The 67,284-nt window shown below is 54.1% G+C and overlaps 5 protein-coding genes across 7 annotated transcripts in view; all 5 read left to right on the forward strand.

The window, feature by feature from the left end:
- Nucleotides 1-4,359: 4,359 nt before the first annotated feature.
- LOC110541708 (keratin, type II cytoskeletal 78-like) lies at nt 4,360-11,495 on the forward strand. The gene is made up of 9 exons (XM_021628423.2): nt 4,360-4,788; nt 5,158-5,372; nt 6,265-6,325; nt 6,729-6,824; nt 7,424-7,588; nt 7,894-8,019; nt 9,428-9,648; nt 9,802-9,836; nt 9,917-11,495. The coding sequence occupies exons 1-9, from the start codon at nt 4,423-4,425 to the stop codon at nt 11,380-11,382; spliced, it is 2,751 nt and encodes a 916-aa protein (XP_021484098.2). The 5' UTR covers nt 4,360-4,422; the 3' UTR covers nt 11,383-11,495.
- A 10,728-nt stretch (nt 11,496-22,223) lies between these two features.
- On the forward strand, nt 22,224-31,618 carry Krt79 (keratin 79). Its single transcript, XM_021628422.2, has 9 exons — nt 22,224-22,798; nt 24,450-24,667; nt 26,157-26,217; nt 26,326-26,421; nt 29,391-29,555; nt 29,716-29,841; nt 30,215-30,435; nt 30,882-30,916; nt 31,042-31,618. The coding sequence occupies exons 1-9, from the start codon at nt 22,334-22,336 to the stop codon at nt 31,251-31,253; spliced, it is 1,599 nt and encodes a 532-aa protein (XP_021484097.2). The 5' UTR covers nt 22,224-22,333; the 3' UTR covers nt 31,254-31,618.
- A 4,463-nt stretch (nt 31,619-36,081) lies between these two features.
- On the forward strand, nt 36,082-41,939 carry Krt4 (keratin 4). The gene is made up of 9 exons (XM_021628426.2): nt 36,082-36,629; nt 37,759-37,973; nt 38,757-38,817; nt 39,202-39,297; nt 39,774-39,938; nt 40,072-40,197; nt 40,746-40,966; nt 41,161-41,195; nt 41,291-41,939. Exons 1-9 carry the CDS (start codon nt 36,141-36,143, stop codon nt 41,467-41,469), a joined length of 1,587 nt encoding a protein of 528 aa, XP_021484101.1. The 5' UTR covers nt 36,082-36,140; the 3' UTR covers nt 41,470-41,939.
- Nucleotides 41,940-47,003: 5,064 nt separating this feature from the next.
- Nucleotides 47,004-57,256, forward strand: LOC110541709 (keratin, type II cytoskeletal 3-like). The gene is made up of 9 exons (XM_021628425.2): nt 47,004-47,519; nt 48,056-48,166; nt 48,448-48,681; nt 49,825-49,933; nt 50,134-50,297; nt 50,472-50,597; nt 50,883-51,103; nt 52,883-52,923; nt 57,198-57,256. The coding sequence occupies exons 1-9, from the start codon at nt 47,004-47,006 to the stop codon at nt 57,254-57,256; spliced, it is 1,581 nt and encodes a 526-aa protein (XP_021484100.2).
- A 7,492-nt stretch (nt 57,257-64,748) lies between these two features.
- LOC110566745 (keratin, type II cytoskeletal 2 oral) overlaps nt 64,749-67,284 on the forward strand; it is an 8,718-nt gene continuing 6,182 nt past the window's right edge. For all 3 annotated transcript variants that reach the window (XM_021664652.2, XM_021664654.2, XM_021664653.2), the window contains exons 1-2: nt 64,749-65,261; nt 66,122-66,342. In XM_021664652.2, coding sequence (XP_021520327.2) covers nt 64,749-65,261; nt 66,122-66,342 — 734 coding nt within the window. The remainder of the gene's footprint in view (nt 65,262-66,121; nt 66,343-67,284) is intronic.

Genomic DNA, 67,284 nt, shown 5'->3' on the forward strand with positions numbered 1-67,284 from the left:
TGCTGGGCGCCTCCTGAGTGTGTGCCCTGCTGGGCGCCTCCTGAGTGTGTGCCCTGCTGGGCGCCTCCTGAGTGTGTGTCCTGCTGGACACCACCGAGCTCCAAGACCCGGTTTGATGGTTCTTGCCGGGATCCGTGCTGCCGCTGGTGCTCTGTGCCTCCTCCTGCTCCTCAGTCCCCTGTGTGTCCTCATTCTCTCTCTGACCCTTTCACACACGTGTGCGGTGGATTTGGATCGTTTCACCCGTTACCGTCTCGTTCCCTTCCGGCACCCACAGAGCTCTCTGCTCTTTCCGGCTTGCCTCCCGTCTGCGCTCATGTCTTCTTAGCGTTTCTACCCACACCCCCAGTGGTCTTTAAACAAAAGCTAGTCGTTATGTGCGCATGTGCATGTGTGTAGGCGTGTGTATGAATGTGTGTGTATGTGTGTGTATATACGTGTATGTGTGTATGTATGTGTTTGTGTGAATGTGTGTATGTGTGTGTATACATGTGTATGTTTATGTGTGTATGTGTGTATATGAGTGTACGTGTGTATACGTGTGTATATGAGTGTACGTGTGCACTTGCGAGTGCCAGAGTGCCCCTGTGGATGCGGCAGGAAGCGTGTGGGAGTCAGTTCTGTCCTACCCAAGTGGGTTTTGAGAGCAGAACTCGGTTTTCAGGCTTGGGCGTGTAGATGTGGCCTGTCTGACACCGCTAGCGTGCGCTCTGCTGGACTCCACTGAGCCTCTCGGAGCCTGGCACGGCCTTTCAAACGGCCTCACGGGGTTTGGGGTGTGTGTGGGGTGTGTTCTGGGGGTGTGGGCCACTGCAGACACTGAGGCAGGGCGATTGCCCGGTCCAAAGCCTGCCTGGGCTACAGCATGTGCTCAAGGCCAGCTTAGGCAAACGAGGGACGCCCTGTCCATGCCGTGCGCACTGATGCCATCATGAGGTTGGTCTTGTTCAGGCCGCTGCTCCATTAGGAGTTCATGGGGCAGCTTCAGCATTGCAGAGAGAGGACAGCAGCTCCCAGACACTGGTCCCCTGGCTCGCCTCTGATTTTTTCTGGGCCTGAGGTACTGAAGGCGTGTCAGTCGGGGTTGGGAGCCCACACTCACTGACCCTCTGCATTTGGCTCCCTAGTGTACCCCGCCCCGGTATTCATCTCTGGCAAACAGACGTTGCTCTGGTGAGAGAGGAGAGCCGCGCCTGTGTTTGAGTGTGAGCGTGTGTTTAGAATACAGTTAGAAGTTATGTTGGCTTGGGTGCTGGCGAGGCGGCCTCCCCAGCCACGGGCAGTTGGCGAGGTTTACAGTACCAGGCACACATTCCTTCCTGTTGAGTGGACCTCAAGTCCAGTTAGACAGCTGTTGGTCACTCCTGGGATAAAGTGTCAACACTGCACCGTCGTGGATCTTCCTGGTGAGGCATTGTTGTGGTGCAGAGCTTTGCAGCGGGGTAGGCCGGGCCTGCTTTTCCCCGTGGTAGCAGCCCAGTGTGAGAGCCGGTCCTCAGGGAGGGGCCTCCAGAAAGCTCTAGCCTGGTCTCCTCCCTAAGCGTGTGCTGTTGCCATCAGTAGGGTCTCACCTGTTCACTGCCTTCTGGGAGGCAGCAAAGGGCCACAGCAATGGCCGACGTTGTTTTGAGAGTCGCGTGAACCGTCCCTGACCGGGAACTCAAAGGCAGGTTTCCTGTTCCTGGCACGATTTCTTCTAGATAGTCTGTGGCTCTTGGAAAATTATTGTCACAAGCAGCACACCCTCGTTGAAACTGTTTATGCATGTGCACACGTGCCCTGCTATCTCATACATGCATGAAACCGTGTTTCCCTAGGCTTTCCCAGTCTCCTTGCTGTCTTCTCTCCCTCTCCCTCCTCGCCGTCTCCCTCCCACAGAAAGTCCCACCACATTTCCCCATTTCCCACTGGTAGAGGGGGCCCTGCCAGCTCTGTCTCGAGGCTCCCGCCCGGCACGGCCCTTCACACTTCACGGGCTTCTGCAGTCTCTCCAGCTTACACACCTAAAGACCAGGAGCTAGAGCCACAGAGAGAAAACGTGGCGCTGTGTGACCGGGCCTGGTTACCTCATCCAGTAGAAAATATTCTGCTTCCGTCTGTTTACTCAGAAAGTATCTGGCTGCAGTTTTCTCTACAGATAATAATAGTCTTTCACTGTGTAAAGCGCCACATCCTCACCAGCATTTCTCGTCACTTGTTTTCTTGATCTTAGCTATTATGATCAGGCTATGATGAAATCGCAAAGCGTTTCTTCACATCCTATCATCTATCTGTCATCTATTTATTTATTTGTGTGTATATGTGTTTGTGGATTTGTGCATCTGTGTGTGTATGTGTGTGTGTGCACCATGCATAGAACAAGATAGAGAGAGAGGACAGCGTGTGAGAGGTGGTTCTGCTCTGTAGCACGTGGGCTCCAGCAGCTGAACTTAGGTCAGAGCACTTGGGAGCAGGGCCTTCACCTGCTGAGCCATCTCACCAGCCCTCAAAGTATATTTATCTTGCATTTCCCTAATTTCTAAGGGTGCTGAACACTTTGAGATATTTATTAAACATCTTACATCTCCTGGTGAGGACACTCTGGTTGGAACCATATCCCATTTTTTATGGGGTCATTTGTTTTTTTTTGGCTCTGGTTTTAGCTCTTTCTTTTGTATGTTCTGGGTATGAACCTCCCTCAGATGTGTGGCTGGCAAGGATTCTCTCCCGCTCTGCCAGCTTCCTGGTCACTCAGCTGATTCCTTCCTCTGCTGCACAGAGGCTTTTCGGTTTTTCGAGAGCACATTTGTCAGTTGTTGGCCTAAATCCTGAGTGAATGGGGTCTTATAAGTCCTTTTCTTACCTGTGGCTTGTAGCATCCTGAGTATGTTTTCTTCTAGCATTTAAAGTTCCACGCGGAGGTCGGCTTGGAGCTGATTTTTATGGCGCGTGGGAGATGTGGGTCTAAGTTCACTCTTACACATGTGGGCAAAGCTTTTATTCACCAAGTGTCTCTCGCAGTGGCGGGGATGTTTTGGATCTGAGTTCTTAGCGGGGCCAAGAGGATTCAGACAGCTCAGCGTGCCTACCCTACTCATGGTGCAAGCACCTTTCCCTGGGGTCTTTTTTTCTCCTCTTCTCTGGTTTCCCTTGCTCTTCAGACCTTGCTCGAACCTTCTCTGTTAGTCCTGCCTCCTCAAAGGCGTCTCCATGTCCCTTGGGGTGATCCCAGTGGCCAGGGATGGAGGAAGGGGCTTGCAGCCTCCTGGAGGGAGTGGAAACACTCCTACACAGTGTCTGGCCTGGGTGGGGTGCCCGTGGCGTTGCACCATGCCAGGAATGACTTCCTCATAGCACCTCTCTATTGTTTGGTATGCTGAGTTTCTGTTTGTCTTTTCCCGGACTTGCTTCCTCAAAGACCCCAAATATCCCACCCTCAGAATTCACCAGGTGCTAGGAGAGGACGCTCAACAGGACCGCTGCTGTCCCACTAAAGAGAGCCCTACAAGTCTGAGGCTCAGGCGTCTCCAGGGAGCAGCTGGATCCACAGGGTGCTTTCCTCCTGGGGACCCTGCCTCAGGCCTGAGGATGGACCCCAACATTAGGCAAACACCGGGAATACCCTCCACCTGCTCCACCAGGGGAGACTCCCGGCCCCCGTTTCTGCTCCCAGCCTCCCAGGAGCAGACTGCAGGTGCACACTTTATTTTGGAGGGGCATGCCTCTCATTTCCCCGCTGGAAGGGCTTCAGTTGGCCCCAGCTGGAGGGGTCTGGGGAGGATGCTGGGAGGAGTAGCTACAGGATTGGCTTCTGCTTTCCAGATCTTGGCTGGAGGTGCCAGCTCGGTGTGGGGCTGGGACAGGTGCTGTCTCTCGGATGATTACTGGGTTGGGCCAAAGGAGGGAGTGAGTGCCCTGCTTTTCTGTGCCATTTCCACACTGTGGAGTGTCTTTGCTGCACCACCTCTGCTGGCCTCCCGCTTGCTCAGGGCCTGTGGTGCCTCAGTGAGGCTGGCTCTCCCCTGGGAGCGGAACTTCCCCTTGTTCTGCGCTGCCCCCCACACTCCCCTCCTCCCGTCTGCACTGGCAGATGGCTCTTTTTTCTCCTTCTCCACGAAGCCTTCCTTGAATTCCCTAGTGATGTCAACTGCTGCCTGGGGCCACGGCTCATGTCTCTGAGGCTTCCTCGTCCCTGGCTTGCAGGGCAGGGCCTGGGTCTCCTACCTCAGGCTCTGCACGTGCCGTGCAGCCATCCCCCAGGTGTGTCAGAGCAGGTCAGCCGCAGCGAGCAGCAGACATAGTCAGACTGAGAACATCTTGCTCTCCAGGGCCCAGCCCAGGGACGGGAGGGATAAAAGTCCCGTGCCAGGGCCCCGGGGCAGAAGCACACACACCGTGACCATCTCCAGTCTGTCTGAAGCTGCGGGCCTGTCTGCCTCTGCCATGTCTCTCTCCCCATGCCGGGCCCAGAGGGGCTTCAGCACCCGCTCAGCATGCTCTGCCCTCTTGGGGGCACGGGGCAGGGCTGTCGTCAGCAGCAGGAGCCTCAGCTCCTCCGAGAGACGCAGAGGAAGCTCTTGTGAGCGAGCCTGGGGGGCACAGGCCAGGCAGGGGATATGGTTCGGGCAGGGGAATGGAAGGCCTGGGCTTTCCCAGTGCCCTCCAGGGGGCATCCAGGCCGTGACCGTCAACCAGAGCCTGCTGACCCCCCTGAAGATCGAGGTTGACCCCCAGATCCAGGTGGTGAAGACACAGGAGACTCAAGAGATCAGAACCCTCAACAACCAGTTTGCCTCCTTCATTGACAAGGTGAGGGCAAGCAGCCTGGGCCTAGCCCCCCACCTCTGGGCCTCCCGCAGACAACTGCTGGGACGAGGTGAACCAGAATGAGGGTATCCAACCTCCTTCTGCCACTCTTCTGATTGCCTCAGTGGCAAGGAAGTCCTGCCCTGGTCTAACTAGAGTCTTTCTGCTCTTCCGTGGTAGGGGCTTGGGGACAGAGGGCACTTGTTTAGTGATGAGGAGCCCTGTCTCCATTGTTCCATCCAACATGGGTGGGCTAAGGGAGGGCTTGGGGCTTCTCTGCCCAGGCAGGGGTGGGAGGCAGGAAGAAGGGCTCACGCAGGCTGTCTGAGGCCTCCCTCTCCAGCGGTCTCAGGGCCCTGTGTCTGGCCGCAGGTGCGCTTCCTGGAGCAGCAGAACAAGGTCCTGGAGACCAAGTGGGCGCTGCTGCAGCAGCTGCAGGGCAAGCACAGTCCTCAGGGCCTGGAGTGCATCTTCGAAGCCTGCCTGGCCCGGCTCAGGCAGCAGCTGGAGGAGGTGCAGAGGGAGCGGCGGGCTCTGGACTCCGAGCTGAAGACCTGTCGGGACCAGGAGGCTGAGTACAAGTCCAAGTAGGCCACAGTGGGGCCCTTGCGGTGGCTCGGGGTGTGCGGAGTGCTCTGCCAGCCCGAGGGTCTCCTGCGGCCATCCTCTGCCCCCGTCCCGATTCACAGGCTTACCTGTGATATGTAGAGGAGACCCCCGTGCCCACCCAGGCCCGGAGAGACCCGGGAGGAATGTTGAGATCTCTCGCCAGAGGGCCGAGGCCTAGCCGCAAGGCTCCGTGCGTCTGGTCCGGACTGGGAAGGGTTTATTTAAACAGCACCTTGAGAGCTTTCTCGAGAAATTCCTGTTTAGCAGGCTGCGGGCTAACGTGAGTCAGATGTCTTCTGGTCTAGGGTGGAGGGCAGTCAGTTTAGTGTGCTGATCCCCAGGTCCGTGGTGTGATTCAGAGCTGGACTCTGCTTCTAGCTCTTTAGCTAGGCAGCCTGGTGGTAGGGACAGCCCTGCTGAGGGGCGGCGAGGGCTGGAGAGCAGGGGCTGCCTCCTTCCTCTCCCAGTCCTGGTGTCTACTGTTGCATTCTGGGAAAACGTCCTCTCCTCCCTTTGTGGTCCCCAGGGCTCCTGGGGATGTGGTGGGTGCGATAGAGGAAGGGGGGCCAGGCTTTCAGACCTGCCACAGAGCCGCCTGCTTCCTGGATGAAGCCCATGTCACCCCCTCAGGGCCTGCGGAGTGCTTGGGAAACCATCAGGACACTCAGCCTACCGTCCTGCGGGATGCAGGCTGAAAGTCCCACGCAGGGGTGTAGGCAGACGAGCAACCCCCTGACGGGAAAGGAGAGACGGGTCAGTGGTGGCTCCTGACTCGAGGCCTCTGAAGACAAGGCACTCAGGGAGGGCACAGGGGTGCAGAGCACAGGGCTGGGCCCTGACCTGGTGCCTGACTCTCCTCTCCCTTCGCAGGTATGACCAGGAAGCTCACAAGCATGCCTCGGTGCAGAATGACTTTGTGGTCCTTAAGAAGGTGGGAGGGGCTCAGAGGCTCTATTTAGAGAGCCCCTGCTGTGCCCCTAACCTGGCCCCAGGCTGGGAGGCTGGGGTGTGCATGCATGTGTGTGTGTGTGTGTGTGTGTGTGTGTGTGTGTGCGCGCGTGTGCGTGTGCGTGTGCGTGTGCGTGTAGACAGTAACTGAGGCAGGCTGTCATCTTCACACACTCACCCCCGTTGGGATGGCACGCTCAGACTGAGGTGCCCTTTGACGGGCTCTGGGCTCACTGCAGAGGGTGAGAGGTTGGGAGGCAGGGCAGGAAGTGGAGACAGCACAGCGGGTTGCTGGGCAGGCTGGGGGACAGAGAAGAAGGGGGTCGTCAGACACACTGGCATGGGGTCGTGAGAGGAAGTGGGCGGTGTCTGTCTCCTGTCTCCAGGATGTGGATGAGGTTTTCCTGAGCAAGATGGATCTGGAGGGCAAGCTGGAGTCTCTGAGAGAACACGTCTGCTTCTTGACACGCCTGTACAGAGAAGTGAGGACCCGTGGGGAGTGGGCGCAGGATGGGCCAGCTCCCTGTGGCCAGGAGGGGAGCCGGCAGGAGGGGGAGTGTTAGGATGGCTCTGGTGGGTGGTCATTATCATTGGCTAGTCAGCTACAAGGCATCGGTATGAGGATTTAGTGGTGAAGCACCAGGAAAAAACCTCACGGAGTTCCTGTCAGAAGGCAGACGGAGACAACAAACACAAGTTCCATACTCTGTCAGGACAGAGCTGCAGAGGACAGGGCAAAGGGCTGGAAATGCAAAAGAGCCTGATGTAAAAGGCAAATCAGTAAGCGTAAAGGAGGGAAGGAACACTTCAGGCAGGAAGCTCTTGGGACTCAGAGAGGCTGTATCCTTAGCCACAGGAAATGCGAGGTGACCAGCGTGACTGATCGTGTGGCAGAAAGTATCATCAGGAGTGAGAGGGTAGCAGGAACAGAGGGCTTGGGGCCTCACAGGTGTTTTTCCTTTGCTCTCCACCCTTCAGACGTCACTGGAGCGCCTCAGGGGGTGTCGGGCAAGTGGATGGCCATTTGGGCACCCTTCCCCCTTGTGGCACAGTGGTGGGCACTGAGCTGTCTCTCCCGCAGGAACTGGGGCAGCTACAGGCCCGGGCAGATGACATGTCCGTGGTGCTGTCTGTGGATAATAACTGCTGCCTGGACTTCAGCGACATCATCGCCGAGGTCCGAGCCTGCTATGAGGAGATCACCCGGAACAGCAAGGCCGAGGCTGAGGCCGTGTTCCAGACCAAGGTGCTGGATCCAAAGGGCAAACAGACAACTCGGGGGTATTTGTGCACCGGGAGGGTCACCAGCTCTGGTCCTGTCGGGGCAGCTCTGAGGTTTGGGGTTCAGAGGGCTTGGTCCACTGCGCAGGAGGGGGGCGTGGCAGGAAACCAGGAGACCAGCCGATGGGCACATCCTGAGCTCAAGCAGGCGACCTGCCCTGGGAAAGCGCCAGCGTCAGAGGCATCGCTGGGTGGGAAGGTGGCGCGCCCCAGATTCTGGGGTCAGAGGTGGCTGCGGACTCAGCCAGTGGTGGTTCCCTTGTGCCTCAGTACCAGGAACTCCAGGCCTCAGCCCAGGTTCACGGGGACAGCATGAAGGAAGCGCAGGCGCAGATCGCCCAGCTCCGGCAGGCCATACAGAGGTTGCAGGGTCAGACGGCCAGCCTCAAGAAGCAGGTAGGTGCCCAGCGGCTATCGTCCGACCCCCCACAGCTAGCCATTTCCTTCCCGGTGGCGAACATGAGGATGAGTGTCAGGGATCCGGGCGACTCGTGGGGGGAGGCTGCAGACAGATCCTCGCGGCACCTCTGAACTGCCGGTTCCCTGAATTCCAGTCTGGCTTTTCCGGGCCCTCGCACTGTCCAGTGCCAGGAGTCCTCCGCTCACAGCCCACGTTCAGGTGGACAGCCTGCTTTTGCCTTCTTGGGGAGAGAGTCAGTTGGCCTAACTCTCATCTCATCTCTTCTTTTGGCTCTCCCTCCACAAGTACACGGAAACTCAACACCAAACACTTTTCTGGTTTCCCTTCCGGAGAAGCACGTGTGTGTCTGTGTGTGTGGGGTCCCGGAAGGGGAGACCAGAAAGGCTGAAGTGTGAAGCCTCCTCAGGAGGTCTCACAGAAGGCTGAGGAGGTCTGAGGAGGTTTGAGGAGGCCTGCCCTTCCAGGTGGGAAGGGTGATGGCTTTCTAGCTATCAAGTTTGTGCTCGTGTGTCTCAGAGCAGGAGACTGGATTTGAGACCTGTAGTGATGAGTGATGGGTGACGAGAATAGAGCACGGTCACATAAGTATTTGTGTGTGTGTGTGTGTGCGCGTGTGTGCGCGCGCGCATGTGCAAGACGCTCAGTGGTTGTGTGGGTGGCCCTGAACTTTCATCCTCAGCTCTTTATTCTTATTTTCACGTGATTTGGTGTTCTACTTGAGTGCCTATCTGCACACCTGCTTTTAAAATAGACACACCAGGGCCAGTCCTGACGAGCGTGGTCTCTTACCCGCTGCGTGTCTTTCTCTTGGGGAGTCCGTCCCCTTCTCTGCACAGGCCGGATGGACGGAGCTTCTCATAGTGCCCCGGCATGCTGGGTCCCCACTCAGCTGGCTTAACCCTTCCTAGACGTGGAGGGGGATCTCATTCCTGCTCTGGAGCATTTGTGTGGGGACAGAGCAGTGACAGCCTTCTGTGTCTTTTTTTCCTTTCTGAATCTGAGGTGATGCTGAGTCACCCACATATCTCTGCTTCTCTTGTGTCCAATGACTGGGTTGAGGACTCGCACTGGGCTTACCAGGTGCTATCACAAGTTGTTTAACCCAGTGAGCCAGTCAGGACCCTGCTTCCCAAAAGACCATGCTCTGAGGCTCTGGGTGTATGTGAAGATGTTGGGGACCCCACTGACCCCTCTGCTACAGGAGAAGAAAATGTTAGGCAGCATTTTCCCCTAGAATGGGAGGGGCTGGGCACAGGGTGGTCATAATTCTGAGTTCCTGAGATTAGGGTCTACCTGGGTCTTCAAATGCTATCCATGGTGGGTGTTTTGAGAGGGCCCGTCAAACTTGCGGCCACTTTCTCCTCCATTTCTACTCCCGTCTAGAACGACGGTCTGCAGTCGGCCATCGCTGATGCCGAGCAGCACGGGGAGATGGCTCTGAGGGATGCTCAGGCCAAGCTGGATGAGCTGGAGGCCGCCCTGAGAGCAGCCAAGCAGGACATGGCGCAGATGCTGCGGGAGTACCAGGAGCTGATGGGCACAAAGCTGTCCCTGGACGTGGAGATCGCCACCTACCGCAGGCTGCTGGAGAGCGAGGAGTGCAGGTGGGGCTGGGGAGGGTGGAAGGCCAGTGCAGCCTCTCGGTGCTAGAGGGGCTTCTGAGAGATTTCCCGACTCCACTTGTGCGGGGGGCGGGGTGTTTGAGATGTGGGACTGTAGTCTTTCCAGCCTCTCAGCATTTCTCCTTCCTCCTCCAGGGCATCTAAGGAGCACATCAGCCAGGTCACTATCTGTGAGTATGAGGGGACTTGAGAGTAGGGTTCCCTTGCGGTGCCGAGGACCCTGCTGTGACCCTAGTGCATCTCTTGGCAGCCACAGCAGGAGGCAGTGTTGTTATGCCTGGAGGAGTTGGTGGAGGCCAGTTGATCATACCCGGAAGAATTGGTGGAGGCCAAATGGTCACTTCTGGAGGAATTTGTAGAGGCCAAATAATTGTCCCTGGAAGAGTTGGTGGAGGTCAAATGGTTGTGCCTGGAAGAATTGGTGGAGGCCAAGTGGTCATTCCTGGAAGAATTAGTGAAGGCCAAGTAGTTGTGCCTGGAAGAATTGGTACAGGCCAAGTGGTCAATACTGGAGGAGTTGATGGAGGCCAAGTGGTCATTCCTGGAAGAGTTGATGGAGGTCAAATGGTTGTGCCTGGAAGAATTGGTACAGGCCAAGTGGTCAACACTAGACAAGATTATGGAGGCCAAGTGGTCATTCCTGGAAGAATTGATGGAGGTCAAATGGTTGTGCCTAGAAGAATTAGTGAAGGCCAAATGGTTGTGCCTGGAAGAATTAGTGAAGGCCAAATGGTTGTGCCTGGAAGAATTAGTGAAGGCCAAATGGTTGTGCCTGGAAAAGTTGGTACAGGCCAACTGGTCAATACCAGAGAAGATTATGGAGATCAAGTGGTCAATACCAGAGAAGACTATGGAGGCCAAGTGGTCAATACCAGAGAAGACTATGGAGGCCAAGTGGTCAATACTAGAGAAGACTATGGAGGCCAAGTGGTCAATACTAGAGAAGACTATGGCGGTCAAGTGGTCAATACCAGAGAAGACTATGGAGGTCAAGTGGTCAATACTAGAGAAGACTATGGAGGCCAAGTGGTCAATACTAGAGAAGACTATGGCGGTCAAGTGGTCAATACCAGAGAAGACTATGGAGGCCAAGTGGTCATTCCTGGAAGAGATTGTAGAGGCCAAACGGTCGAGCCTAGAAGGGATTGTGCAGGCCAAATGGTCATGCCTGGAAGAGATTGTGCAGGCCAAATGGTTGAGCCTGGAAGAGATTGTGCAGGCCAAATGGTCATGCCTGGAAGAGATTGTGCAGGCCAAATGGTCATGCCTGGAAGAGATTGTGCAGGCCAAATGGTTGAGCCTGGAAGAGATTGTGCAGGCCAAATGGTCATGCCTGGAAGAGATTGTGCAGGACAAATGGTCATGCCTGGAAGAGATTGTGCAGGCCAAATGGTCATGCCTGGAAGAAATTGTGCAGGCCAAGTGGTTATGCCTGAAGGAGCTGGTGATGGCGAAGGAGGCACTTGTGGACTCAGGGGCTGGGGAGGCAGCTTTGGGTCTGGAGGCTGCTCTAGCATCGTAACTGGTGGCTTTGACATCCCCCAGGGATCTGGGTACAGCCCCAGCATGAGTTTCTGCTCAGTGTCTGGCTGTGGCCTCAATTCTGGCTCTGGCCTCAGTTCTGGCTCTGGCTTCAGTTCTGGCTCTGGCTCCAGCTGCCGTACCATCTTGAAGAAGACAGTGGAGTCAAGTCGGAAGACATCTGTCATTTGTTGAGTGATCAGGCAGTCACATCCCTCGTCAGCCCAGCAGCCCTGCTCCCCTTCTATCCCCCGTCCCCCATGTCCACAGCCCAAAGCTGGGCCCTGGAGAAAGTCAATAAAGCCTGGCCTGCCTGCTATTCCAAGTGCTCAGCTACTCATTTTCATCTCACTGTGTGTGTGTGTGTATGTGTGTGCGTGTCTGTGTGTGTGTCCCGCGTGGTGCTTAGGCTCTGTCCTCTGGCCGGCAGCTGGTTCCACTCCGGTGTCCATGGTCTTCAGGCTGGCCTGGAAGATCTTTTGGTTAGGCTTTGGCAAGACTCTACCCCTCGTTCAAATATCCTTCAGTGCAGAGAGTGTCTACAGGCTGCTACTTGGAAGCTGGAGACTGGAAGCTAGGAGGGCTGCCTGGCCCCTTCCCCTCCCCTCTTCCTGCCTCTGTTTCTTCAGCTGTCCTGTGAAGTGTTACAGCACTCTGTCATCTCCTTCCCCTCTTGACAAACCCTGTTCGGAGCTGAGCCACTTTTGGTGCTGTGAACCAGCACTGGGGGTCCTCCGCGAGCGCTGGGTCCCTCTCCTGCCCTGCCCACTTCTGCCCCCTCCAGCACGTCCCTCCCAAGGAGCCTGAGGCTCCTTCCAGCCGAGGACCTCCTCACTCGCTCAGAGCCCCTGTGTTGGGAGGGCGGCTTTGTGGCAGGATGCTTTTTGTTCTGGTGCCCTTTCCAGTCCGTGGCTCAGTGCTGCCCAGGGCAGCAAGCCTGGCTCCTGTCACTCCTCCCATGACCACTTCAAAGCCTTGACCTGACCTCGCTCCCGGCTAGGGACACCTCAGCAGGTGCCCAGCACAGCCCAGATGCTCAGCAGTAGCCTTGAGGTGGGTTCTGAGGGCAGAGACCAGGGTTCCTCATGGCAAGTGTAGCTTCTCTGCCGCGCTCACCAGCAATTCAACACTGCCCCCAGCTTGCTGCTAGGTCCCTGAGGTGCCCCCTCGAACACACTGCTCCACCTCCCACGTTCCTACTGGCATTCTGGAGGCTCTCACAGCTTCCATCACTTGTCTTCACAGCTTGTCCCCGCCCTCCCCGAGACTGTCTGCTTCAACTTGCTCTGGTCCCAACCTTAGGCGGCTCCCTGCTCCTCCTTTCAAGTCAGCATCATGGTTTTCTCCTAGAATATGGACTGCAGGACCCTTCCTATGCCCTGTACATTCTGGTTGCCCTGTTGTCCCTGGTGATATAATTGGTTCTGGTCGGGGAGACCCTAGGCCAGAACTTCTTGGCTGTTTTTTCTCCTTGGACACAAAAGACAGATCTAATGGGGACCTGAAACCATGTCCCCAGCCCCAGGTGCTCCCTGGACCTGACTACTAGGAATGTTTTTCTTCTCTTTCAGGAAGCTCTGAGGGAAGCTGTGCATGTGAGAGTCAGGGCTGGGCCTGGGGGGTTCTGGGAGGATTGACTTCACCCACTCTGCATGCTTTGTAGTCTCGCTAATGTTTCTTCCTCACTCCCTTTCCTGTCCTGGGGCCTGGAGAGAGGCAGCTTGGCCATGCCGCCAGCTCGGTGGCCTGGGCTGAGAGAGGTCTTGAAGTTCTGCTGCTGTGCCAGGGAGACGGCATCAGGGAGTCCTCTCACTCACCTGGGAAGAAGCCGTTCCCACCCGTGGGCAGGAGACATGGGAGAACACTTCAGCCCAAGTGCTAACATTCCCAGCAATGATTCTGCCTCAGTGGTGTATTGTTGCCATGCTTCAGTGTTCCCATCCCTAAGAAGACTCTAACAACACAGAGTGGTAGCTGGCTCTGTAATCCCAGATGTAGGAGGCCAAGGAAGGTGGCCTGTCCTAAGTTCAAGGTCAGCCTAGGCTACATGCATGAGTTCCAGACAGCCTGAGCTGCAGAGAGACCCCATCTCAGAAGAGATAAACACAGCAGCAGCCGCCACCACCTCTCACTACACAGTACAACCCCACAGAGCGCAGTTCAACTGAGTCCTGTGAATTGCACCCCCTTCTGTAACCAGGCTCTTTGGCTACTTTGTTCGATTTTTATATCTACTACCCTTTCTATCCCAATTCCTTCCAACCTCCTCCACCCTGCTTCCTTCCAACCCCCCAATACTAGGTAGGTGATAAAGAAACTTAGAGGTTTCTTAGAGGGGGTGTAGATCTCTTTAGACTACTTTCTGCTCATTAGGGGCGTCAAGTTCCTTGGGGCAGATTTGATCTTCGCCGACAGGATATACAATTTCTTCTGATTGTCTCTGCGCACAGCAACTTGACAAACTGCAGCAGCAGAGGGAGCAGTGGCTGACTCTTCGGGGAGCAGCCGCCGACTCTTTGCAGAGCCTCTGGCCCATCTCAGGGCTCTGGCATCTACAAGTCTCCAGAATTCCAAACTTAAACCATCCGCATCTGGCAAAATTCACGCCCCTCCTAGAGCACGAGACAATCATAGTCAGCTGCTGTGCATAACCTGAAGCAGCCCCACATTCCACGCCTGAGGATAAAACAAAAGCATGTTCACATAACGTGACAAAAATTCTCACCACGTTTCCTTCTTTCTATTTTAAGCCAATAATTGAAACAGACATTTCAAACTAAACACTTTTCAGATCAGTGGTGGAGGTTTTCAGGAGCTCTTCCCTGCCTAATTCCAATCTTTATAAGTTCTGATGGCATCCACAGCTTTTCATTCCCTGTAGAAACACAAGCAGATCCATGTCTCTAATGAAAAACTATTGCAGGTTTCCATTCTGATGTAAACACATCCTTACGGTATATAGGATGACTTAATCCCACAGTTTTTCCTATAACCCAGTGTTTCTTGGGTGTTGTTCCTTTTTCATTACCATTCAGAGAGTTTAAGGTTAATAAAGCATTATTAGTCTGTTCCTGGTGGCCTTTACTTTCCCTTTTTGCTTTATAAGCATTTCTTTTAGACTGTGGCTAGACTTTTCTACTGTTGTCCTGTAGGGTTGGTGCTATATCCATGATGTGCTTTATATTATAACAGGCAAAGAATTGTTCATCCTTCTGGGGGCATTATCAGTCCTAATTTGTGCAGGTATCCCCATAATTGCCATTATTTTCAATAAATATGTAATTACAGAGCCGACTTTTTCAGAGTCTAAAGCAGTTGCCTATTGAAACCTTGAATATGTATCAATGGTATGGTGTACACACTTTAGTTTTCCAAATTCTGCAAAACAAAACACATCCTCCTGCCAGATTTCATTTCTTCTGTCATCCTGGGGTTACTTCCTGTAGGGAATGGAGTTTGGTTACACAGAGAACAAGCCGGACATTTAAAAAATAATAATTTCCTTGGTTTGGTGTTTTTCTTGAAAATTTGAGGCTTCTAACACACTTTCTCTTAATAATTGGTCAATTTCATCATTTTCTTGTGCCAGTGGACAAACCTGTATGATCCTGAGTAAATGAACAGCCTAAGTCTGATTTCATGGTGTATAAGCAACAGGGTTAATTCTGAGTTATCAGGGGTAAATTCAGCAGCTTCCATACGCAAAACAACTCTTTCTGCACACTGAGAGATTCAGGAAAATCTGATGCTGTCCGACTCATCACCTGCCTTTCCAACTTATTTGCATCAGTATATATATTTGTGGGTGCTTCAGGAGTTGGTGTTACCTTTAGGATACATGGGATAATCCAGTTCTTTTAATGAACTGCAGATGCTTTTAGGGTATTTGTCACAAATTTCTCCACGTAGTTACTACCCATAACGACACAATCTCAGCATTAGAAAGAAGCACAACAGTTTTGGCTGGGTCTGTTCCTCACAATCGACATATTATTCTACCTTTTATTTTTTAACTCTTTTTTTTCTTTATTAATTACACTTTATTCACTTTGTATCCTCCCCCATGGTTCCCTCCCACCTCCTGTCCCAATCCCTGCCTTCCTCCCTCCTCTGCACGCATGCCCCTTCCCCAAGTCCACTGATAGGGGAGGTCTTCTTTTCCTTCCTTCTGATCCTAGCCAATTAGGTCTCATCAGGAGTGGCTGCATTGTCTTTATTCTACCTTTTATGAGTAATTCAGAAACCTTTTTAATGTAAGTCTTTAATTTTTTACTTTATGCACTAAGAAATCCATTCTATAATACTGTCTTCCCTTTGCATAATGAGTCCAGTGGGAGAATGAGTTGAAGGCAAAATAACCAATATTCAGTCACATTTAGGATCAGTTTGAGCCACACATGCATCACTCTACCAGAGTTAACACTCTCTGTTCCAGCTGTTAGCCACCTGGACTGTTTAAGCCTGGATCTACTTGTCATGTGTGAAACAAATTAATTAATTAATTCAATTGCAGACCTTGGCCCATTAATGCCTCCCATTCATTTTTGAAAACCATTAAGAGCTTGCAGCTCATCTTTACTGATCTGTACCTTTTGTAGTCACATTGTTTGTTGACTTACTTTATAACCCAGATAATTAATAGAACCTCCTCTCTGTATTTTTTTGGAGCAATATGCAACCCCCGGCATGGCAGAATTCTTTGTGTTTCCTTAAACAATTTCTATAAAATATCTGTGTCAGAGTCAGCCAACAAAATATTGTCTATGAAATGATAAATAATGGATTGAGGAAATTGCCTATGAATTACTTCTAGTGGTTGTTGCACAAAATATTGAATAAAATTGGACTATTTAACAGTCTCTGTGGAAGTACTTTTTAATGGTATCTCTTTACTGACCACTGTTGTTAAAGTAGGTACCGAGAAAGCAAAGCTTTCCCTGTCATGCTCATGCAAAGGAATTGTGAAAAACTAATCTTTTAAGTCAATTGCTATAATGGGCCGTCACTTAGGTAATAAAGAAGGTAAAGGAATCCCAAGCTGTAATGGACTCATGCTTGAATTACTCTGTTCATCACTCTTAAATCTGTTATCATCCTCCATTTTCTTGATTTTTTAGAAAGTTGGCAAACACGGATTTCACGGGCTGGTGGAATCAGCTGCTCAGGTGCCTGCAAATTTTTTCTTAGTTATGGGCCACTGCTCTGCCCACACAGTAAACCATCTCAGGGGTAGGGCTGTTGGCCTTTCAGCAGTGGCCTCCCCCTAAAGCTGTAAACGCAGATGTCCTGTGCTTGGACAATGGGCACAGCTTGTGACCGTTCTTGACGACACATAGCAATATCTTCCCCAGGAGCATCACCATTTCACCCTACGTTCATCACTGGCTGTCTCTGGGACTGCAGGAATATTAATTTGAGTGCCCCGTTGTTGTAAAAGAGCCCTTCCCCGAAAATTTATGGATGTGTCAGCCACATAAGGTTTCAGCTTCTATGTTTGTACTTCTGGTTCCACATATTTAACCCATTAGATACTTTGTTTTATTTGAGATAACTTATCAATTCCTATAAACTGTGTATAAACCTTCTGAAGTGGCCATTCGGGAGTCCAGCTGAATGTGTTTTTGAAACAAGGTTTCGACGAGGTAGCCCTGGCTGATCTGGAACTCACTCATGTAGACCAGGCTGGCCTTGAATTTACAGAGATCCACCTGCCTCTGCCTTGCCCCGTGCTGGGATTAAAGGTGTTTGCGACCAAGCCGCGCCTAGTGTTGTTTTCTTCTTTAAAATTTGTTTGTTACTTATTGTACCATGTGTGTGGGTGAGCACCAAGGCCAGAGGTCACTGGCTTTCCTGGGGTTAGAGTTACAGGCAACTGTGAGCCACCTGAAAGGGGGCAGGGAAACAAACCCGGGTCCTCTCCAAGACCTAAGCTTTCTTAAAAACTGAGACCTCTCGGGAGGGGCATAGGAGAAGAGAGAGGGAGGGGGAGATTAGGAGGGGAGGAGGGAGGGCTACAGCTGGGTTACAGAGTGAATAGACTGTAATCAATAAAAATATATAAATTAAAAGAATTGAGGCCTCTCTCCATCCACTAGATAAAATGTTTGTTTATTTACTTATTTACCTATTGGTCAGTCGGCCTCAGAAGGGCCACACAGCTGGGGATGGCTTTGAACTCCCATGAACCCTGTTTCCACCTTCTGAGAGCTAGCATTGCACAGGTGGGCACCGTCCCCCTGGCTCCCAGATGGCTTTCACAACAGAAATGTCGTTTTCCTCAGGGCTGGTCAGCACGCGCGGTTGCTTTGGAGGTCTCTCCTTGGCCTGGGGTGCCAAGCCTCTCTCTGCCGCATCCTCTTCTGGTTTTCCTCTGTGCGCGTGCCCTTGTCACCCAGATGCGTGCCTCGGAGGACTGTTTGGAAGCACCAGAGGCTTGGAGGACGGTGGGAGCTTGGACATTTTCTCGCTCACACCGTGCTCAGTGCCTGCGTCTCGCCTCTGAGCAGTGGGTATGAACATGAACATGAACACACAGTCTTGCTGGAGGCTGCTCTAACCAGCTCCACTGGTGCCTTCCTTAACAACTGTGCCCGCTGCTTCTTTCTGGGACTAGAAACTAAGTTTCTCCTTCTGACTAGCTCCATGTTGGCCGCCACTTGTAACAGAGCTTTTGGCTACTTCATTGGGTTCTTATATCTACCTTCCTACACCACCCCAATCCCTTCCAACTCCCCAACACTCGGTAGGCAATGAAGGAACTTAGAGGGAAAATGGGGGGTAGATATTTTTACACTACTTCTTGTCGATTAGGGCTGATGAGTTCCCTGGGCAAATTTGATCTTCTCCAGCAGGATACCCAATTTCTTCTACTCATCTCTTTGTGCATGACAACCTGACAACCTGCAACAAACCATAGTAGCAGGGAGAGCAGCAGCCAGCTCTTCAGAGCAATTCCAGCCTTGGGGCTCTGGCATTTATAAAAGTCTCCAGGGTTTCAAACATAAACCTTCCTCCACTGGCAAATTCATACCCCTCCTAGGGCACAACAGAAATCATGGTCAGCTGCTGTGTGCCATCTGAAGCAGCCCTGCCTCCCACACCCAGGGGTAAAACAAAAATATATTCACATAACATAACTGGGTTTTCAAAGACACCAATATTCTCATTCCACCCCTCCCCAGTCGAAGACAATTTTATTTCTCATGGAAGGACTCAGCTTCTTACAGGTGCTTTGGTGGTGGTCTTGGGGAGGGAACCACAGTCTAAATCAGCTGGGGATATTTTTCTGGGGAGTGGGTTCTTGAATGCCCAATGAAAAGCGTAGACAGCACAGAACCTGGCTTGGGATCTCCTTTGCTCTTGTGCTTCCGTTGTGTTTTCAATGGGAGACTTCACAGATTCTTTAATCAAATAATTAAATCGGAGCCTCCAGGGTCTCTCTCTGAAGGCTGGCTTGGAACTATGCAAATCAGTTTGTTCTCAAACTCATGACCGTCCTACCTTAGCCTTCCAATACTGTCATTACAGACATGAACACTACAGCAACCAAATGAAAATTTTTTCTAAATTTTACTTTATTATTATTATTAATGTGTGTATGTATGAGCTTTGGTGTGTGTGTTAGGTCAGGTGACAACTTTTAGGCGTCGATTTTTCTCCTTCCCAGGTGTGGGAGATGGGGATGCAGGTTTATGCAGTAAAGTGCTTCTATCCACGGAGCCATCTCCCGGGCCCCAGACGAAGAACCTCTTACTGGCCGTGTCCTGGAGCACATGCCCAGCCCAGCCCACACAGTGAACTGTGCTCAGCCATCACCTCCTTCCACAACCCTGATTCTCTCATCTGGAAGTGAGGCTTGCTTTCTGAGGAGCAGCGGGGACCAGGAGCTGGGAACTAGCCACGGCAGAAGCGGGAAGCAGCCGCCGCCCCGGACCCAGTGAGCTAGCTGTTTCAGTTTGTTCAGGATGGAGGAGACTTGGGAGTGTTGGCCTGCGTCAGGCCGAGGAGGAGCAGGCAGCAGCTACCCTGTGCGGAGCAGTGGGGTGGGTCCCTCAGGAGAAGTGTGGTGTCGGATGGCAGGAGCTAGCACCAGCACCCATTTGTCTCTTTTATGATCTCCTCTTTGGCCAACCGTGTTGGAAGAATGGAACCAGAACGCAGTGCCCAGCGTGAGGAGGGCGGGAGCAGACCCGAGGTAGGATGGAAACAAGGGGGCACAACCAGAGAAGGGGAAAGACGGGCCAACCCTGCACGTGGGTGCCCGGGAGGCACTGGGGCACACAGCTAGCCCTCGGACCGGGCTGATGATAATACTGGTTCCCACTAGACTGGGAAGTCCTGCTTCTCTTGGGAGGGTCCTCGCCCCGTGCCTTCCATGTTGCCAGCACGCAAGCTGCTTGGCGGCAGCAAAGCAAGTCGCCGTTGCCAGCTGTTCCAACCCATGCTTTTGCTGGCAGCGGCCCCGATGCTCTCGTCTCTGCTGGCTCGGGAGGCCTCTGGCAGGTGGGAGTCTCTGCCTGGGCAGCTGGCCGGGAGGAAGCAGCAGGCTGCAGCTCTTCCTGGCTTTGTAGCCCCCTCCCTGCACTTCCTCCGTGATATCTGCGGGAGGCCACAGGTCTGGCTCAAGTTTAAGCACTCACTGCCAAGGGACCAAACCCTGTAGTCATTAAGTGGCTCTCCAGAGCTGCCGTGGGATCCTGGAATCAGCAGGGGCCCTCTGGAGGCCTGCGTGCTCATATTATGTAATACGAATGTATTCTAAAGGACTTTTATTCTTTACTTCGGTCTGTTCATGCTATCAATACACCCTCCACTAGTTTCTTCTTAAAAGACTGAAAAGACCAGGTGTGGTGGCACATGCTTGTCATTTCAGAACTTGAGTGTAAGTCTGGCTTGGGCTACATAAAATCAGTGTGTGTGTGTGTGTGTGTGTGTGTGTGCGTGCGTGCGCGCGCGCGCACGCGCGCGCGCGCGCCCTGAAAAAAAGAATCCAAAGAAAGTTGATGTCTGAAAGCAGAAACAGAGCTACAAGCCTAGAGTAGCTCAGAGGCAAATCAAGCATACGGTACTCTGCCTAGGCCCACAGTGATCTGGCTGGCTGGGAAAGGAAGGCCGTGTCTCGCAAGGGTAGATCTGGGCCTCGCAGGCTTGTCACTAGCATAAACGAGCCGCATGCCTGAGTGCTGGCCTTTGGGCTGGCGTATGTTTGTGTTTACAGCTGGAATCCCACTCCCACTGCCCAGCCGAGAGTGACTCACGGGCGATGACTGACATCATCTTCCTGCTAGACGCAGGACCACAACAGCAGCCCGGGGCTCGGCCCCACTCACAGCTATCTCTACTCCCACGCTGCCAGGCGGAGATAAGGGAGCCTGAGAAAGCGCCCTCAGCCTGGGGAAAGGAGACCAAGGTTGGAGACAATGGCTCAGTCTAAGGCCATAGCTTTCCCAAAGAACTTCCGTGGTGGGCCACGCTTAGAGCAGAAGAGACCGGGCTCAGGGAGGTTGAGAGTGGCCCAGAGGCACATGGCTCAGTGAGAATTTGCCTTCTGGCTGGCTCTCTCAGATGCCTGGTGTCCTAACTCCAGGCACAGAAGGCCATCTTTCTCAGGTGTGAAGGGGCTAGCTCTGAGCCTCTTCACGCCTGGTGGGAGCTAGGGTCAATGCTTCAAGTAAGTGGGGCTCACTCGAACCTCCCCACGGCCCCGGGAAAGACCCCACAGCTCCCTTTGTAGCCCAGAGGCCACCACGAACCTCAGCAAGGTCCTGTGCATGTCGGCCTGCCCCATGCTTGCCAGCAGCCCGTCTCGTTCTTTCCTCACCCCCCTCTTGCTGAATGGTGAGGAGGCGAGGCGGACTAGTCTCAAGGCCCTCTTCCGCTGTGAGTGAGCCCGCATCTGAAGTCTCTCCAGCGGCGGTCAGGCTGTGCTCGGTTCTAGAAGCCTGACTGGGAAGGCAGGGCCGACGCAATGTGACGAGGGGTGTCCCTGTTCTCCTGAACTGAGCACGTGGTCTCCCGGTGCAGAGGGAGAGAGGAGGATGATGGGAGTCCAGCATGAGCCGCTGGAGGCTTCTTGGATGTGTGCGCATCTTTAGTTATCTCCAAATGGCTGGGCTTTGCTGAGAAGGCTCACCAAGGAAGGGCTTAGTGGTGGTCCGGGTTTCCCCGCCTCCCTCAGGCTCCAGAGAGATAGCCGGGGTCCTAAGCCCAACACCCTGCCTGCTGGGATTCAGCATGTCTCCTCTTTCTTTCTTTCTTTCTTTCTTTCTTTCTTTCTTTCTTTCTTCTCTCTCTCTTTCTTTCTTTTTTCCTTTTTTTCTTTTTGCTTTGAGACAGGGCCTCATAGAACCCAGGCTGGCCTTGAACTTCTGATCCTCCTGCCTTCTCTGCAGTGCTGGGATTATAGGTGCATACCACCAGGCCTGGTTTGAGCTGAAGCCTTCCAACTCACATGACGTTCCCAGCCAGACCCGTGGCTGGGCAGGGACCCTCCTTTAGTCCTTGGACCCTCTGTGCCCACAGGGGTGTCTACCCAGCAGACACCTGCCAGTGTAGACAGAAGAGCGGCTGCCCCACCCTCACGCCATCACCTGTGCCCCCCACGCTGGACCTGCCAAGAAGCAGGAGGCCGTGGGCTGGGAGGGTGGGACTGGAGCAGGCCTGGGCACTCTCTACACAACCCATTGCCCAATGCACCTTCCCCTCGCCACCTGCACCTGGGCCCTGGGGCCTTGGCTTACCACAGGGCTCTGGGACAAACCCCACGAAACAGAGCCCCATTGACAGCAGGCCGTCAGGGCTGGGTAGGAGGAGACACTGGTGGTGAGGGTGCTGTGGGAGCCCTGTCATCCTGTTCCAAGAGAGGAGGGCTCACGGGTGGGGTAGGGTGGGGGTGGGGAGGGGGGGGGGTGGGGTGCTTCTCTGCTCTCCTGCCTCAGTGATGGCTGGGCGAGGCCCTCCCACATCCTGGGGGAGAGGGGTTCTTCCCAGGGCCACTGGGCCCCTCCCTCTCACCTGTGGTAATCACAGCAGGAGTGTGGAACCCAGGGCCAGCCCAGTTGGGAAAGGATAAAAGGCCGTGGCTGGGGCAGCGGCTCACTGAGCTTGCTCCCTCCTGCTCTCTGCGGCTCCCTCTCTAGCAACAGTCATGCGGTCCTCCTTGTCCAGGCAGACCTTCTCCACCAAAGGAGGCTTCAGCTCCAACTCAGCCAGCGGAGGGGGCGGGAGTCGGATGCGAACCAGCTACAGCTCCGTGACCATGTCCAGGGGCAGCGGCAGTGGAGGGGTCCGCTCTGGCCCCAGTTCCGGGGGCTTCGGCAGCCGGAGCCTCTATAACTTGGGAGGCAAGAGCGTCTCTGTCAGCGTGGCTGGCGGGGCGTCCGCCGGCCGGGCACTAGGAGGCTTTGGCGGTGGGGCCTACGTGGGCCTAGGGGCTGGCAGGCAGACATTTGGGCCCGTCTGCCCCCCCGGGGGCATCCAGGAAGTCACTGTCAACCAGAGCCTGCTGACACCTCTCAACGTGGAGATAGACCCCGAGATCCACCGGGTGCGCACCCAGGAGCGCGAACAGATCAAGACCCTTAACAACAAGTTCGCCTCCTTCATCGACAAGGTGGGCGGGGCTAAGCCGAGGCACTCGGGGTGGGGCGCAGGGGAGTGGGTGGGGGGCGGGAAGGTGGTGAGGGGTGGGAAGGGGTGGGGGCAGGGACCGGAAACTGGACCTCCAATGGGGGTGTGTGGTCTGGGCAAACGCAGTTTCTGCCATGTGCCCTGGTCAGGCGGGGTGGGGTGATCGTGGTCTCTGCCTGCCCCGTGGCTGGGGTTTCTTTGGTGCGTCCTTGGGCGGGAGCGGCCCAGCCCATCTGACTGTGTTGGGGCCTTTCCTGGAGGCAGCCTTACTTCATTTTTCAAACGTGTGTGGTACCGAGTGATCCTGTTAGGGAGGTGGCCTCTAATGACTTGATATTTTATAGCTGTGGGCAACCATTCATGGCTTAGGAATCCTCTAGCTTTTCCGGGGCTGGAGCCTTGGAACCTGTCTGTCCTCTCAAGTTGGGAAGCCTCAGGGTCAGAAGCAGCCAGAATATGGCGGACACCCTCATTGCCTCTCCTCTGGCTCCCTGTCCCAGCCAAGAAGTTCAGTCTGGGAGGGACAGTGAGGAGGCCGGCCACCACTGAATTTGGATATTACATTCTGGGGGTGTTCGGGGTCCTTGTCTCCCCGGGTGACTGGGATGGCTGTGGTGCCACCACCTAGCCTTTCTTGCTGCGTCTGTCAGCGGGTCAGGCTGAGGGGTAACTCCTTGGGTCCCTGATTGGACGTCTTAACACAGGGGCCCACCCCTTTCCTCACAGGCCACGTTGGGGGTTCCAAGAGGAGTCAGGGCTGGACACTTTGCCCACTCTTAGACAGGAAAATGAGGCTTAGAGTGGCCTGTGGCCTTCCCAGGGTCACAGGGTACAGGAAGGCAGAGGTATAACTAGGAAGTAGGGCTCCAACGTGCTCCTGCCATGGACTGGGCCTGCAGGGCAGCGGAGGTGGGGCCTGGAGGACCGCTGACACAGGGCCAGGCAGACTGGGCCCGAGCTTCTCACCTCTCCCCTGGTGACTTGTGGTTCTTACTGAGCTGCCGTGTGGGCGCTGGGAATTGAATCCGGATCCTCTGGAAGAGCAGCCACTGCTCTCAACTCCTAGTCGTCCATCTCCCCAGCCCTGTCTCTCCGACACCATTTATTTACTTACTTACTTTATTTTATTTACATACGTGTGTCTGTCTGTGAGGGCGTTGGACCCTCAGGAGCTAGAGTTACAGACAGTTGTGAGCTGCCATGTGGGTGCTGGGAATTGAACCACATATATGTTTTTAGAAGCAGGGTCTCTCTGTGTAGCCCTGGCTATCTTGAAACTTGCTCTGCTTTGCAGGCCAGGCTGGCCTTGAACTCAGAGATCCACCTGCCTCTGCCTCCTGAGTGCTGGGCCTAAAGGCGTGTGCCACCGCCGACAGGCCTCTCTGCTAGCTGTAACAGCTGGCTTTGATGCGGGATGGCTCTCACAAGCACCCTCCTCTCGCAGCTTTACCCAGGACGCGTGGGAAAGCGAGGCAGGGAACACAGCGAGCAGGTCAGGTGACCAGCACACACAGCACAGTGCTGGGACCGTCCTCTGAGCAGACTCCCTCCCAGTGAGATGTGAGAGATGCTGCATCCCCTGAGCGATGCTGGATGCTGTTCCCCAGGTGATGTCCACCTGTCCTCCCCCGCAGGTGCGCTTCCTGGAGCAGCAGAACAAGGTGCTGGAGACCAAGTGGACGCTGCTGCAGGAGCAGAGCCAGAATACAGGGGTCACCAGGAGCTTGGAGCCTTTCTTTGAGAATTACCTGAGCACCCTGAGGAGGCAGCTGGAAGCCAAGCAGAGCGAGCAGGGGCGGCTGGATATGGAGCTGAAGAGCGTGCAGGATACTCTGGAGGATTTCAAGAACAAGTGAGGGACAGGCTACCATAAGGGACAGAAATGACCGCCCCAGGAGAGCTACTTGGGCTGGGCCCGGGGCGTAGGCACGTTTGCTTGTGATTTTTAAATTAATTTATTTTTGTTTATTATTATTATTAGTCTTTTTGAGACAGGGTCTCACTCTTAGCCCAGGCTGGTCTTGAACTCTCAGTGACCCTCTCGCCTCAGTCTCAGGGATCACATGCGTGAATCCCCTCACTCGCTTTCGTAATTTTAAAGAGTCCTTTCCATAAGGTGGGGAGCTTTGTGCACTGAATCCCACACTCTTGTCATGCACTCAGCTCAGGAAGCCTCATTCTCTCGCTCTCTTCCTACCTCCTCCCTGCTTGTCTCTAAGCAAATCTACTCGTCTTGTCACTGTATCCATACATATTTTTACCAGGTCTATGTGAGGTACGCCCCTCCTGCGGACCTCTAGAACTGACTCGGGAACTAGAGGCCTGGGGCAGCCAGGGGCAGCTCATCATTATTATTGCGGCTCCTTTGATAAGCTGTAAGTTCGATAAGTTGTAAGCATGCTCGAGGCTATACAAACGACAACGCTATTTTTCTTCAGATAAACGTCTGAGGTACAGAAACATGCATCTCAGCTATTCTCAGGCACGCTTGTGTGGTTTCTCGAGTTTGCTGGCCTTCTAAATTCCTTTCTTGAGAAACAGCAACATCGGTTGCTCTTACGTCTGTGCCACAAATTTCTTCTAGCCTCACATAATCTTGATTCAAATGCCAACAAGTATATCTATACAGTTTTTGCCTAGCTAGGCCTGACAAGACTTACACAAAACGCCAAAATGATACATAAAATGTTCACAGCAGTAACTCCTCGTGGACTACATAGTTTGGAATTTTCAACTGCTCCACAGATTTCATAAATGTAGAGAAACGAGTGTTTGAATGGAGATTCAAGTGACCTTCCCACGACATGGTTGATGGTACATATTGACATATTGACGCTACACGATGAATTTGAGGCCAGCCTGGTTTTTGTAGATGTTCTAGGCTGGCTAGGGTGACATAGTGAGACACTTTAAAAAAAACAAACATTAAAGTGTAATTTTGAAATAACTTTTTATAACTTGACACTGGCAATTTCTAAACCCGAGTCTTAGCAGGAGAGGTTGGGGAGAACTGATTGCTTCAGGTGACAGATGCTGTTGAAAGTGGAGGCAGAGGTTAATCACTGTTGGCACCGCTGTTCAGGCTCTGATCCAAAGCGATGGCCTCCTGCCGTGTCATGATAGTGTGTGAGTTTTGTGCTTCTTTCTTCCAAAAGGGGAAGAAAGTGTTAAAACAATGGCACCACCCCAGCTTCTTCACTGGTTGATTGCATTAAAGTACTGCTTCCCAAAGATGTTTCTGAGTGGTGGTGGAAACCCATCAAGGCTTCCTGGGACCAGGAAAGCCCATGCCTAAAAGGCAGAACTGACCCGAGCTGGCCTGAGCCTTCCTTGTCTTACAGGTACGAGGATGAAATCAACAAACGCACGTCCTTGGAGAATGAATTTGTGGTGCTCAAGAAGGTGCGAGGTGGCTAAGCCGGGGGGGGGGGGTCCCCAGCTGCCAGGGGCCTGGGTGGATCTGGAGAGAGCTCCTGGGGTGTGAGTGCTCGGCTTGCTCTGTCTCCTCAGGATGTAGATGCTGCATACATGGGCAGAATGGATCTGCACGGCAGAGTGGACACACTGAGCCAGGAGATCGAGTTCCTCCAGCACCTCTATGAGATGGTGAGGAGACACGATTAGCTTAACGTTTGTGTTTGTTTCACCGGAGAGTCTCCCACGGAGGTGCGAACTTGCCAGCTTACTTAACTGGATGGGCAGGTCGTGGTAGCACAAGCCGTTGATCCTAACATTTGGAGGCAGGGGCAGATGGTGTGCTTTGAGGCCAGCCTGGTCTATGTGGATGTTGTAGGCCAGCCAGGGTGACAGCGAGACACTCTCAGAAGTAATTATTATTGTTTTGAGGGCTTCATGTAGCCACGTCTAGTCTCAAGCTTGCTGTATATCTGAGAATGAACTTTTGATCTTCCTGAGATGACTGAGATTACAGGTGATCACAGGTGTGCACCAGGGCTCCTGGTTCACGTGGTGTGATCACAGGTGTGAACCAGCACTCCCGTTTCACGTGGTGCCTGGGGTAGAGCCCAGGGCCTTGGCTTGCTAGGTAAGCACTCCACGAACTGAGTACATGCACAGTTCGTCCTGTTTGTGTCTTGGACAACACTTCCGTGTGAGTCATTGATGGAGGCGAAGGCAACCAAGGTCAAGAACAGAGCCCTGGGGTCTGCTCTGGTGACTTTCCTGCATGCCGTCATTTCACTGATCAAGTTCCTGTAAAGTAAATTCCTTCAACCAAGGTGGTTATGCCTGTGGTCCCAACACTTGGGAAGCTGAGGCAGGAGGACCGCGAGATCAAGGCCAACTCCCTTCACTCCGATGGGGTTACACAGATGCCTAGCGTTTCCATGGTTGCGTAGGATGCTAACTCATGCTTGCATAACAAACAGGCCTTCCTCTCTCTCGGGATTTCTGGAAAGGTGTGGTCAGCTGGCGTCCACTGTAGGGCTCTCTCCAAGTCTGTCTTGGGCTCCTCTCCTCTCTTTCCGGTTTGAAGACTGTTCTTTGTGATGTATCCAAGGCAGAGGGCGCGGTAGTTGAGTTGTCAGCTTCCGGGTCTTCTGCAGGCATCAGCCTGGTATTGCTTCCTGCGTTCCCTGCTTTTCTGGGCTTCTGCTCCCTTCCGTCTGGTTAGCCTGGTGGAACTCACCCTGAAGGACTCTGGGCGTTCCGAATTCCTCTTTGCTGGGAGTCACTGGTGGCCTCTCAGGAGTTCGGGCTTCCGTATCTGCCCTTAGGCTCCACTGTCCGGTCTAAGTGCTTCAGGTCAGGCTTTGCTCCATCCAAAGCATAGGGCTGGCTCTCCCGGCATCCCTTTCTTCTGCTTTACCTCGCTCACTTAACAAGCATTTACAGGGCTCCTCCCACATAACAATTAAGACAGTGTTCCTGCCCTTGGGGATGGTTCTTAAGTAAGGAAAGCCGTGTTGGGACCGGTGCCTAGGCACACAGGGAGGCTGTGGTGGGGGCCCTTCCGGAGGGCAGGAGCAGAGAGCGTCTGACGAGACAGCACTTGCAATGGACCTTAAGGGAGAGCTGGACTTTGGAAGTGGGCACAGTGAGGGCTCAGTGGGGCAGGGTCTTGGCATCTAACCTCACAGCGTCTGGAGTGGCGGGAAGCTGCCAAGTTGGGCATTGAGAAGGTGAGAGAATTAGGTGAAGGAGAAGAAAGGGAAGGAAGCCGTGGACCATGCTGGGGGATTACTTCCTGTCAAAGGCTTCATCATCCATCAGAGTCCCCTTGAGGGAAAGAGGAGGACCAGACCAGTGGTTCTTTGACCAGTCATGGTGGCCAACGCGGCCCTCAGGATTCACTTCCACACTCTGGTTTTGGCCATCACCTCTGGATGATGACCTTAAATCCTTGTTCCCCAACTTCCACCACTCCCCTTTCTCACGCTTTTGGTGACCCACTTCTCCCCACCCTCTCGCTTAGGACGTAGCCAGCATCCCACAGTCCCAGGTATGGCTCTGTCGCTGGCTCTACCTCTTCCTTGGCTCTTTTTGGTCTGAGTCATTTCAGGTTCTGAGGTCAGGCTCTCAAAGGTTTAAAAAGGGCTCTCCTTACTGCTTTCTGATTTGGGACAGGTGGCTTAATCTCTGTGTGGAACTGGAAAAAAAGTTTTCCTGAATCCTAACTCATCATGCTTGCTGAGTGGCCACGCTGGTGCCTGGACCACAGTAGCTACTCAGGAAGTGAAGGGTGTTGCTGCCGCTCTGTCTGCCATGGCCCCCCACCCTGGGCTGTGGGGGTGAGAGAATTGCTAGGCATAGAGAGAGCATGGAAGGAATTTTTGTATTTCTTTTTCAAGACAGAGACTCATACTGAAGTCCAGACTGCTCTGAAACTTACTAGTTAGCCCAGGCCGGTCTCACATTTCAGCACTCAGACTGCACCGAGTACAGGCAGGAGCTCGGCAGGTGTTGTGTTTGGAGAGTCTCTGAGGAGGTGACTTGGCAGCTGGGGCTGAGGGCAGTCTGGTAGCAGCTCGGGGAGCCAGGGGATGACAGAGGCCGAGCCCTCTGGGAGCCAGGGTCCTTGTGACCCAGCGAGTGGTCACAGACCCTCAATGTCCTGTTTCCTTCACATCAGCTTCTGGTCACCAACACATCTTTTAAGAAGGTGGTGACCCTGAAACACGAGGAGGGCTTGGGGACATTGCAGCCTGGTGCAGTGATTGTCGGAGGCCGCCCGGCTCTGTCACTGTCTGGTTCCAGCATCTCCCCCTTTCCTCTTGTACCTGGCACTCTGGTATGGAGTCTCTGTCCTTCCAAGCCTCTCTCCTCCCTTGTCGTCAGAGTCGCTATGGATGGTAAAGCAAATGGGCTGCTCTGAGCACACCACCTGCCCTGTGGGCACAGAGGTCGCCTCCAGGTCAGGAGGGAGAAGGACAGGGTGACTGCCTGTCTTTTGGAGGATGTGAGGATCACAGAACCCAGTGACTGCTAGCACAGAGCCAGGGCGGCACAGGGCAGGAAGGCCCCCTCCCTCCCCATCCACGTGAAGGTCCTATTCCCCATCCCTTGCTTCTGCCTAAGGCGTAGGGCTCTGGTGGCAGCTGCTCCTGTTTCCCCAGGAGCTGAGCCAAGTGCAGGTCAACGTGTCTGACACCAACGTGGTCCTGTCCATGGACAACAACCGCAGCCTGGACCTGGACAGCATCATCGCCGAGGTGAAGGCGCAGTACGAGCTGATCGCCCAGAGAAGCCGGGCTGAGGCTGAGTCCTGGTACCAGACCAAGGTGCGCAATGACAGGCTGGGGTGTGCGGGCGGGCAGGTGGACCTCCCTCTCTGGAGAGGCCTGGCCCGCTGTGCCCTCAGGGCCCTGGGACGGGGCTTCCAGCAGAGGGTGGGCTCTGAGGCCAACAGCCGTCCAGCACTGACACATTTTCAAACTCCAGTACGAAGAGCTGCAGGTCACAGCCGGGAAGCACGGGGACAGCCTTCGAGACACCAAAAATGAGATTGCAGAGCTCACCCGCACCATCCAGAGGCTGCAGGGCGAGGTGGACGCAGCCAAGAAGCAGGTGGGCCTGGGGTCAGCCTGAAGACCACCCACCCACCTCCGGGGTGTCAGCTGGGGGTGCGGTAGAGGGTTCTAGGACGGGAGTCTAAGCAGGTTCGGCCACACCGCGAGGCTCCTGCAGACAGAGCAAGGCAGGAGCCTGGCCGGAAAGACCTATTCACCTTACTACTCCCAACCCGCGGTGGATCTGCAGGCGGGACTGAGATTATATTTCCGTGTTTCCTCGGTGCTTCTATTAAATCCCCTTTCAGTTACAGCGTCTCCTTCTGTTTTCCCCACTTTGGTTGGGTCGGGTGTGGGGCTCCCAGCGTGAGAGCAAAGGGGTGAAGGGGCCGAGCCTGGAAGGTTCTCCCAGCCCTTTCTCCCGTGGGTAGTGCCAGCAGCTGCATACAGCCATCGCGGAAGCTGAGCAGCGAGGGGAGATGGCGCTCAAGGACGCGAAGAAGAAGCTTGGAGACCTCGACACAGCCCTGCACCAGGCCAAGGAGGACCTGGCGCGGCTGCTGCGCGACTACCAGGCGCTCATGAACGTCAAGCTGGCGCTGGACGTGGAGATCGCCACCTACAGGAAGCTGCTGGAGAGCGAGGAGAGCCGGTGGGCGCCCCTCTGCGCACTGGGAGGCCTGTGGGTGGGACAGAGGGCGGCGGTCGCCTAGGGGCCTCCTCCTCGCTCCTGCCCTTCACCTCCGGGGTGTACTGACCATCCAGAACTCTTGGGGTGTCCCGGCTCAGCTGCAAGGCTTGCTTAGCGGGGTCGGGCAGAGGCTCTGTCCTTAGGCACAGAGTGCGGTCAGTTGTCCCTACAGGAGGCAGGGGGAGAGGGGAGGCTTCAACGCGTCCCGCAGGACGGCCTGGCTTTTAGGCTTTGCTGGGAGGCCTTGCTTGAGTCCCGGGTTGTCCCAAACTCTTACTACCCATGTCTCTGGGTCTTGTCCTCAGGCCCTGGCACCTAGCGGGGGTGTGGGGGTGAAGGCAGAGGGAGGCAACGTTTTCACGTGGGTTTCCAGATTGCTGACCTCTCCGGGCCTTTGTTTCCCCTAGGATGTCTGGAGAGTGTCCCAGCGCAGTGAGCATCTGTAAGTATCCGCCCCGCCCCGTTCCTCCCGTGCCTCCGGTCATCTAGCCCTTCGCCGTTCCCCGGGCTCCTCCGTGGCCCCTTCCTGGCTGGACGCTCTACTAAGCCGGAGCCTTTGCTTTGCAGCGGTGACCGGCAACTCTACCTCGGTGTGCGCAGGCGCAGGCGGCGCGGCTGGCTTCTCCAGCGGCCTCTCTCTGGGCGGGGCTGGCGGGGCCAGCAAGGGAGGGTTCAGTGCCAGCGTGAGCTACGGCGCTGCCAAGGGCGGGCAGGTCGCCGGGGGAACCTCCATCCTGCGGAAGACCACCACGGTCAAGAGCTCTAGCCGGAGATACTAGCAGCCGGTCCCCCGCCGACCACGCCTTCTCAGGGCGCAGAGGCGCGAATCCGTGGAGCACACTTCACACATGTTTTGCATTTGGGAAAGGGCTCAGGGTTCCGCAGCTTTTCTCCTTGGTTCTGCAGTGGAATGGGAGGGAGGTTAGGGTCGCCGGTTGGTTGACCTGGGGGTGAGCTGACTGTTTAGAGGAGGTAGGCTGTCCCTTTCTGCTCTCACCTCAGCAGATCCGCGCTGAGTTCAGGGCAAGGGGGAGGAGGAGACCCCGGGCTGCAGTGAGGCCGCCAGACCTCCAACCTCCTCATCCGGGTCTCCTCACGGCCTAGCCCCCGCCTGTGCCTGTGATGTCTCTCAATAAACAGCAACTACAGCAAACTGCTCGTGGCTCCCGTCTGTCTCCCTGGGGACCGTGGACGTGCAGGCCTGGCGGCACTCAGGTGCTGTCCTCAGACTCCTTCACTCCTGCCTTCCCGACCGGTGGACTTCCTTAGAGCTCCATTTGCCACTATTAGCTATGCGAACCTGGGCATGAGTCCTGGTTTCCAAGCCTAGCTTCTTCCCCACCATTCCCCTCCCCTCTCCCCCTCCTCCTCCCTCCCTTTCCCTCCCTTCTTCCCCCTCCTCTCCCCTCTCCCCTCACCCCTCCTGTCCCCTCTCTTCCTCTCCCCTTTCCCCCTGCCCTCCCCTCTCCTCCCCTCTTTCCTGTCCCCTTCCCTCCTTCCTTTCCCCTCCCCTCTCCTTTCCTTCTCTCTTCTCCTTCTCCTTCTCCTTCTCCTTCTCCTTCTCCTTCTCCTTCTCCTTCTCCTTCTCCTTCTCCTCCTCCTTCTCCCTTCCCTCCTCTGGACCTCAGGTGATTTCTCCGCTATCCCCCACATCTGGCCACCAAACACCAAAACACATTTAATTGGATTGTGTGTTTGTAGATATGATTAATTGGCTTCAGGATTCAACAGGGACAGGGGCTCTCCATATTCCAACTTAGGCAGTTGGGTTGGCTAAGGGGTTGGCTCACACCTTCCCTGGAGAGCCAGATGGGCAGCTGGGGCTTTGATCTCAGCCTGTCCCTTCCGGCTGAAGTTCTCTCCTCCTTTCTTCCTGTCTCTCCTCGCCTGTCACTTTCTTTCCTCCTCAGCTCCCTGCATCTCCTCGGCAGCCTGGACCCCAGTCCTCATTGGCATGCTATTTCTTCCCGGTCTTGCCCTCAGCCTGAGCTCAGTCAGAGTCTCACCCCTGCCTGACTGCGCTCCCCAGAGGACTCAGGAAGGGGGATGCCAAGGCTGGGGACACAGGCAGAAATTCTGGGGACTCAGTGCTCTGACTTGGCACACAGCACTCCCCTACACCCACAGTGCCATTCTGCCTCGTCTCCAGCGGCTCCACACGCACTTGCAGACTTTTAGGAATGGGATCGTGGGCACTGGGATTCTGAGAGGCTAGCCCAGCCCCTTAAACAGCTGTGATATATGCACTGTTAACAAGCCCCTTTCCAGATGAGGACGGCAAAGCACAGGGTGGTTAAGTAACCTTTTGGGGCCACACAGCTGCATGTAGAATGCTTCCCGGGGTCCAGGCCTGTCACTGGCTTGTCACCCACAGAGAAAAAGAAGTCCCTAGGCGGTCAGTCTAAACCCTTATGTAGGAGAGAAAGCAGGCTGCTGGTACTAGGGGGAACGGGAGGGGACACACGTGCCTGGAAGCCACGGCAAGTTAACAGCAGAGTCAAAAACAGCTTCTTCCAAGGTAAACACGGGGCTAGAGGCCGAGAGATCCACTTTTGCCCAGTTTGTCACCAGGCTCCGAAGTGACTCTGTGGACCCAGAGTCTTCCCACATGGCGCCCAAGGCTTCAGGGGGTGGGGACCGAGGCCAGTGCCAGGGCAGGGCTGGTATGCTTTCTCTCTCTGTTGCCTGAGAGCTTCAGCAAGAGCGTGCTGGCAGTGGAAAGCGTGGAAAGCCCCTGCTGGCACATGCCAGGGGCAGGAGACTGAGCGAGCTGATCCGTGGCCCTTCCTGGCTGCTTCCTCCCAGCTCCCTGGGCCTCCTGAAGCATCTCGGAGCCCTCTGTTGGCTCGGGCTCCCTCAGAGTGACTCAGACCATGGGGCAATCAAGGTTAGGTGACCCAGTGGGGCCGCAGCACCCACCCAGCCAGGGAGGGCAGCAGGCTTTCCCACACTGCTCCCCAGGTCAGGGCTGACACTGACAGAGGCCTCAGGATCCGTAAATCCCTGGCTGAATGGAGAGGCTTCGCCTCTTGCACTCAGAGAGCTCTGAGCGAACACACCCTCCCTCTCCTGCTCCATGCCTGACAGCACTCGGCTTACTCCTCAGAGCCAGGCTTGGGCAGGCAGCCAGGGGAAGTGGGGTCACCAAGGGCAGCAGCAAAAGCCAGAGCTGTGTGTGCAGCAGGAGTGTGGGACCAGCTTTCAGTTGTCACCTCCTGGTGGACGGTTGTTTTTGCCTGTGCCCCGTGTAGAAAGGAAACAGCTCTTTCTTGCCTCTCAAACCACAAGGAACTAAACCCAATCTCACTTGGAAAATTCTTCCTTGCGTCTACCCGCAGTTTCTTATCTACAGGTCAAGGATTCTGTGAAGTGTTGGTAATTGTGATTAATAAACTCATTGGCTATGGGTCTAGGCCAGGGCATTCTTCTTGTTTGATTTGGGTTTATCGTAATATTTCCGATTACATTAATTTGGATTTAGTTAATGTGAAGGCACAACACTGGCCACTGAGGACCATGTTGTAAGTTACTGAGAACCTGCTAGGACTAGGTCACACAAACCAAGTCACTGATGACATGAGTAGGGACAGAAGGGGGCTGAGCTGGAGCTGGGCTCACCCTGGACCCTGCTGCTGCTGTGGTGGGCCAGCACCTGTGGGGGCAGACACCCAATGGTCAGGGTCATGAGCTTTGAGGTCAAGCCAATAGCACTGGCTTCCTCTACCCATTATTTTGGAGCTCTTGGATCTCGGGCGAGTAGCACAGCCTTTCCGAGCCTCAAAATCTCTTTCCTAAAATGGCTGAGGAGAATAAAACTGTCCAAGGAAAGCTTGTGCTGTCCTACATAGGACAAACATTCTAAGAGAGCTGTTTCTACCCAGAATGCATTGGGCTTCCCTCTCCCGTTCTTTGTCTGAAGGGATGGGCATATGCTTCCAGTGGCCATGAGGGAAGAAAGACTTCAGGCAGGGCGTGGTGGCCTGGATGGCCTCAGGCATAAAATGAGGCAATGGTGTGTTATGTGCCATTTAGCCCCGAATCCCTTCAGTCCTGGCTTCCTCTTCGTTTAGGACTTGACATGACCTGTGCCATTTTCTCCTCGTGGTAGTTAGAGATGAGAGGTGGGGACGTGTGCAGAGCGAAGGGCAGAGAGAGGGTAGGCCACCCCCATCAGGTGCCCTTGAGACCGAGGGTTGTCACTTTCCTGCTAAGCTGTGTTCTCCCCAACTGGCGTGTGCATGCAGAGGCCAGATTGCCAGTGCCCCACAGTTCCTTTGTCCCTTGAATCACAGAGACAGGCTTAAACCTGGTGGCAGCAGACACTGGGGGCAGAGGGGCAGCACCTCCCTGCTCGCCGTGCTCCCCCAGCCCCAGCCTCGCGGCAGCTCTACGGTGGCCAGCTGGATGGTGGCAGGGCAGAGCTGGAAGACTGCGGCTGAGCTCCTGGCCCGTCTGTCTTCCCTGTAGCCCCACTCCGAGGGCACAACCCCCCACTCTGAGTTCTCTGTGCGCCAGGGAAGCCTCTGGGGGGCACGGTTCATTGGTCTGGGGTGGTTCAGGCCAGCAGGGTTATCTAGATGCTCGTGGCTGCTCTCTCTCCCATCTGGTCACTTCCCCAGTGATGGATGGGGGAGGGAACACAGCACAACGATTTCCAAGTGCCCGGGGAAGGATAAGGGTGGATCCTTGTCGGCCTCCTGTGTGCCAGGCAGCTTGGGTATACAGCCTTATCAACTATGCGTAGGCACATGACCCCCTCAGAGGGGTCAGGTAACCGCCTCCCCCCCAGGCTGCATAGCTGGTTACTGAGATGGGTAGACCCTGATATAGGACAGTTGTGCTCACTAGGAGCAACCCAAGTGCTAGGAGGAAACCATCCTGCAAAGCTGTCCTCAGCATGGAGAAGGTTAGGAACTTCTTTCCAGGGTTCTGGGGCCACATCGGAAAAACCAGACCCGTGTGTTCTGGGGGAGCCCAGTAAGCCTCAGGGTGGCTGCCGGCCCCACGATGAGATCCCAGCAGGGGGATCCTTTGGGTCTGGGTTGGAAAGGCTACCAGGCTGGAAGTGTAAGGGAAGAGCCTTGACTCTTGGGTGAACATGGGGCCAAGGGCACGGGGAGGATAAGATCTCTAGATACAAAGTGTCAGAGCCGCCTCTGACAGAAAGGTAAATATTTGCGCTGTTTCCATTTTACGAGTTGAGCTCAGAGAGCGGTTTGCTCCGGTCAGGATGTGTAGCCTGGCAGTGGCAGGCAGTGCCCTGGAACCTGTGGCATGACAGTAGGGGTGACAGGGCTATGTGTCCTGGCAGGAGCCCCATGAGGCTGGCCGGGAAGGTGGAAGGACAGTGGGGCCTTGCAGGGCTGAGCTAGGTGGGCCGTGGCCCAGGAGGCCCTGGGGCGCCGGCTCAGGAGTGATGAGACCGTAAAGCCGTGCCCTCCCAGTGACTTCTGTAGGTGTGTTCAGTGACATGCTCAGCAGGTGCAGGGAGGATGGGCCTGTGCCAAAGGCCCAGCCCAGAGATGTTTCGGATTTTTCCCTTTATGCCCCTGCAACCAAGCCCTGCTGCTCCAGCCCATAAAAGCTGCGAGGGCCAAGGGCCCTGGCATTCACAACCTGGCCCTTGCTCCGCTTCTTGCTCGCAGCATCTGCCTCTGCTCTCAGCCATGATCGCCAGACAGCAAAGCGTCCGCGGAGCAGCCCGGGGCTTTAGCGGTGGCTCAGCCATTGCCGGAGGAGTCAAGAGGGTGGCCTTCAGCTCGGCCTCCATGTCCGGGGGTGCAGGCCGCTGCTCCTCAGGGGGCTTCGGCAGCAGGAGCCTCTACAACCTCGGGGGCCACAAGAGCATCTCCATGAGCGTGGCGGGGTCCTGCCAAGGTGGTGGCTACGGGGGTGCCGGAGGCTTCGGTGTCGGAGGCTTTGGTGCTGGCTTCGGTGCTGGTGGCTTTGGCGGTGGCTTCGGAGGCTCCTTCAACGGTCGAGGTGGTCCCGGCTTCCCCGTCTGTCCTGCTGGAGGGATTCAGGAGGTCACCATCAACCAGAGCCTGCTGACACCTATCCAGGTGGAGATTGACCCGGAGATCCAGAAAGTCCGCACTGCAGAGCGGGAGCAGATCAAGACCCTCAACAACAAATTTGCTTCCTTCATCGACAAGGCGAGTGAGCCTGACCTGGGCAGAGGCTGAAGTTTCTGAGCTCAGGGTCCCGGGTCCTAGCCGGGAGGGCAGCTTGTGCCTGTTTCTGTCTCTGGGTGAAACCTCTCCTTTCTGAGGCTGCTCGAAGAGCAGAGGAGATGCTCCTTGCTTCTTCCAGGCCAGCTTCCATTTTTTAGGCAAGTTCTGGAGCTCTTGCTGTGTAGGTTCTGCTGAAGCCATGCATCATGGAGTCTGGTAACTCAGCCATCTATGGCTATGGGCCAGGGTGGTGGCCCAGCCCAGGCTGTTCTGGGCTGCTGTGCACCCAGGTTTTGGTTCCTTTAGGTGTCTGAGTGGGTGCACTGGTTGAGGAAGCCTGTAGTAGCTGGTGGAGGCTTTGCTGTGACTACAGAGATCCAGGCTTGAGCACTGGCCTCCGAGACTTTGTTCTCCCTTGCTGAGTCTCATTTCACCCCACCTTTTGGGCTCAGGAGTTGGTAGTCTCGTGGAGCGTGCAACATGGAGACGCTCTGCCAGGCCTCTCCTCCGGCCGGCCTGGCGAGGGGCTTTTGAGAGTGAAGGCTCCAGGAAGCCCTAGTCAGGATGGGCTCCAGCCGCATCTCAGAACATGGTGGGCCATGAGCACTCAGCTTTACCTGTGTGCAGACTCAGGAGACTCCTACACAGCTCACGCTGACTTCAAACTCATTGTCCTCCGCCTCAGCCTCCTGAGTGCGGGCTCACACATGCGCACTGCCACGCTTAGCTGACCATGAATGTGTGCGTTCTTCACTGTGGGTCTGTACCCCTCGAAGGCAGACACCTGCCAACTGTGGGTGTCCCGCCTGGTCCTATTTGATTTGCTTATTTCACAGACGCTCTGCTCCCCAGCCCTGCACTGGGCCCTTGGTGGGCTGTGGTTAGAAAGCTGCTTCTGCTGTACCATCAATCCCACACAGCGTTCTCCAAGCTGTGTGTCCCAAAGGCAGCTGCGGGCCCAGGAGCACATGGCATGGTGGTGCCAGGCTTGCTAGGCTGGCAATTCTTAGGTGGTCTGGCTGCCTGGACCAGCTAGGCTGGTGCTGGCCTCAGGCACTCTCCTGATGAGGCATTTGGTTCTCACTAGTGGCCTGTGTCTTTTTCAACACAGGTTCGGTTTTTAGAGCAACAGAACAAGGTCCTGGAGACCAAATGGAACCTCCTCCAGCAGCAGACAACCACCACATCCCCCAGGAACCTGGACCCTTTCTTTGAGACTTACATCAATGCCCTGAGGAAGAATCTGGACAGTTTGACAAATGACAAAGGACGCTTGCAGTCAGAGCTGAAGCTCATGCAGGACAGCGTGGAGGACTTCAAGGCCAAGTGCGCGGGGGGGGGGGGCTGGCCTGCATGTGGGCTTGTCCCCAGCAGTTTGGGGGCCCTGAGAAACCCAGGGCACAAAGCTCCTTTAAGCTAAGACTTCTGTATTCAAGCGGAGGCCGAGTAACCACTAGTTGCTTATAATCAGCGACAGTTTCAGGTTCCTAGGTTTGCTGTCTACAGAGAGGTTCAGAAACACAATGGGTCAATAGCTGCATTAACCAGGTCAGAGACTGGGATATGGATTGGCACATGGATTGAAAAGAGCCAACTGAATACTGACTAGGGTGGCTTTTTAGATCTCCAGTAGGGGCGAAATTCTGACCTCATGGTTTGTGAGAATGGAGTGAAATAGAGAGGGTGGATAGAGCAGGTAGGACACACAATATGCTGTAGCTCTACTTTTGCTCTCTGTAGGACGGGGCTGAGAACAGGAACACACACAGCAAGAAAAAGGGAATAGAATTGAAAACAGGACATTTACTCTGCCGCATGGCTGGGAGACGGTCTTCCCCATGATCTGATCTGATCGCAGTGCTGATAGAGACTTAATGACACTGCGTTAGAGATTGTCTCCTGAAAACAGTCTTCCTGACGCTTGTGTTTCTGTCTCTGAATAAACTGGGGCCGAGGCTGTTAGCCTCATGGGTGGTATGTTAGATGAATAGCTACAAACCCTTGACTGCAGCTCACGACCCGGGCATTTCCAAAGTCTGAGAGTTTGAGAACAAGCAGTGGAGATGGGAAGTAGCTCACGGTCTCCTGTCTTCCTGTCCTCACCCCCAGGTACGAAGATGAGATCAACAAGCGCACAGCTGCAGAGAATGACTTCGTGGTCCTCAAGAAAGTAAGCCAGGCAGAGCTGCAGCTTCCCTCCCTGGTGGATGTGGCCCTCCCTGGTGGATGTGGCCCTTGGCTTAAGTTGTGTGTTTAGTCTGTCTCTGCCTGTCTTTGTCTTCCTTGGCTCTACCTGGAATTGTGGCATCAAAGGAAGTGGGTAATGGGATGAGATACTAAAGGGAATGAGTCTGTGAGGAAAACCCACCTGAACTCTGAATTTCCATGGATTCTGGTGGCTTTGGTGGCAGAGCACATCAAATGATTCCCTTCTGCATAGTCTTTTAAACTGCTTCAAGGGAATCTGGGTGTGTTGATTGACATCCTTGCCCCCATTGTAAGTCCTGCTCTTGATTTCTTCTCCTTCCCTCTTCCTCCCCCTCTATTTCTGCAGGATGTGGACGCTGCCTACATGATCAAGGTGGAGTTAGAGGCCAAGGTGGACAGCCTTAAGGATGAGCTCAACTTCCTGAGGGTCCTCTATGAAGCGGTGAGGCGCCATCCTCTGTACAGAGGAAGGCAACCCCTGTCTGTGAGGCTGTGGCTGCAAGTCATGCTTCTTCATAGATTCCAACCACTTATTTCAGGGCAGAGGGTTCTTGTAAGGTCAGGGAGAGATGCAGTGAGAGTTTCTCAGGACCAGATGTCCTAGAAGGGAGGGCTAGAGCTGGAGTCTGCCCTGAATGTTTCCATCCCAATGCCTTCCACCCAGCACAGAGCAAACCTGCCTTATCATACACAGAACAGTTGTGTCTTTGGGAGTAGAGATGAGAACCACTGCTTTTTTGTCCAGTAATGTCATCAACCTTTCATCCTTCTCTCTCCCCTCTCCCTCTACACTGGGAACATCAACTCTGCCTCCAGCAGGCCTGTTTCACAGCTGCTTCCATGGAAGTGGGAGGCTGGGGTCAGAGGTCAGCGGAGACTGACTCTCCTGGGGTCTGATGTGAGACATGGGCCTTGTAGGAGCTGTCCCAGATGCAGACACACGTCTCAGACACCTCTGTGGTGCTGTCCATGGACAACAACCGGAACCTGGACCTGGACAGCATCATCGCCGAGGTCCGCGCCCAGTACGAGGAAATTGCTCGGAGGAGCAAGGCAGAGGTCGAGTCCTGGTACCAGATCAAGGTGTGTGTGTGGGCTGAGTGGGCCTCTGGGTGCCACCTGCCCTCGTTTGACCTGGGGTGGCTGCTGTTCCACCTGTGGTCGCCCTTGCTGGGTCTACTGTACAGCCTTAGAGCCCTGCTCCCTTGGGTCTCAGGTCCAGCAGCTCCAGATGTCAGCTGACCAACATGGCGACAGCCTGAAGAGTACCAAGAATGAGATCTCAGAGCTCAACAGGATGATCCAGAGGCTGCGGGCAGAGATTGAGAACATCAAGAAGCAGGTGGGTGTGGCGCCTCTAGGGGGGCAAAGGGATAAAGCACTGGGCTGGAAGGGTCCAGGCTTATCTGCAGAGCTTTTGTACCAGCCATACAGTAGCAGCCATGTGGATCTCCTCCGCATGTCTTTCTTAAAGTGGCCTTCCTGGCTAGTCTTCCCTGGCTTTTGCATATCTTTATCTTGTTGATCTGGTGAGGTTATGGGTGGGCTCTGAAGTCTTGCAGGGACATGAATGTGTTCTGTCTGGAATGAATGAGATCCCTTCTCACACCCATTCCCAGACAGGGTTTCTCTGTGTAGCCTTGGCTGTACTGGAATTTTCTGTAGACCAGGCTGGCCTTGAACTCACAGAGATCCTCCTGCCTCTCCCTCTTGAGTGCTGGGATGGTGTGCGCCACCATCAGGCTAGATGGGACTCTAGAGTCAGGAATGATGAGGAGAAGAACAGAAAGAATTCTAACGTCTTAATCCAGTGGGGAGCTGGTCCAGGAGGAGGAACAGGTGCAAAGTTCTCTACAGCAGGGCCCTGACGTTGCCCATTGATGCCCACAGTGCCAGACCCTGCAGGCATCTGTGGCTGATGCGGAGCAGCGTGGGGAGCTGGCCCTCAAAGATGCCTACAGCAAACGCACAGAGCTGGAGGCCGCCCTGCAGAAGGCCAAGGAGGACCTGGCCCGGCTGCTGCGCGACTACCAGGCGCTCATGAACGTCAAGCTGGCTCTGGATGTGGAGATCGCCACCTACAGGAAGCTGCTGGAGGGCGAGGAGTGCAGGTGAGGGGGCTCGGGTTTGGGCTCGGACCCCTGCTGGACTTCTTGCTTCTGCCCCGTGCTGGTAGGTCTAGCCAGGAGCAGCAGACCGCAGGGTCACTTGGCTGTTACTGTGTGGCCTGAGATAAGCAGCTAATACTGCATGCTGAAGGAAGTGGGGTTCTGCTCTGTGTGGCTCACGGCTGTCTCCCCAACAGGATGTCTGGAGAATGCCAGAGTGCCGTGAGCATCTGTAAGTCCCTTCCCCACCGCGCCATCCTTTCCTCCGGGTCTGGGTTGGGGACTACTGGCGCTGAGAATAACCACGCGTTCTGTCTATCCCTCCAGCGGTAGTGGGCGGCAGCGCCAGCATTGGCGGCAGTGCCGGCATTGGCCTTGGCCTGGGAGGCGGTTTTGGCTCTGGTTCCGGTTCTGGAAGCGGCTTTGGGTTTGGTGGTGGTGTCTATGGCGGTTCCGGTTCCAAGATCACCTCTACCACCACCATAACCAAGAGGTCCCAGCGATAGAAGAGACGGGCGCTGATGGCCCTGAGCCCAGCAGGGTCAGCCATTCCTGGTGCCTTCGTGTTTCCTCCACTTCATCTCCACTTCTTCCTGTTGCTCATCTTGTTAGTTTCCCCACTCTGCCTTGGTCCCTCGGTTCCGGAACAATCTTCTGGCCACGGTGTGGCCTCCGCCCTCTTGGAGCCTGGTAGTGTCTTCTCAGCTTGGGCCAGGTGACCCTTCTGCAATGGGAGGGGCATCTGATTTCACCCCAATGGACAGAGGAGGTGAAGACCAGCAGCTCCTTCTTCAGAACTGTCATGTGCGGCCCGTCCAGTCACACCAGCCTCCAGCAGATCCTGGCCATCCAGCTGCCACAACCGTGCCCACTCTCCACTGACGGGCTCTGCCAGGCTAAGACAAAGACTGCTCGCGGTCCCGTTCAACCCTGCTCCTCTCTCTGCTCATCCCCAATAAAACTCTTTTGTCATTCATTCTGAGAACTTGGCTCTGTTTCCTGGGGAGAAGGTTCTAGAAGCCCACCTATTCAGAGGATTTAGGTAAAGGTTTGAGATCTGTCTGTACAGGTCAAGGTCACCCACCACGTTCTCAGCTTCCTGTTTCCAAGGTGCAGAGAGCACTGCTGCCAGAGATGCAGGGTGGGGACCCAAAAGCTGCCCAGAGGTCAGGGGAACGTTCATGACAACCCAACTGTATAATGGGTGATCGCTATGGACGACCTCAGGCAGGGTGTCTCAGGGCTGACCCTGGCACCAGCCTGGAGGAAGAGGCTGGGTCTGGAGGCACACTGGGCATCAGGCCGCCCAGCGCCTTTACTGTACACAGAACACCAAGCCTGTGCGATAGGTTGGCCTCAGTGTCTTGCCAGAAGTCTTCAGTTCTTATTTGCTTGGATCTGACCCAAGGCCCTGCGTGTGTCAGCTGTGTTCCTACAGCTGCACCTCAGCCAGAGGCCGTTCTAGTTCAGGCAGTTCCATGCTTGGGGCCAGATCCCCATGGACCTGAGAGGCTTTCGGGAACCTGTCTCGAGAACCAACAAGGTCACAGGTGCTAGATGGCAGAGAGGGGTGTTCTTTCAGAGTTGGAAGGCTTCGCTCACTTCTTCACCTCGTTGGGCTCACCGGTCCAGCCTGGGCTGCTGTCCTGAGAGGAGCAGGAAGGGCGGAGGACAGGCAGGCCTTGTGGAACAGGGAAGACAGAAGCTTCTTGGTTTGGGGTATTCCCGGAGACTCTGCTTGGTACGGTGCTGCAGTGGGGAGAGGGCAGTCTGAGGAGAGGGCTTGATGCAGCCTTTGAGGACACCACCTCAGCCCTGGATCTGGGACACTGCGGCCTTCCCCTTCCTAAAAGCAGATGGACTTCACAGCTCCCACCTGCAGCCCGACCCGATCTTCCCACTGTGGGTGCCAACTTCCCCCTTAAACTCTGGCCTGATGGCGCTGGTGGGGGGAGTGGAAAGGTTTTGCCCAAGTTGGGACTTGCCCATGGGGCCCTCAAGCAGACATGAGGTCTCCCCCTGGGGTGGAGCAGAGAGCGTTTCTGGGGCTACAATCTTGGGAGGGGTTCCTGGCCCAGCGAGAGCTGTCTTTCTGGGCCAGCCCTGATCTCTCCATTGTCTGTCCTGGGCTTTTTGCCCTGTGTTTCATGTGTAAGCAGGAAGCATCTGCAGCCTGTAAGCCTGTCAAGAGGTGTCCGTTGCTTCCCCCATTGTACCCCACCCCTGGGAAATGCCTGCTCAGCAGTTTTGAGTTTCTGGGGTGGGGAAGAGGAGTTAAGGGTTGAGAGTGAGGGCAAAGCTCCCGACTCTCTTACCAGAAGACCGCAGGCTGCCCCAGCCCCCTCTCCTGCTTCTGCCCAAGAGGAGTGGCCAGCCTACCAGGTGCCAGGGTTGGCCTGGCCTCTGCAGGAGCAGTTAACGATCTAGTTTACCAAGGCAGCAACAGAGGAGATGTATGCGACTATGTCTTGGAGTTCGCGTGGCCACATGAAGAGGCCACATGTTTCTATAAAACTCCTCCCTGGAGTGGTGGCACACACTAATCACTGTGCTGAGAGAGCTGAGGCAGAAGGATTGCTGTAAGTTCTAGGCCTTTCTGGGCTATATGGAAAGAGCTAGTATCAAAAGCCAACCAGCCAACAAACCAGCACACACAAACAAGCAACAACAACGAAACCAGAAAAAGAAAAAAAGAAAAAAGGAAAGAGGAAGAGAAACATTCATTTGATCTGTTTCTGAGCAGTCTGGTAGCCTAGCCAGGGAAAGGAGGCGCCATGGAGCCCCATTGGCATGTAATCTGAGCCTTTGGCATGCTAAGGTTTGGAGGGAATGCTGTCCATGAAGAGAAGGACAGGAGGATGGGAGTGTGGCCAAGAATCCTTGGTAGGGGCTGGAAGCTCAGGACCCAGGCTCACTGCTCCTTGATTCAAAGGAGAAGTCAGATAAAGGTAGGTACACTAAATAGAAAAAAAAAAAAGATTTTTCAGGACAGGGTCTCTTTGTGTAGCCTTGGCTGTCTTGAAACTTGCTCTGTAGCCCTGGCTAGCCTGTACCTCAGATATCTGCCTGTCTCTACCTCCCCAGTGTTGGGATTAAAGGTGGACACTTGACTGTCTCCCATCAAGTTACCTGTCAATCACCCATCTATCCATCAACTCACCCACCCATCCACTCATCATTTCAACAAAGTCCCAGAACATGAATCCTTCCAGCCCAGAAGCCTGGCTGGATCCATCCTGAAGTCCATGACTGCATGTTGACTTTTAGTGGCTGTTTAACAAACGATGGAGCCAGGTGGTGGCACACACCCTTAATCTCAGCACTCTGGAGGCAGAGACAGGCAGAGCTCTGTGAGTTCAACGCCAGCCTGGTCTACAGAGAGAGTTCCTGCACAGCCAGAGCTGTTACACAGAGAAACCCTGTCTCAAACAACAAACAAACAAACAACAAAACCAAAGCAAAGTAAAATGTTGATGGAATGAACCAGCAAACCACCATTGGCTGAATGCATAGCCTGTGCTAAGCAATAGGGATCCCAACACAAAAGGAATTAGACTAGTTTTTAGGAAGATTTAGGTATAGATGGACATGTCTATATCTCAATAACTTGATGGCCAAATAGATAAATGAAAGCCACTGGGAGCTACAATCCAAAGCAATGGCTGCCCAGGGGAAGGGAGTGACTTCTGGCCTTAGGAGAAGGCTTGGCAATGCAGAAATCACCACACAGGAGATGGTGCTTAAGGACCCAAGTGTCAGACAGGGGTGAGAGCTCCCTCAGCAGAAGAGGGATGGCTCTCGGAGAGGAAGCCTCTCCTTCAGGAAGTCTGTTGGGATGGGCTGCACCGAACAGCAGTGCCTAGCTTCCCTTCGGCTTCCAGGAGGCTTTGAATACACTGCTTTCTCTGAGCAGAGCCCTGACAGGTGGCAGCATTTTTGCCATCTCCCGGAGTCCCTCTGCCTCGTCTGAATGCAGCACTCTTGAGCCCCAGGGAACAGGGCTTCCCTTGGCAAGGTCTGTGAATGTCCATTCTGTGTTGGCTTTATGGGAGGCCACAGGGACAGACATCGGAAGGAGGATGCAGCCAAACCTGAGTTTGGAGCATGACTTCCAGAGTACTGGAGACTGACACATTACCCACAGACTGTCCAGAATTTAGGAGGGCATTGAGAGTGACGGTTGGTGCCACCAAGCCCTGGGAGCACCTGGAGAAGGGATTCAAGGCAGACTCCTGAAGGAGTCTAAATATGGAAGCCAAGGAAGCAGCCAGGTGAAAGGTGTGTGGATCCGGAGCTGGGAAAAGGCCCAGGGATGAGGGTTTCCCACCAGCAAGGTTACCGGAGTGGAGGCTTCCAGGATGTGGCTCAGGGCAGAGTGTGACAAAGCCCAAACCAGCTGAGAGTTACTGGAGATCAAGGGCGATGGAGCCAGGACAGAAGCTATGGAGGACCATTTGGCCTGCTGCCCAATTTATTTGGGGCTTGGGCCTGTGTTCCAAGGCTGGGAATAAGCTCAGAACAAGGTGCCTGAGTGAATGAGCTCAGAACGAGGAAGGGGAGGGCTCCAGCTCCTGCTCTGGAGATGAGCACCTGCTCCCTTTTCTCTGCAGCTGTCACTGGTGGCGGCTCTGCCGCCTTCTCCACTCTTGGCGGCTCTCTGGGATGAAGAGGTTTGTTGTCACTCCCTTGTCTCCTGACGGAAGTGTTCCTTGTCCTTCACAATATTTCTTCAACATTCTCCATCCTGTCTGCATTCGGGCCATGGATGGCTCTTTAGACTACTTCCCTGGAGTCATGGCCACCTCAGCCCTTTCCATCCGCCATGTTAAGTCCAGTTGAATTCTGTCCAGTTCTTCAGTGGAGAGAGGTCCTTGCTTTACAAGCAATTCATGGAAAAATTAAGGTACATCTTCTTCCTCTTATCGTCCTCTTCTCCGGGTTAAATGACTGCTTCAAGATCTTCCCCCTGCTTTCTTCCTTATTTGTTTCAGCAATGTAGCTGGTAAGTCCCTAAGGTCTTTCAGGGACATATTGAGAGGGCAAGGCTGTGGTTTCGGCTGTGAGCGGCTCTCACCTGTGCCCCTGATCCCTGCAGCCAGATTAGGTGCCCGCTCATGTCTTACTCATGCCTCTGATCTAACCTCAGCACTCCCCCTCAGAGAGGAAGCTGGCTCCATGTGGTCCTGAGTGACCTCCCGGCTGCTCTCATTGCTTCAGCCATTGTCCCCCCCCCGACACCCCATGGTCCCACCTCAGGGCACTCATGGACCTGTTTTGGGGCCCCTTTCTTCCAGATGCCTGCATGCTTTCTCCTCACTATGTCTACTGGGCAGGTCCACAATACCACTCCATGAAATAGGCCCCCTACCATGCTTCTCCTCTTTTTTTTTATCCATTTATTTCTGTGTATGCATGTTTTGTCTACATGTGTATATGGGTACCACGTGCCTGCTTGCTGCTCATTAAGATCAGAAGATGCAGGCCGGATCCTATGAGCTGGAGTTACGAATGACTCTGGGCCACCCAGTGGGTGCTGGAAGCTGAACCAGAGTGAACTGTGTCATGGATACCATTCTCCAGGGTTGAGAGAGCTCTGACATTTCTCCCTCTCAGGGAGCCAGAGCATCCCCCACTCTCTCACCTTCCCACAGCTGAGTTCTGCTCTGGTAGGGCCCAGAGCTGCTGGTCAGTAGACAGACCAAAGCTGATTCCCTGGTTGCAGGTCAAGGGCGTCCTGGCTCTTGTCTCTTTAAATTGAACTACTGTGCATGGGGGCAGGACAGCGCCTGGGCCTCCCTCATACCCCCACAGCCAGGAAAGCCTACCACTTGAGTTCAGCTTATCCCCAAGGTGTGTTTGGTGGCTCTGACTTTTGGGGGAGTTCCAGCCCACAAGCTTTTGGGGTTAATTATCATTCCTTCCCTTGATCCCCACAGCCTGGCCAAATGCATATAAAGGGATTCATTCTCCCAAGCCTCAGTCCTCTGCTGACTCTTGGCTATGTGCTTCGCTCATTTTTTCTGTCAACAAGTGCCTCACCATGAGCAGACAGGTCTACAAGACTGCTGGTGGTCTGGGCCGGGGCTCCTCTAGCTGGTCAGCTGCAGAATTAGACATCATCAGGAAGAAGTATCTAGCCCGTTCTGGGGCAGCCAGTGCAAGGGCTTATGGGATCCAGAGTGGAGCACATGTCTTTGGCAGTAGAACCCTCCATAGCCTGGGCGACAGCAGGCGCATCTCCATCAGTGTGGCAGCTGCTAGCTCCAAGACTGGTAGCTTCGGTGCAGGTCCAGGAAGCCATGGCACTGGTTCTGGGGATGGCTTTGGTGGTGGCAAAAAAATGGGAGGTGGCATTGGGAGAACTGGTGGCTTTGGATTGGCTGGTGTCAATAGGTCTAGAGCCTTTGGTCCTGGGGTAATCCAGGAAGTGACCATCAACCACAGCCTCCTTCAGCCCCTCGATGTGGAGACTGACCCCCAGACTGTGAGGATGAAGGTCAAAGAGTATGAAGTGATCAAGGCTCTCAACAACAGTCTTGTCTCCTTCCTTGACAAGGTAATGAAATGCTGACTCCCATTCGTATAGGAGACTGAATTTGACTTTTAGACACTGTTTAAATTGTCCTCACGGGCCAGACCTGAGAGTGAGGACCTGGCAGAGACACAGGGTCTGGGAAGATACGCAGGACTGATGCTTAGGATGTGCGTAGTGTGCAAAGACCCAAATGCCATCATGCACTGCTTGCCTGAACCCCTGCTCAAGTTTCTGCCTGGAGTCTTCTGTAGGTCTGGGCCCTAGAACTGGAGTTCAAGGCAAGGCAGTGACCACTGGCCAGAAGAGTGTGATCTGGCACCAGCGCCCTGGGAGTGTAAGCTACCCTTTGAGGGTTCTCGTGGTGTCCTTTCCCTCTGTCCGCTGTCCCCACAAAGCGGGCTGAAGTCCAAGAGGACTTAGAGAGGCCTAAGTGGACCTCTAGTCTCAGGGGCTGTGGGACATGGCTGCCCTTTCCACCTCGACTCAACATAGTACAGAAAACAAGGGCCCTGGGGCCTGCCGTAGCCTGGCCTTACTTGGCACCGTCTCCCCTCTAGACTCAGGAGGAGCACTGCTGTGTGGGTGGACGTGCCAACAGCTGGCGGCCTGCAGGGCTGCCATGGCTGTGGGCTCTGCGATGGCAGCATGCCATCGAGGGCTTTCACAGCGTGAGCTGTGTTTCGGGGAGTCGGGTTCATGTCAAAATCCCCGGGATGCCAAGGCGACCCCTCACAGATCTGTACTTGTGTGTGGGGACCTTCTACCTCTGTGCCTTCTCACTGTGTTTCGTCAGTGTTCTGGTGGCTGAGCTGGCTGAGCACAGTTTGAGCAGCTGCAGGAAGAGCCCATCTTCACATCTGCCTCTGTGCCGGCGGACCGGATCTACCTGCTACGAAGGCCCCCCATGGCTCTGTACCTTGCCTGATGCTGCTGCCCGTCTGTCCTGTAGGTGTCCTTCCTGGACCAAGAGAACAAGGCGCTGGAGACCATATGGGAGCTGCTCCAGCAGCAGGGTCCCCGCCCCATCACTGACTACCACAGCCTCAACCCTGTTTTCGAGAACTTCATCAACTCCCTTCGTGGTGACTTGGATGACGTCACTTCCGAGAGACCCTGCCTGGACGCAGAGCTGAGGAGAGTGCAGGCCACAGTGGAGAACTACACAAAGAGGCGAGTGATGGAGGTGGGGAAGTCCTGGGCTACCCCTGCCCCAGAGCCCCTGCACTTCCCGAGCTCTTTCTGACCACTGGGCAATGGTGGTACTTGGCCTGTTTTTCTTCCCTACTTCCATGGGGCAGCTGGCTCCTTGGGTCCCCTGTCCCCTTCCTTTGCCAAGCATAGATAGAGTCTAGACCTAGAGCTGGTTACGGAGGGGATGGGTTTACTAGAGTTGACGAGCTTCCTCCAGCCAGGCTGAGGGAGATCCTGGTTCCGGGAAGTGAAAGGTTGTGAGGCAGCTCTGGGGATGGTGACTTGATCTTAGGGTTTGTCTGGGACTGGGGGGGGGGTCTGGAATGTGAGAATTTAGGTGCTGTAATTGGAATAGTGTTTCTGGGCAGACCATGCGAGTGGGTCATTAACACAGAGCGGTAAGGAGGGGGGGTCAGCTGGAAGGTCAGGCTGGGTGGGAGGCAGAGAACAGCCGTGCTTCTGACTGACTCAAGAGTAAGCCCAGGGGCCGGGGGATGGCTCTGTGACTGACGTGCTCTCTGGCCAACACGGAGACTTGAGGCTGGATCCCGGAAGCCACAGAAAAGCCAGCGACATGGGTCTCTAGCAGAGAAGACCAGACCATTTCACACAAGGCGGAAAGCAGGGATAGGTCCTCTACCTCCACGTGTGTGCTGAGGCACACCTGTGCCTTCCCCCTGACAAAACAAAACCTCCCCAAACAAAACAAATACGGCAAGTTCACTCTTCTGTTCACAGACACGAGGATGAGCTCAGGAAATGCACAGCTGCAGAGGGTGACTTGGTGGCTCTGAAGAAGGTAGGGACAGTGGAGAACTTCCTGGCCTGTCACCACAGGGTCCCAGCAGAAGGCAGGATCCGCTTGCTCTACTGTCAAGTGCAAACCGCTGGGGCGGACAGAGCAGCCACGTGCGTCCTCTTTGGGAGTCAGTCCACTGGTCTTGAGCTCCTGAGGACCGCAGTTAACCTCGTTCCTGTGAGACGTGAGCTGCCCCTTCACACGGAGTTTGGTTGAGACCCAAATTCAATGGCATAGCCAGACCCTCTGGTCCGTCCTCTGAACTCTGTTGTTATGACTGCAGTTTGTTTGTTGCTCATTGGGGTCATAAGGCCTTTATGTTCCTGTTTTCCTCAGAATGTGGACTCTGACCACTCAGCCAGGAGGTCGCTGGAGGACTTGATGGCCACTCTGATAAAGGAAATCAACTTCATGAGGAACCTCTTTGAAGTGAGGATTCAGGAGAGCGGGTGTGTTGGGGGAGGGTAATGCCTGGCCCTGGAGCCTGTCTAGACGAAGCTCCTTGTAGCAGCTCAGCAGGGTGGGCTGCAGACACGGGCTCCCTGAGCATCCACGGCAGCTGGACATGTGCATGTCCGGAGCTAAGGCCAGCGAGCGGGGTTACTCAGGAGGCAGTTGTCCCAGTGAGCCTCTTTGCACCGGCAGGAAACGTCCCGGCTGGAGAGCCTGCCAACAACGCATCTCTGGTCCTCTCCACGGACAACAAGAGCAGCCTAGATGTGCAGAGCATCCTTTCTGGGATCCGCGGTCAGTTTGAAGAGATTGCCCAGAGGGACAAGATGGAGGCTGAGTTTCTGAACCAGACCAAGGTGGGTCTCAGGCACTGCCTAAGGGTTCCACTGGGAGTCAGGGACACTGTGCCTGCGAGACAGCTGTGGAGGGGTCTGTTTTCTGGGGCTTCCCACAGTTTGGTGGGTGACATGGGTATAGAAACTGATAGGTGCAGTTGCATTTAACATTTCTTTTCCTTTCTGGCTGCCTAGCTGCTGGAGCTCCAGACCATGGCTGGCAGGCAAGAGGCTGAGCTGAGGAGCGTCAGGAGCCAGGTGGCAGAGTTCAGCAGGTTGATCCAGAAGTGGAAGGCAGAGACAGAGGATGCCAAGGAGCAGGTAGGAAGGCTTGGGTGCTATTGCCTGGACCTACTGTTGCTGATGGGGTGCGCCTCTCAGGACTCATAATGGAAGGGTCTTTTGAAGAGAGATGAGTCTCTGGGAAGCTCTCAAGCTAAGCTCTCCTAGAAGGCTGGCAAGCAGTGAGAAAATGTCTTCGGGGGTAAAGAGAAAGCAACTAGGGAAGGGTGTCACCCCGACTTTAAGATGTGAAAGTCCATTCTAAGTTGCAGAGAGCCTGGCCCATCCCACCGGCTCATTCTACACACTTCCCATCAACCGCAGAGCACAAAGCTGCAGATGTCCATCATGGAAGCTGAGCAGCTTGGTGAGACCGCCATCAGGGACGCCAACACCAAGCTCCAAGATGCCCAGGCTGCCCTGAGGAAGGCTGAAGATGATCTGGCCAGGCTGACCATGACCTACTGGGAACTGTTGGATGTCAAGATGAACTTGGATGGGGAGATTACTGCCTACGGCCAGCTGCTGGAGGGAGCAGAGCACAGGTGAGCTTCACCTCGTCTTCCTGACCCGTGTGTGCCTCAGTCTGAGGACCACACAAGTAATCACGTGAGTAACACGTGACCTGCCATGAAGACTCCCTGCCTAGGCCTATGTCTTTCCCAGTCTACCCCCCTCCATGGCAGCCAAACTATATTCTCAGCCAGCATGCACAGCTTTTTTTTGTTGCAGACTGCTTTGTGACAGCCATCTCTTTTTTACTTTCTCAAACAGGATGTCCGGAGGGTACCAGAGTGCTGCCAGAGTCTATAAGTAGCCTAGGCCATTCCAGTAAAGGCTGATTCTCAATTATCTACTAATAAAGGAGAGCAGCAACTAGTTTAGAAAACTTCCTGTCTTAGTCAGGGCTTCTGCTGCTGTTGAAACATCATGACCAAACCAAAATGGGGAGGAAAGAGTTTGTTTAGCTTACAATTCCACATCACTGTTCATCACTGAGGGAAGTCAGGACAAGAATTCATAGGGCAGGAACCTGGAGCAGGAGCTGAGGCAGAGGCCATGGAGGGGGCCGCTGACTGGCCTGCTCCTCATGGCTTATGCAGCCTGCTTTCTTGTAGCACCCAGGACCACCAGCCCAGGGATGGTATCACCCACCATGGGCTGGGCCTCCCCTCATCAATCACTAATTCAGAAAATGCCCTACAGGTTTACCTCCAGCCCGCTCTCATGGAGGCATTCTCTCAATTGAAATTCCCTCCTTTCCAATAACTCTGACTTGTGTCAAGCTGACGTAAATCTATCCAGCAGTCTATTTAGACTTCCTAGGGAATGGAAGGGCAGTGGGTGGACTTTTCTCTTTGTTCTGCCTTAGATCCTCTCATATATATGTATGATTTTAAAAATATTTATTTACTCTCTCTCTCCTCCCCCTCTATCTCCTCTCTCTCTTTTCTCTCTCCCTCCTCTCTTTTCTCTCTCCCTCCCCCTCTCTCCCTCTCTCTTCTCTCTTCTCTCTTTCCCTCCCTCTCTCTCCCTCCTCCCTCTTCTCTCTTTTTCCTCTTTTTCTCTCTCCCTCCTCCCTCTTCTCTCTTTTTCCTCTTTTTCTCTCTAACTTCCTCCTCTCTCTCTCTCTCTCTCTCTCTCTCTCTCTCTCTCTCTCTCTCTCAGTGTGTGTGTACACATGCCTGAGTGAAGTCAGAGAACAATTTGTGGGAGTCACGTCTCCCCTGCCATGTGGAGTCTCAGCCATGAGACTCGACTCAAGCTTGCTAGGAAGCCTTGCTTCTTCCTGAGCAGCCAGCCCTCAGGCCACAGTAAAATGGCCAGTGGGAAACCCTTCAGATACTGGAAAACCTCCACAGGCAGCCATCAAGCATTGACCATACTGGGCTGGGGACGTGGCTCAGTGGTAGAACTCTTACCCAGCGTGAGTGAGGCCCTGGGTTCAATCCTGAGCAGTACAAGGAAAGAACAGAGTTGATGGCAGGGTGCGGTGATGCACACTTTCAAACACAGCACTCAGAGACAGGCGGACTCTCCAAGTTCAAGGCCAGCCAGGGCTACACAGTAAGAGCCTGTCTCAAGAACAAACAAACAAACAAACAAACAAACAGTTGGCACATAGAAGGAACCATTTGTGATTTGCTGGGTGGAACCATTGACTTTGCTGGGTGGTGTGAGGCGCTGACGGCGCTAGAATGGCTCATGGTGCCTTCAAGTGCACAGCTGTCACGGTCTCTGCTGATGTCCCTGGCCTGGTGGCTCGTTAGTGACAGTGCAGCCACGTGGATGCAGGGGCTGACTGCTGTCCTGTCTTCCCACAGCTGTGCTCGACAGCAGCAGCAGCAGCAGTGCCTTGGCTTTGGCGAGTGCTTACAGAGGCAGCCTTGGTGTTGGACGAGGTGCAGGAAGCGATGTTTGCCTGGCAGGCAGGAGCGGCAGTAGACCTTCCTGGTCCTTCCTGGGTCCCTGGTAGTGGGTGTGCTGGTGGCAGCCTCGTCCAGGGCTCCGAGGGCAGCCGTGGAGCCTGCAGTGGAGGCTTCAGCTCAGGTGACAAGCTCTCCCAGTCCTCCAAATAAAGAGCCTGCCAGCATCCCGCCTCCCAGAGTGCCCCTCTGCATCTGCTCCCCCCAAAATTAGCTTACCGCCAGAAGTCCAGTCTTCCCAAGAGAGAACTTCCTTGGGGGCTGGAAGATGGGCAGGCCTGGCTCTTCCGGCGGATCCCAGCAGAGTACACGTGGGCATCCCAACTGTCCTCTCCCTGGTGACAGTCTATGCCTATGATTGTTGCTCTGCTGTGACCTTGGCTGCCATCTTCTGCTTCCCTCACAGTGTCCCTTCCCTTGGTAGAGGTGATGAATACACACAGTCCTCAACCCATCCGCTCTGTTGTCAATGAAGAGCATCCTTCCTTGCACCAACTCCCCAAGCATTCTGTGCTCACTCCTCCCCAGGGACCCACCGGTCCCCTCCCTGGGCTCTCCAATTTGTCTCTCCCTTTGGGCTCTGTGGTCTCGAGCAACTAACTACAGAACCCCAGCTCTGGACAGGCATGACTGTCCACCCACCGAGTGCTATCATGAGGCAGGAGCTGGCTAGTTTATCCTTGGAGCCCTGTGGGGGAGGGGCTGTGTGGCCTCACTGCTTTCAGGAGGAAGGCTGACACCCATCTGCTCTCTGCTGCTGCTTTCTTTGCGGGAACTAGGAAGGTCTTGGAGAAAGTGTTTCTTCACAGGGCGCAGCTGACACCCTGAAAGTTTGCCCCCCTAAAGGGGCACAGGGATAGACAGTAAACATCTAAACCCTCAGGGCTGTGTCCCCCCCCCCCCCCGACACACTAAAAGCTGCTCTGTGAGCACAATGCATTGGCACACTCTATGATAAAAGGTTCCATGCCTGGGGAAGAGTCTCTCTTGGGAGAACATGCTGGAAGTTCAGAGCAGTCCTGAGGCAAACAAACAAACAAACAAACAAACAAAGAAAAACACAAAACCAAAATAACCTGCTCAAACTCTTCAGCCCAAATGCCTGCCCCACAGTCCCCTTCCTGGGTCCCTGCTCAGGATAGCCCACAGAGAGCAGATGGCTGAGCACAGTGGGAATGCAGTCAGGGCTCCAGGAGAACACAACCATGAAGGTTCCGCCATCCAGGCCTCTGCCGGTACCAAGATGCGCTGGTCGAATGCGGTTGGTCACTGAAGTGCTGTGTGGAGGGGCATGGGCACATTGGAAAGGGCTTGGGGTCAGGGCCTTTAAAGCCTTCACCCTTTTCTTTCACCTGAGGTGTGGGACAATTCACTTCCTCTCTGGGTTTCCTGAGTCCAGGCTCCCACTTTCCCACTCTGTCGCTGAGATTTCACTGGCTCCATCCGGCAATGCCCCTCTGCCTGGCCACTCGGAGCACACAGAGAAGGTGCCGAAACAGTCAAGACAGGCCAGGGACTGATGTTTCCTCCCTAGGCTTAAGTAGAGAGTGTCTCAGAGATGGACACAGGTGTTTAAACAAAGAGACCGTGCGACCGAGGGCAGAGAGTCGCCTTCCAGCGCTGCTCCCCCAGCCTCTGGAAAGGTGGGAGTTCAAGGCTCACAGCTCGTTTTGGGGATTGAGACTTTTCTGCGGGAAGGGCAGGGGGCAGGTGAGAGGTCCCAGTGTCTGACCGAGCCTAGAGGGCTGGCACTGCAGGGACATGCCTGTTTCCACTGCGGGGAAGGCACTCCCGGGACCTGCCGCACTCCAGCCTTCCTTCTTGCCTTCATGGTTGCCATTCTACATTGCCTGTCCGAGGGCTTTTAGGCTGCAGCTGTCAGGGCTCCTAGGCTGCAGCTGTCCAGGGCTCCTAGGCTCCTGCGCGTGGCCAGACTTTTCGCCCCTCAAGCAGGTAGTCCCACGCCGTGTGTGTCAGTACGGGGAGTGTGCAGTGACTGGGAGATGTTGATAACTTGGGGACTGGACTCTCGCCAGCCGCCCGGAGCCACCAGGCAGGGGTCACTGCTTTCCGCTCTCTGCTTCGCGCCTCGCCTCTCTTCCTTGCTGTGGAGTGGTGAGTCCTCAAGTTCTACCCACGATGCCCTCTGTCTGAAAGCTCCTCCTTCACTCCACGCTGGGCGAGGGTGCTCTGAAGAGCTCCTTTCTGTTCTAGGTACTGGTGACTCAAGAGCTGACTCCTTCCTGGGTGCTGAGGTGTTTTTAGGTCCCCTTCTCTCTCCTCCTGGGGTGCAGGCCTTAGGCCAGAGCAAGTGGCAACATGCTGGTGACACAGCCACTCACAGGCAGGAAAACTGGACCCCGAAGGATCAGAAAGCATGGTGCCTTCAGTGTGCTGTCCCGGCCTACTGCGGCTCCTGAGGGTGTGAATGTCAAGTCTGGGGTAATTTGGAGTAGATCCTCACATCCCTGGTTTGCTGAAGACTGGTAGGATTTTTGTCAGCCTGTCACCAGAAATCTCATCTGGAGGGGTTCAGGCCACTCCTCATCTCTGCCTCCTCAACAGGAGCCCAGTGCATTGTCTCTGCTGACAGAAGCCACGCACGGGGACATCTTGTGGTAACACGGAGGTGGCAGGGAAGACTCAGTCCTGAAAACACTCTGACACCTATATGGTTTTCGTCTATGCCTCTTCCAAGCCCTTCCAGCATACACACTGGCTACGAGCAAGCTAGCCGGCTGAGCTGGAGGCTGGAGGTGAGCTGCTTCTCCTGGGAGGCTGTGGTGGAGCATCTGATGTCCCCTCCGTCCCCCGGAAGCCTGTCCCAGCTAAATGCTTACAGCTTCCTCAACAGGACGAGAAAGGATGGCTCTGCACGTCAGCCAGACCCGGTGTGCAAGGGCTGTGGTTCTCCTCCCCGCACAGGGCGATGTCGAGGGAGGTTTGGACCCCATGAGTGATATCCCAGAGGCTGTCAGGAAGCATCCCACAGCTTGCGGGCCCACCCTCGTAGCGATAACACGAGGTGTGGATGGGTCCACTGCTGGGGAACCCTCGAGGGACGAGAGCTCAGCCCCCTCCGCTCCCCAGGGGAGGCGTTCCCTGGAGGGGCCACTTGGCCACCGGCAGAGCAGAGGCTTGCTAGAGCTTTGCTCGTTTGCTTTTGTTTATTTGTGTATGCGTGCATTGACTGAATTTTACTTATGTGACCCTTGCTGGCCTAAGACTTACTATGTAGCCGAGGTTGACCTCAAAATCACGACAGAGCTCAGGGACCCCCAAACTTGCAGGCAACCTTCCTGCCTCTGACTCCTGGTTGCTGGGATTACAGGTGTAAGCTACACATCAGCTCATGAGAACTTTGCTGTAACATGGAAATTCTTACTACAGTGTTTATTAGTTTTAGAATATATACTATTATATATACACACGTTGTTATGCACCCCCAAGCCCCATCCACTTCTCCAAAGTTTAAACAGCCCTTGCTCTCCTCAGCACAAGAGGGCTCTTTCACACGTGAAGCTGCCTGGCGTTATGTGTACCAGAGGCAGCCAGAAGAGGGTCTTGGATCCTTGGAAATGGCTTTACAGGTGTCGTGAGCTACTTGACTTGTGTGTCGGGAACCGAACCGAACCGAACTTGCAAGAGCAGCAAGTGTTCTTGACTGCGGGCCATTTCCCAGGCTTGGAATTGCTTTTAGTTCTGGACAGAGTCACATGAAATAAACCATGCAGCAGCATGGCCTCATGTGAGGTCGTTGCCCCTTTAAAGTTGCGTTTATTTCTATTTGTAGCCCCGCGGACCTCACCAGGCCAGTGAGATGTTGGAAAGGATAGGAGGACTCTTCAAGGCAGCCGTTGTCCTGACATTTGGTGAAAAGAGCAGAGGAGATGACTGACCCTCGTGAGGGGTGTAGGCAGCACCCGGGACTTCCTTTGGCCTGTCACTTCTCCTAATCCTACAGTGCTGTGGGAGGCAGGTGGAATTACTCTGATTTCTACACTGGGGCTTACAGAGACAGGGTGACGTGCCTGCTGAGAACTGGCAGTTCTGGGCCTCAAATCCTGCACTGTAAGCACTGTGCTATGCTGCTGAGCAGGCTGGCTGCATCCTGACGGGGCCACCTGGTGTGTGCTGTAACTCTGGAATGTGGGGATAACGTGTTCGGGGCACTGAGGAGCCTAAACCAAGCCTGAGGTTCATCTGTCCACAGGAGAGGCAGGCACCTCCAACTTCAGAGAGATTAACACAGACATCGAGGGTGGGAAGTAGGCGTGTGTGAGTGTGCGTGTGTGTGTGCGTGTGTGTGTGTGTGTGTGTGTGTGTATGTGTGTGTGTGTGCATGTGTGTGTGTGCGTGAGTGTGAGTGTGTGTGTGTGTGCGTGTGTGTGTGTGCGTGTGTGTGTGCGTGTGTGTGTGCGTGTGTGTGTGCGTGTGTGTGAGCGTGTGTGTGTGTGCATGTGTGTGGGTGTGGGTGTGTGTGCGTGTGTGTGTGTGTGTGTGTGTGGGTGTGTGTGTGTGCGCGTGTGTGTGTGTGTGTGCATGTGTGTGTGTGTGGGTGTGTGTGTGCGTGTGTGTACCTTAATAATGATGGATGGCTCTCTTTGTTACTGCAGAGGCACTCATGAGGTTGAAAACCATTGTAATTAGCTCAGGTTGATTCTTCAAGACAAATCTACTGTCATATTTTATGGCTGTATTCTTCAGATGTCAAAGTGAATTTTTCACCCAGCTCATGAATCTGGACCTCCTGAAGTCCACGTAGACATGAAAAGGTTCCGTGAATTTACATCTGGCTTTGGAATTGGATAATCTGATTCAAGTCTTGGGTTAGGAAGCTCATTGGCTCGAGTAAGCTAATGAACCTCATGTCCTTTCCTGTATAATGAGACTGAAATTCTGACCTCGCAGAGTTTTATGATAAATAGAAGTAATTCTTATAAATAACCTAAAGCAATACTTTGTAGGCAGCAGGTACTCAATCCATGCTAGCCATTTTTATATTCTTTAAAAAATTGTTTGTTTTTATTTTGTGTGTATGAGTGGTTTTTTTTGAGTGTATATATGTAAATGCATGTGTGTCTATAGCTCTTGGAGTCCAGATGGGCATTGGACCCCCTGGAACTGGAGTCAGAGATGGTTGTGAGCTGCCATGTGGTGCTGGGAACTCAACTTGGGTCCTTTGCAAGAGCAACAAGTGCCCTTAACTGCAGAGCTGTCCCTGCAGCCATCATTTTAGTATTCCTTTAGTCTACCATGTACACAGACACATGGTAGGAATAAAGATTTGATTTTCCTTTTGGGATCAGTCTGGAGGCCACCACATCTCTGGGGACAACCAGGCACATATTTGCCTCCCCAGCACTCACAGGCTTGTGGCGCCAGAACTGGTTTTAGGCGGTGCTGGCATGCAACTCAGGCAAGCGTCTGCCTCTGAGTTACGGCTCCAGCTCCAGAAGTGCAGATGTGAAAAGGAAAATTATCTTACTAAGACGATGTTCTCGTACCTCTGGGAAGTGTGCAGTGCCTGCCCAGTCTCCATCGCTCACTGGATTACTCTGGAGGCCTGAGATGGAAAGCTGGATTGCCTGGATGTGGAGGAATCTCCCTTCCACTAAAGACGCTTTGACTGCTTGCAGCTTATTGCAAAAATCATCATGGAGTTGACTCTCCCCCACCCCCATCTCCTCAAGACAGGTGTCTAGGTATCTAGGCGTTGTGCAGCCCTGGGCTTTTCCAGAACACTTTGAGGTCCGGGCTGACTTTGAACCCCTGACTCTCCTATCTCTGTGTTCCCAGTGCTGGGGTTACAGGCACACCCCACCATGTCCAACTTGTAGATTTTAGTGTTTCCTTGACCCTAAGCTGGGCTTCTCAGAACATTTCCTTCCTCTTTGGCCTGATAACTGGCAGTTTCTAGAAGGGCTTCCTACCGAGATGATGGTCACAAGGCTGCCATGTTTTGAGCACCGGCTGTGTAAAGTTTTCTACTTTGACAGTTGCACTGTAGCCGTATGAGGATGCTGTGCCCACTCCAATTTGGTAGATGGAAAATTGAGATTCAGAGGACAAAATAACTTGCCATATGCCATACAATCAGAGATGAGCAAGGCTGGGATTTCCCTATTTCTCACTCCTCGATGTGCAATGGAAGAGACGGAGGAGATGCAGTCAGTTGACATCCAGAAAACTCAGCCTGCTGATGACTTTTGGAAAGACTCAACAAGAGGTGTAGCTGGTGAGAAACGAACCAGGACAAGAGCCGGTCCTCAGAGACTGTGTCCATTTTCCATGCCCAGCGTCTTTCTGCCTGCTTCTTCAAGCCCAGGCCTTGGTGGTGGCTGTAAGCCTTCTGCCCTGTGTTGAAAACAGCCCTTCTCTCCTGGGCACAGTCTCACTGACCTCATCCCCTTGCCTGGCAATGGTCTGTGGGTCTGAGCCATCCTAAATGGCTGACGGATGTTTCCCCAAGTACATCCAACACCATCCTAATGTGACTTGTGACTAGTTTGTTTGGGAAGCTGTGATTAAAAAGATGTCAAAGGATTGTTTCCCGATGAACCTCTAAGGGCATTTTAGTAGGCGAATGAGCCAGTGGGCATTCTTATGATTCCAGGGAGCTACATAGTTTTCATTTCCCAAATTTGTTTGACCATACAACCTCTCATCAGAGGGCAGCTTAGGGAATCCCTTCTGTCCAGGATAAGCCCTGGGAGAGATCCAGGAACCAGACAAAGACTGAGGCTGAGTTCAAGTATGAGGCCATAATTAATATAAATTATAAGTGCTGCCGGCAGAGGCTGAGTAACCAGGGGGTCAGTTGTGCTCTGGTATGTGCTCCGCTGTAGGGAGTGCTTGCTCATGTTAGCACAGCTTACACGATAGTCGAATAACTTCAGTAGTGATAAGGCTTTATTTCAACATGGTATCAAGGAGAAAAAGCATGAATTTTTATTCAGAGGCAGTATCTCCAGAGTAACAATTCCATCCCTCTCTTCCTCCCCTCTGCTTCCCCACATTTTTTTTTCCTCCTGCTCTTCTGAAGTGGATTTATGGCTCCTACACGCGTAAGGAGATAGCACTGTCACCTCGCTGGCCCCTGCTCGGCACACCCTGTGAGGAGAGGTCTGCCTGCTCACCTCGGCCTAGAGGTGGTGACTACTGTCTTTCACCCTATTTCTCCACCCACAATTACCCTGACGCCTCCTAAGCCTCCTCATTGAAGGGGAAATACCAGAGAACAATATACTCAAAGACAATAACTACCCGGAAATAATTTGCCCCTGTCTTATGGGTGGGGAGTAAGACTCCAGAGTGCTGAGCTTCATGACAATCTTCTTACAGGAGATTCTGGCATGCGAGGGATTAGAACTCCGGCCGCCAGCGCCAGTCAAGCCATCTGGACACTCCCCTACCAGATCCTACAGCAAATAAGGAAGCCAGTGCCAAGAGTGGCACGTCTGGATTGTCCCGGCAACTTCACCCAGCTTGAAAAATCAATCCTAACTTGCCCGACAGGGTGGCGATGCGCTGGTAGGCTGGGGAGGCACGGTTTGGGAGAGCCCAGTTCAGCACGCTCCTGTGATCTGCCCATCACCTCCTCAGCCCTCAGGCATCACGGTGGCAGCAGTGGCCACGCTTGGGAGGCTGGCACCTGTTCCCTCAGCGCTGGGTCCCAGGCAAGGCCAGGGCATCAGAGACACGGGGGCTGTCCGTGTTTCTTCCGGTGCTCACCTGGCACTTCCGGGGAACCTAGCTCGGTTTTCTTCCCAGACGGGGCACTGGCTATTCTACTGTCAATGTGAATAAAACTTCCCTGAAGGAGCAGGGCTTGGCATCCAGTGGGCAGTGAGAAGAGTCTTAAAGAAGAGCCTTACACAGCCCTGTCATGTTTCTGTGGGTGACTGTGCGGGTGCAGGCTTGTAAAGGAAATCTGCTCAGGAGGCTGAGGCAGGGGGATGGCAACTTCAAAGGCTGCCTGGGCTACAGAGTGGGTTCAAGGGTACCCTGGGAGATCTGATGGATCCCATCTCAGAATTCTCATGGATCTCTTGGTGGCTCAGTTGTCCAAATGTATCCACATACCCTAGGTTGCACATTATAAATTACACGGGTCTCACCAGTGGGGTAGATGCTTAATAAATAAAGAAGTGCCAAGTATCTTGTCTGAGGCCATCACATGGTGAAAGGTAGAGAGAGGATTTGAACTCAGCTCTGCCAGGCTCCGCCGTATCAGGCAGGCTTTCTGTTTCTGTCCAACTGCTTCCAGAGTATTTTCAGTTTTGTTACATGCTGTGGCAGTCACAATACATCAGCGAGGCGGCGATTCCCTTTCCCATTCTCACCCTCTCATGGGATGGCTTTGTTAAGGCACAAAGTTATCTTCACAGCAGGGACAGAACATGGCAAATTCTTTCTGTGTCCCTGGAAGACACTAAGCAGCTACTCTGATAGCATTTACTATGTGTCCAGCAAAGCATTTAAACATCGTTGCGTTTATTCCTTTAGGGTTGTGTGAACACGGCAGGCAGGCGCCCAGTGATGTCAGAGGACCCTGGCAGGCTGGTCCTCCCAGGGCTTCAACTCCTCAGGCTTGGAGCAAGCGGCTTCACCCTCGGAGCCACCGCCCACCGCCCTGTCCTCCCCGTCAAACACTTTGTATCTGACCCGGTTAATGCTCCCTGGGCCCTGTGGAGTGGCTGCCTTTACTAGCCTCACTTTACAGGTGACAGAAGCTGACACACAGAAGTCAGTTCCTTAGATCAAGGAGTCAACAGGAGGCGAAGCTGGGACCCAGCCAGGCATATGGCCGCTCGTGAACTATGGAGCACAGGAGTGAGGGTCAGCGCCCCCTGACCTCCTCTGTCCTCCCGTCAACCTTCTGCTTGTTCTCAACCATCCCACTGCTGCCGTCCCGGCTGGAACCCTGCAGACCACCCACACGGCTCCTCTATGGCGAGCCCAGAGTCCGGCTCTCCTGCTGTTGTCACGTCTTATGAGTCCTGTAAGGGGTCATGCCTGGAGAACCTGGCTGACCTGTGCGTGTGGTCCCTGGGTGTCTGTGGGAGATGGTGGAGTCCCCAAAGTTAGGATAGCCATTTCTCTATGTGCCTGTTCTGCTGTCAAGGGTCCTCTGTCCCCTCCCCGGCCTGGATGGAACGAGAGCTGAGTCTAGGCTTTAAGCTGACAATTGCCAGCCCGTGTGGGGGTCAGTGACTGAATGTGGGGGCTGAGAAAATTTGGCAATAAAAGGTGGCTGAAAACACAAGGACCAAAACATTTACTTAAAAACCAAACGCTCATCGAGTCCGAGCTGCTTCTGCAGCCTTTCCCCGGGTTTCCGTGTGGCCCTGGCTGCAGTCTCTCCCCTGAACACACATGGTGGGCGCACTGTCATGCCGTGCTTCACGGCAGAAAGGACGCAGCCGAAGCAGGCTGGTTCAGGCAGAAGCCTCTTGAACACCAGTTTCCAGTGCTTTACTTCACACACAAGGCTTTCTGCCACTGTAGAAACATAACTGTTAAGTTCCGGAACAGAAAGACTTTACATATTTCCCCACCACCGGTCCTAGGGATGAACGCGTCAAATGAGTTTGTCTTCAGGTTCTGCTTATGTTAAAATGTTTGACTTGCTGATCTGCGCTTCATAAAGTGCTGTGCACTGACTTTCAGCCTGGGATAAGGGCAGAATTGCCAACAGTTTCTGAAATGGTCCAAATACACTTCTGTCATTTTATACCGTGTATTTCTGTGCGGCGTTGTTCTCAGCACTGATGAGTATAAAAATCAGGGCACCACTCGATTCTGAAACATGTTGGAGATGCTCTGTGGCCTGCCGTTTCAAACGTTTAGCCAGGGTTTCTCTTTATATAAGTACATATGCATATACATAAACAACCACGCCCATCTCATTAGTACAAAAATTTGCTTTTTAATACATGGTAAAATTATATGTATACGGAACAGTTATTTTCAAAATAAGTTTCTTCTGATTCAGCAGTAAGGGTTTTGCTTGTATCTACTTTATCTGCCTTTACATCTTGAGTCATGTAAAAATGTCTCCAGCACAAAACAGCCTGCAAGTAGAGACAGTTCAAGACGTGGCAGCCTAGATGAGGTCCCCTAAGAGTTCCAGCGATGACCGTTACACAGACAGACACCCAAACTCTTCCTCTGCATATTTTCATCCAGAGGCTGGTGTGGTCTAAGTCCTGAGTCAGTTGACATTTTTGTGGCTTGTTACCACTTTTGCTGACACTTTTGTGGTGTGTGAGAAGCTGGACAGGCAGAGCAGCAGCAGCCAGGTCTTTCCACAGAGAAGTCCAGGGCCTACAGGAATGCTGGCACCTGAGTAGAGGGACACTGCCTCGACCAGATGGCAGAGCGGGAAGGAGATCCTTCTTGTGACTAAGGTGTGCTGAAGCTGGAATTCGGCTACTTGGTGGGTTCTTCTGTTCTTCCAGATTTCTCCACCATTTTCCGACCATTTCAACCTCCTGACACTAGATACGAGGGAAAAAAAGCTAGACTACTTCCTGCTATTAGGGGCGTCGAGTTCCTTGGGGCAGACCGATCTTTGCCATCAGGATATTTAATTTCTTCTTGTTTCTTTGCGTCTGACTACTTAACAAACCGAGACCAACAGCAACCAACCCTCAACCCACCTCCCGGGGACCCTCTGAAAAGCCTCCAGAGTCCCCAATGCCACACAGAGACTCTCTGCCACTGGCAAAAGCACGTTCCTGCCAGAGCACGGGGAAATCATACTCAGCTGCATTTATCCCACACCTGGGATTGAAAGGAAACATATTCTTATAATATTTCTTTTTTTTATTATTAAATGAAACCAAAATGCTAAAACTGTCACCGCAGTGTGCACATAGCCTTGTCCCAGGACGAGTGAGGTCCTTGAGCTGACTCTGCCATGCAGCTGAGTAGGCTCTGTATTCCGTCCTGTCCTGCTATTGGTCTAGAATGGTGGGTCAGGGCCTGCCTTGAGACCTGCTCTCCACAGCCTCATTCTTGGCTTCGAGTCTCAGGTTTCCATTCCCCAGGGACTAGACACTCTGGTTTTACTTTAGTTTCTTTCTCAAAACTAACACGCCTCGCCTCGAGCTCTAACACGTCTTCAGCTCTGGGGCTGCTTAGATGGACACCTTTGACTTCAGAGGCAGCAACTGGACCCCGCATCAATGCATTTCTCACTATAGCTCCACTCCCACGCTCTTGGAAGCACAAGGCACAGGGGACACACTATGAGAGAAACAGCTTGGGCATTACAGGAGTGCCACAGGATCTGGTTCATAACAATCGCTTAATGAACTCAGGCCTGCTATACAGTTCCCTGGAGCAGGCTGACCAGTCCTAATGGCCAGGTGACAGAGACCAAGGGCCCCTAATCCAATGGGGTCTAGAGCCAGCTCATCCTGCTGTAATGGTTTCTGCTTAACTCCCCGAGACTCCTGAGGAAATCACAAGTTGGGAGGGAGGAGAGAGCTCTTTCTGTCTACCGAGGCAAGTTTGGGTGATTAAGCTAAGAAAGCAAAGCCATTTGGGCCCAGAGGATTATCTGTGAGGTGTGCTGGGAACCGAGAGGCAACTTACTGCCTGTGGGGCAAGCCAAACCTGAGGCGTCTCCCGGTAATTGCTCACCTCTCCTCCCGCCAAGCTGAGCAGCTGGGGATATAAAGGCCAGCTCCTCCCGTCACCCCCATCCTCTTCTCAGCCCTCTGCTCTGCTAGCGTAGCTCACTGCCACACTCCTCATGATGAGCAGACAAGCCTGCAAGAACTCCTTCAGCGGCGGGAGCCAGGGCTTCTCCGGGCGCTCAGCTGTGGCATCGGGCAGCAGCAGGAGGAGCGGCGTGGCCCGCTCTGGGGCAGCCAGCACAAGGGCCTGTGGGTCCTGGAGTGGAGCAGGGAGCTTCAGCAGTCACAGCCTCTGCAGCTTGGGTGGGAGCCGCTGTACCTCTGTCAGCGCAGCAGCTGGTGGCTCCAGGAATGGGGGCTTCGGCGGAGGGCGAGGCAGCATTGGCTTTGGACGCGGCTATGGAGGTGGCTTTGGGGGGGTTTCCGGCCTTGGGGGAGCTAGTGGCTTTGGTAGGCCTGGTGGCTTTGGTCCTGGTGGTTGCCGTGGGGGAATCCAGGAAGTGACAGTCAACCAGAGCCTCCTGCAGCCCCTCAATGTGGAGATTGACCCCCAGATTGGGCAAGTGAAGGCCCAGGAGAGGGAGCAGATCAAGACCCTCAACAACAAGTTTGCCTCCTTCATCGACAAGGTGAGGGCAAAGCCCAGAGGCATTGTGGGCCGGTAAGCAGAGTTGCCAGCGCGGCGCCTGGCTCTTGGCCTGTTCTACCTTACTGCTCCCAGAACAGTGGGCACACCACCCTTGTTCTTTGTGACCTCTCATGCCAGCTGTGGAAGGAGGGAGGGTCTCCTGGTGTTAACTTCCTTCCGGTGATGAGATGAGGGCCGTCGTGGTCAGGGGATGAGTCTGCTCTGAATTCTGAAGAATTTAGCACAAACCTAGAACAGTTTCCTTTCTCTCTGACAACCAGTTTCATTCAGTAACTAATTAACCTTGCACAAATCTCGGGACTGCTTCTCCCTGTCTTCAGTAGCACCTTATTTTCCAAGTGATAGTAGGCCTTTGCCAACGGTAAGTGGAACTGTCCATGATGGCGCAGAGCAGGGCATGCTGGGTCCAAGGCAGAGATGAGCCCAGGATTTGAAGTGAACCTTGGTCAGCTGCAAGATGAATGTCTGAGGATTCATTGGCCTTTTTTACTACTTTTATGGAGGTGAAGAAGCTTATATATAAAGACTAGTTCATGCTGACCTACATTTTGAAGAATCGTGGTTGACCTAGGGCAGTCCTGGGTTTGCCTCTTCACCTTGTCACTCTGCATTCACCACAGAATGCAGACTTTTGCTGACTTGATGCTGCCCAGGATGTTATAAGGATGAAGGGACAGAGAGCATATGAAAACAGCACTCCACACATGCTAGCTCTCTCTCTTCTCATCCACGTCTTCTCCAAAGTCCGAAACACACAGTCACTGTGGCCTGTTTCCCAGCTCTCTACCCTTTGCCCACATGCCCGAGTGAAAGGGCCTTTTCCTTCCCCTCTTGATGCAGGTGCGCTTCCTGGAGCAGCAAAACAAGGTTCTGGAGACCAAGTGGGAGCTGCTCCGGCAGCAGACCGCCGGCTCCGGCTCAGGCCCCCAGAGCCTGGAGCCTTTCTTTGAATCCTACATCAACTGCTTGCGAAACAAGTCCGACTTCCTTCTGGGGGAGAAGGGACGCCTGGAGAGAGAGCTGAAGGGCATGCAGGACCTGGCAGAAGACTTCAAAAAGCAGTAAGACTCCCGAGGGGAGGAGAGGCTTCCTCATTTGAGCTGTCAGACACTGTCTAACATCCACCAATGGGTTTGTTGAGTGAGGCAGCCGGTTCCCCTCCTGTACCAGCCCAGATGAGCGATAGGGCTCCCTCGGGGAACCCTCCACATAGGGACTACCTAGGCAGGGTAACAGCAGGTCATACCCTGCAGTCCGGTCTCTGCTCTTCTGAGCAGGGGGTGTGGGGTGGGGCTGAGCCTGGTGCTCCCTCAACCCCAGTCCAGGGCTGTATTGTGCAAATTCTCTTGACCCTGCAGCTTCGCCCTACCTCCTTCTTAAGGTTCCAAATCCGAGTTCACACCTGAGGTCCGTGAGAAGTGAACAGGGCCTCCTGGGGTGGGTGGAAGCCCCAGAGATTCCCAGGAGTCAGGACCCATAGAGAGGGGTGTACCTGCTCCTGGGTACACAGTCATTATATAAGGGGTGGGCACCTGCTTGGTGGCCGGCTCCAGGCAGGGCTGTGGAAATTCAAGGGCTAGAAGTGAGCTTGCTCTCCAGATTTTTCTACATCTATCTATCTATCTATCTATCTATCTATCTATCTATCTATCTATCTATCTCTTATTTGTCCGGGGTAATGGCAGGGGCACACAATTAGGGGCAAATGTGCAGGAGTTGGGACAACTTTTCTTTTTTTCTCCAAGATAAGGTCTTACTATAGAGCCCTGGCTGTCCTGAAACTCTCACTCTGTAGACCAGGCTGGGCTCAAACTCACAGAGAGCCACCTGCTCCTGAGTGCTGGAATTACAGGTGTGTGCCACCATGCCCAGTCCAGGGACAACTCTTGAGAGTCCTCTCTCCTTCCATTGTGTGGAGTCCGAGGAGCAGGTCATCCGGCTTAGTGGCACTTTTTTCTTTTTCTTTTTTTTTCTTTCTTTCTTTCTTTTTCTTTTTTCTTTTT

This window comes from Meriones unguiculatus, chromosome 8 (genome assembly GCF_030254825.1).
Source record: "Meriones unguiculatus strain TT.TT164.6M chromosome 8, Bangor_MerUng_6.1, whole genome shotgun sequence".
Taxonomy (NCBI): Eukaryota; Metazoa; Chordata; class Mammalia; order Rodentia; family Muridae; genus Meriones; species Meriones unguiculatus.

What these genes read in the sequence shown, in the direction of transcription:
- LOC110541708 (XM_021628423.2), top strand. Translation starts at nt 4,423, where the DNA reads ATGTCTCTCTCCCCATGCCGGGCCCAGAGGGGCTTCAGCACCCGCTCA. An exon ending in TTGCCTCCTTCATTGACAAG is followed by an intron (nt 4,789 to 5,157) that starts GTGAGGGCAAGC and finishes GTCTGGCCGCAG; the next exon opens with GTGCGCTTCCTGGAGCAGCA. An exon ending in CATCAGCCAGGTCACTATCT is followed by an intron (nt 9,837 to 9,916) that starts GTGAGTATGAGG and finishes ATCTCTTGGCAG; the next exon opens with CCACAGCAGGAGGCAGTGTT.
- Krt79 (XM_021628422.2), top strand. Translation starts at nt 22,334, where the DNA reads ATGCGGTCCTCCTTGTCCAGGCAGACCTTCTCCACCAAAGGAGGCTTC. An exon ending in CTGGAGGATTTCAAGAACAA is followed by an intron (nt 24,668 to 26,156) that starts GTGAGGGACAGG and finishes CTTGTCTTACAG; the next exon opens with GTACGAGGATGAAATCAACA. An exon ending in TCCCAGCGCAGTGAGCATCT is followed by an intron (nt 30,917 to 31,041) that starts GTAAGTATCCGC and finishes TTTGCTTTGCAG; the next exon opens with CGGTGACCGGCAACTCTACC.
- Krt4 (XM_021628426.2), top strand. Translation starts at nt 36,141, where the DNA reads ATGATCGCCAGACAGCAAAGCGTCCGCGGAGCAGCCCGGGGCTTTAGC. An exon ending in ACTTCGTGGTCCTCAAGAAA is followed by an intron (nt 38,818 to 39,201) that starts GTAAGCCAGGCA and finishes CTATTTCTGCAG; the next exon opens with GATGTGGACGCTGCCTACAT. An exon ending in CTGGAGGGCGAGGAGTGCAG is followed by an intron (nt 40,967 to 41,160) that starts GTGAGGGGGCTC and finishes TCTCCCCAACAG; the next exon opens with GATGTCTGGAGAATGCCAGA.
- LOC110541709 (XM_021628425.2), top strand. Translation starts at nt 47,004, where the DNA reads ATGAGCAGACAGGTCTACAAGACTGCTGGTGGTCTGGGCCGGGGCTCC. An exon ending in CAGAGGATGCCAAGGAGCAG is followed by an intron (nt 50,598 to 50,882) that starts GTAGGAAGGCTT and finishes CATCAACCGCAG; the next exon opens with AGCACAAAGCTGCAGATGTC. An exon ending in CTGGAGGGAGCAGAGCACAG is followed by an intron (nt 51,104 to 52,882) that starts GTGAGCTTCACC and finishes GTCTTCCCACAG; the next exon opens with CTGTGCTCGACAGCAGCAGC.